General features: G+C 41.1%; 3 protein-coding genes across 5 annotated transcripts; 2 read left to right on the top strand and 1 right to left on the bottom strand.

Annotated features, from left to right (window-relative positions):
• On the top strand, positions 9,025–19,484 carry LOC110430121 (MADS-box transcription factor 3-like). 3 transcript variants are annotated; one of them, XM_021447131.1, is made up of 9 exons: positions 9,025–9,222; positions 9,376–9,668; positions 17,047–17,131; positions 18,138–18,199; positions 18,294–18,390; positions 18,485–18,526; positions 18,619–18,660; positions 18,804–18,981; positions 19,268–19,484. In XM_021447131.1, exons 1-9 carry the CDS (start codon positions 9,172–9,174, stop codon positions 19,276–19,278), a joined length of 861 nt encoding a protein of 286 aa, XP_021302806.1. In that variant the 5' UTR covers positions 9,025–9,171; the 3' UTR covers positions 19,279–19,484. The 3 variants fall into 3 exon arrangements, with proteins under 3 accessions (XP_021302806.1, XP_021302805.1, XP_021302804.1); XM_021447130.1 differs by having other exon boundaries at positions 9,025–9,225; XM_021447129.1 differs by having other exon boundaries at positions 9,025–9,225; positions 18,279–18,390.
• LOC8055731 (protein RALF-like 33) lies at positions 22,416–23,377 on the top strand. The gene has a single exon (XM_002440727.2). It carries the CDS (start codon positions 22,525–22,527, stop codon positions 22,939–22,941), a length of 417 nt encoding a protein of 138 aa, XP_002440772.2. The 5' UTR covers positions 22,416–22,524; the 3' UTR covers positions 22,942–23,377.
• Positions 30,885–31,331, bottom strand: LOC8055730. Its single transcript, XM_002439389.2, has one exon. The coding sequence runs from the start codon at positions 31,329–31,331 to the stop codon at positions 30,885–30,887; it is 447 nt and encodes a 148-aa protein (XP_002439434.2).

Raw genomic sequence — 69,651 nt, 5'->3', positions numbered from 1 at the left:
AAACTGACTGGATTTGGAATAACACTTACTATCCCCTCTTCAGCCTAGCAAAACTATGCTAGCAGTACAGTCCCATTAACTAATCCCACACTACAATTCAGCAGAAGAGATTCCAATGAATTAAAAACTGAATAATATGTGTGTAGCACAAAGTAAAGTTTAGTTTCAACATTATTTATTTATTTAGCTATCAAAATTTTCATCTGTGCATATGTTCAGGTTTCATACAATTTTTTGTATTGCATAAAACAAAAACAGATTAGCCAAAAAACAAATATGACTAGTCTAAACAAAATGCAATATGCTCTAACTACACACAAAGAAGCTAGCAAATAATTCACATTACTTTCATTACTCTAACTAAACTGGATCTAGATCAAATAATTCACATTACTTTCATTGAATAAAATTGGCTGATAATCCCACCAAAAATTACTTTGCAGTGGACGGAGGACATTACACAGACCAACCAAAGGGGAGAGCAGATTTGGGGACTAGGAAAGGATCAGTACACGCACAGCAAACCACCTCTGGATCGAGCCAACAAATCCAAGCTAGCTGGCCAACACTGGGTCTTCTTTGTAAGCGTGGCAAATCCGCGGCTTCGGTTCATCAAGCAGATAGATGAGGATGGCCTGCATACATCAACAAGGTTGGTGGCGGCTTCAATCCGTCGAACATCGCTCCCGACGGCGGTCGGGCAGCTTCAGTACAAGATCTGCACCGGTCCCGTGCGAATCGAGGTCGGAGATGTAGGGTAGCGCCATCCTGGCGACGAGGAGGATCGAGATGGAGGAGGATCTCGATGGGGGTGAGGCCGTGAGAGACCCGAGCGAGAGAGGGAGTAGGGCGGCGGCTGTTGTCGGGAGGGTGAGGCAAGGGTGCGGCTCAGTTTAGTTTATGGTTTGCTTTCTAGCGGGCTGGGTCTGGGCTTTCTTTATCGATGAGGTGCATAGTATACTGTTCGTGATGATCTTCGAAACCGTCATTAAAAATCTATCACGGATTAGAGTATTTCTTGTAGTGTAGGTTTACTTTGTATAATGCTAGTTGTGAGCATTTACATTGTATTTTAACAAAAAAATAGGTGAATTTAATATTTTTTTGCTATAAATATTAATATTTATATAGATACTTTAAGTAAATCATTGTGCTTGGGGGGGCCACTGCCCCTGCTAGCCCCCCTGGTTCCGCCAGTGTTGGCAAGGACTACAAGAGGTGAAATTACCTCACTATGTTTGGGGAGTACACAATTTGCTGTGTTTGGAGAGTACACAACTCATGACCAAATTACCTCACTGCATTTGGAGAGTACACAACTCGTTCAGCATACTTTGCTCAATTTATAAGCGTTGTGTAAACATAAATTTCGACCAAGTTAATTCACTTGCAAGTTCTTTGCATGGCTAGCTATACAAAATCGACTTTAGATGGCTGATTGACTGGCAGCTCGTGGCTGGCCCAATCAACAATATTGTTGCCTTTGAAGCCACCTCTGCAGATATTCAAAATGGATATGTGCAATACATCCATGGACCAATGGAAAATTTTCTAGCTCCAAAGACGGGCACAACATAGACTTTGGTGTTACAGTGTGGTGACGTATACGGGGATGCCTATGTGTGTTCATATAAAGCAGTAAAGATTACTGACACTTCTTGTTACTTGGGAGCTTTTGAGAAAGAGGAACGCATGGCGATGGGAGGTCAAATAGATGAGCCTGATGATCGATGGGTCTGTACCTTTGTTGATTTGATGGCACAACACAAAAGCCACTAACCGACCGTGGATCGGTTCTTTGCCATCATCTCTGCAATCAGGCAGTAGTATATCTTGATCGAGTTCGTACCATGCTGAGACAACGTGATGCAAGTCATATATGACACGTGTCACGGTCACCTTGACTGAAAAACAGATACAATGTTCGTCTTATCAGTTGGCGGTAATTAGAATTTCCAGAAATCCTAAAAATAAAGCTCTATTTACGTTTTTTTCTTTGTAATTCAATAAGTTTGTCTCCTCTATTAATATATATTTATTCCTGGCATAAATTCGATCTACCAACGATTCTCAGAAAAAAAATTATGACCGCTCACGAACATGCATGTCTTGCTACACACTAGGAGTTCCAATTGGTAGTGGACATAAGCAGTACTAAAAAAAAACATGGGATATCATGAAATCTTGGGGATATATATGTTACTACCACAAACCCGAATTGGCTTCAGTGCCAAAACCGCCAAGTAAAAGGGTTAAACCGCCAAAAAAATGATTCTTGATCACAAACCGTCAAACAAACGCACTCAAGAATAGAAGATATAAGGAAAATTAGTTTCTTAACGGTTTTGGCACTTAAAGATGATTTCTTTAGAGGCTAGCCGCTAAGGAAATAACGACCAAACTTAATTTGCTAAAGAGCCAATGAAATGTTGCAACCGTCAAGAAAAGAAGTTTTCTTAAGGGTCGACAACCGCCAAGTAAATTAATTTTTTTGAGGGTCAGCAACCTCCAAGAAAACCCTCTAGACAGCTAAGATAATTGTTGTTTCCTTGGCTCCTCTTCACCTCTAAGGAAATTTATAGTTTTTTTTGACTATCATTAACCGCCAAGTTGATTCTGATTTCTATACCGGCCATAAAAAAATTATAGTAATCAATATATTCTAATTCTAATATTCTAGTTACTATATTCCATTGACACATGATGACATTGCATATTTTTCTTGGCGGTTTGATTTTGACACTCAAGAAAATCCTTGGCTGTTATGGTAATTCCAGATTCTGGTAATGTATGAACTAGCATGGGAAATGTCTCTATCTTGAGCGAAGATGCATAGGGAAATTCCTTTCTACACGTACGTGTAGTTACTCTCATCTTCAATAAACTACATTGTGTATGTATTCATACTTGTTTATCGGTTTGAGTATGCTTATATACTCATATTAAGATACTCTAGATCCTACCACGCGAAAATTTTTCAAAAAAAATTATATTTTAAATATATTACTAAAATGCCACTACTATATTATATACAATAAGTATAACCATATACTCTATGTATGTATGCATACTTAACATACATATCCCTCTAGATGGTCTAGTATGATCATATACTTTGTCTATATACATTTCGTCAGGTCATATACACATTAAATCTAGAGATATATAGATAAGAGTAACTACACGCGCGTGTAAAAAAACGCGTCCTATATACTCCAGCTGATCGAATTGAACACGCCTGCTTTTCATTAATTGTCCCAAGCAACTTTCTTCTTGCATTGCGATTTGCGAATCTCGTGAGAAACGTACGTGGCAGAGCCCAGCCATGCGTCCCGTCATCATCTCCAATTCATCAACAAGCACGCATCAAGCCTGATTGGACGCCATACTAGAGCTGGTTATTTCTTGTCATAAGTCACAACGGGGAACAATATAATCTATCCATCCGTCCATCCATCAGTTTATGATCCAATCTCTAGCTATACTCCATCTTTAAATAAAGGAACGGTGAGAGCTAGGGCAGGTGTGATGTATGCAGATCTTTTGGATGCAGGATCCAATGTGGGTGTGCAATGGTACTCTTCCGAAACAAAGGCATTATTCCGTTCCGAGAGCTAGTAGCAAGCACTTTATATCACCAGGGGTATGCAAGAGAATATAATGCTGCTCTTCAGATGCTATATACTCACGCCTTATTTAGTTCGCAAAATTTTGGTTTTTTTGGCTACTGTAGCACTTTCGTTTTTATTTGACAAACATTGTCCAATCATAGAGTAACTAGGCTCAAAAGATTCATCTCACAAATTTCAGGTAAACTGTGTAATTAGTTTCTATTTTTGTCTTTCTTTAATGCTCCATGCACGCGAACTAAACAAGGCCTCAGAATGAATGAAATTATATATATATATATATATATATATATATATTTTATACACGTACGTGTATCTATTCCGACCTGCAAGTAACGCACGCGAGCGTCGAGCCAAATGGAGCATAACGGGCCGTTGACGTGCGGGTGGTGCTCATCCACCGAACTTGGCTTCTGCTTATCGGGTTTAATAGCACATCCTTACCCGTTAGATGCATACATCGATACACGACGTCCTGCATCTTGAGCCTACCAAACCACACGAAGCGGCGGCGGTAGCGCTTTTCTCCATCTCGACGGTGCCCGCGGCGCCCTTCCCCCATCTCGATAGCAGCTGCGGCGCCCTGCCCCATTCCAGTTCCGATGCGGCCGTGGTGGCGCCCCTTCACTGATCGACGGCAGGGCGTATCAGGCGCATGGTGTGGCGCCCCTTCCCTATCCGCCGGCGGCGGCGGCCGCGGCAGCAGTGGCGGTCCCTCCTCCGTAGGCGCCGCCCTTCTCCCTCCCTACCGGCCACGACCCTGACAAGTTGTGGTCCCCAAGCGGCGCCCCTATCGCGCTAGGCCGTATGTGCTGCCTCCAGCGGGCAGGCGGGCTTGTCCAATGCGTGCAGCGCTTCTCTGCTCTCATGCGTTCAGTCAATAGCTAACAGGTACGAGTTCATACCTCCTCTTGAAATCTGAATCAAGATGACGAGTGACGAATCTGATCTCCGTTCGTATATGCAATTGGATCAAGAGAGTATACGTGCATGGCTGCATCTGATTGGTCATGTTATTTTCTTCTTCTTTTCAGGCAGATATCTCTTTATAGATACCACACATGCAGCGATTATGGATCTAGCATTACATTTCTGTTGGCCCAATTTATATTTCTCATGTATGCATATGTATATCTGCATACTCCTCTTGCCTTCTAACCATGTATGTAGATATACTACCAGGGAATATACTACCAGAATCAATAATCAAGAATTAAGAGTATGCTTAGATATTGTTTTCAAATATGAGTATGTTTAGATACCTTTCCAGATCAGTGTATGTTTGTATACTTTTGTTCATCATAGGATCATTTGATACTTTTAATATTACTGTATAACTTACAATATTTTTTTCTGATAGGTTTGGAATCATGATTTTTATGAAGGGCTCAAATATACGAGGGATGAGTATGGCACAGTAAAGTAGCAAGTTAGTTTATAGCTGAAGCTATCTTGTAGGGACTGCATATATATTCAGTTTAGAAACTTTTGTCAGCATGTAGATGCAGTAGAATTACATACCAGTTTGTATATACATTATAGAGTTACTACAATCAACTAATGGACCCATCTCATGAAATCAGAAGCGCCAGTATATATAGCAAAGGGAGTATATACTTTTACTCCCTTGTAAAAAGATGTACAAATACTCCTCAGAATTGTATACACCATATAATCTACTAGCTCGTCAAAAGTATGCACGCATACTAGCATACCATTTTTTCTCCTCGATCCTCATTTAGTTAGTGTTAGACACTTATTTTAATATGTATGTACTGATACTCGTCAAAAAGTATATGTCTACAGGTGTCAGAAAGTATGTCCGCGTACTATTTTAAATTTGTACTCCTAAAACGCTATATATACTCTATAATCAAATTTCATGTGTATATAAATCTACTCGCAAATACATGTATGTAAATATACCTATTTTATTTATTAAAATATGTATCCATATACTTTATTTATTCACGGAAAGCATATACCAGGAGCTTCTGTACATACGCTCGGGAGCAGCTCACGGAAACCCGTTAGTGGAGCTAACGGGCGTACGCCCGACGTTTCTGTTCCCGTTAGATACGTCCGCGAGACTCACTAGCACTCCCGTCCGTAAAAGGAGAAACCGTCTCCTCTCTGAACCTTTGCCCCAACCGCCCAGCACACACCAGGTAAAAATTTCACCAAACTATGCACCATGTCCTGTATATATGAATTAGGATCTCATGCATCACTTCAACGGTTCAACCATGACTACTTATCTCCCATTCAAAACTTGCGAGCTGGTATGCACTACTAGTCGTAGGCCACATTAGTAGCTAGCTAGTTGCAGCTAACCTTGCACGGACCGGCCGGGAGGTACCTATCTCACTAAGGCCTTGTTTAGTTCCCCAAAAATTTTGCAAAATTTTTCAGATTCCTCGTCACATCGAATCTTTAACCGTATGCATGGAGTATTAAATATAAATAAAAATAAAAATTAATTGCACAGTTTGGTCGGAATTGACGAGACGAATTTTTTGAGCCTAGTTAATCCATAATTGGACAATATTTATCAAGTACAAACAAAATGCTAATATTCCTATTTTGCAAAAGAAAAAATAGAAGTAAACAAGGCCTAACTCCTCCAAGCTAGAGAGCTCCTTCGTCAAACAATGTGTGGGCGCGCGGGCTATGTGAGCACAGCACATCTATTCGCTTATTCTTATCTGTTGAATCTGTCAGAGTGTTTTTTTATAACAAATCAGTAAACAGTATTCTCAAGCATGACTTTTCCGCCATGACCATCTTCCAGCCAGCTACGAATCTCTCTTTGCTTGTGGCTCTGATTGCTCCGTTTCACCGGCCGGCCGGTGCGGATGACCGGAGCTCCTGCGTCGGCCGCGCCGTTGTTTTGTTTCCTCCCGTCGAGCCATCAAGACGGCTGCGCGCGCGTACATGTGGTTGCCAGGCGTACGCGTGTACCAGCAGTTCGCGCGTGCCGCCGGGCGGTGGAGGTAGCTGGCCCCACGCACGGCGGTGAAGGGCGCAAGCACGAAGACGGCGAGACCCAACGGGCCCAGCGACGGCAGCCGCAAAGGAGAAGAGGGTAAAAGACCTACAGTACGCGTGCTGCTGGGTGCTGGGCGCGCGTCAATGATCCCATCTGTTGTTGACATCTGCCTGCGTACGTACGGGTGTGTGCCCAGCTAAGCCAAGACGAGGCAGGGCTTGTGCAGGGCTCACATGGGAAGGCCGGCCCATACGTGAATGTGCCTTGCTTCTTGTTCATTTCATGGATCGGATATGCGTACGTCATCATTATCGCCCGTCGCCACTCAAACAATAATACTAGTGTGATTTTTTTTTGAGGAGACAATACTAGTATAAATTCATTAAAGGTTTGCACATTTGTCAATCATCCATACTACTAGCTCTAAACAACATTCACACATTTGCCAGTACTGCCCTCACCACCGAGCTAGCAAACCAAATGAGCACGCCGCTGGCCCCCGCCGCCATCGTGGAGCCCATCCACACTCGATCTCATTTAATTTGAGGCTATCGCCGCCATGTAGACCTCCCATGTTGGATCACCGCTCACACCGTCTTAAGCCTAGCCCTCGCTAGATCTAGTGCCATCACGCGGGATACGCCCTTGCATTCCAGCTGGTGAGGAATAGGTAGAGAGAGTGAGAAATGGAGAAAGATAGAGAGAGAGAGAGATTGAAGGTCATTGCCGAGATCTACATGGGAATGAAGACAATGGCAATGGCTTACAAAGCGTCATTGGGATCTATGCGGGTACACGCAACTACCAACCATGCCACTGTGAGCCTCGGACTTCTTGGATTCCACAGTGAACTCGAAATCATCGTCCTCCATATGGGAACTCCATGGCGATGCGGGTGGAGCCACGGGTGAGATTCTCATTGGCTTCTTCCTCTTTGGCTAGAGGTGGAGCCCACTGCTACCCGTTGACGAAGCTCACTAGATCCTTGCAATGCCCTCATTAGATCCAAACATGCCTATGAATCTGTCGCGCCTTGTCTAGGCATGGGCGGTGCAAGATATGGGATGAAGTTGGAGGGAGCAAGGGCAGGAACCAGAACAATTGACAAGGGAGGGGATACTCTCGGTGGAGATGAATGATAGAGAGAGAGAGAGAGAGAGAGAGAGAGAGAGAGAGAGAGAGAGAGAGAGAGAGAGGGCGCGAGAGGGATCTAGGAGTGAGAAAAATCTAAGTGTCTCGATGGGGTGCAGCTTCATGGGTAGTGATGGAGAGTGTAGTGGCGGAGAGAAAATCTAAGGGTTAGGCGAAGGCCATGAGAGTTTCTGTCATTAGGATTTAGAATTAGATTTGCAACTTTGTCCTTGGAAAACACGACAGGTGATCATTTAGTTGCAACATGTTAAAAATGCTATGAAAGTTTATCGGATGTCTTAGTTTTCTAAAGTGATTTGCTATGCTATTTTTATTTAAAAGCAAAAGTTATAAATTTAATGGTGAAACTTCCATGTTATAGAATTAATAAAAAAATAAAATGTCATTATTCTTTCTTAACTATACACATTAATCAAGTATACTTCCTTCATCCCATAAAGGGTGTATATATTCTTACTACCCAAGTCTAATATTTTTATCTTTGACCAAATATATATATATATATATATATATATATATATATATATATAAAAGACTATTAATATTAATGATGCATAATAACTATCATTAGAGTAATAGTTTAATATGTTTTCATAATATAAAATTGTTTGGAGATAGAAATATTGCTAGTTTTTACAAACCTAGTCAAATTTAAGAATGTTTGACCTGTACAAAACCCTAGGAGACTCTCTTTTTGAAATGGAGAGAGTATATACATGCAAACAAAAAAAATTCATGAATTGTTCCACCATTTAGAACGAACCTGATAGATTTCAGCTAGATTACATTTAGAATACAAAGTCACAAGTTTATAGTGCCAGTGTCAAGTTTTGTTATAATTCCCGGGGAGAGAAGTATAAGGGTAATGATGCAGGGTAGTCCTTAAAAAAATGAGCGAGTTACTGAAGTAACCAAGAACATCCTTTTGTACAATATGTACTTCCCTAAAGCCTAGACAAGCTGCAAGAGGTAAGTAAACGACTCCATATTTTTCCAAAGGTCTGCACAGCTCCTAAGTAAAAGTTCAGTACCCGTACGTGGAAGTTCCACACAGGACCTTAACAGCAAAAAGAAATTAAAAAAAAGAATCTAACAACAGATAAATAATAAAATTATTCCATGCAGTTCCCACGTTTCAAACCGACGACATTAACAATTACCTAAAAATGTGCAGGTCATGGCAAAGTATAATTAAAATAATGCGAAAAAGGATAGGCCAAGGAAATACCGGTACCAAAGATATAAAAGAAGGCAGAGGGGAATGGAAGAGTCCAGGAGCAAGAAACACTCAGAAGCTGCCCAGAGCTACCACCACTCCATCTCATCCCCACCCTTCCTCCTACTATTCTCCTTCAAACAGCAAAATCTGTGTGTCTCCTGCCAGCTAATAAGAAAAAGAGCATGCACATCCGAGAAGAGCAAGCTATGCCATCAACAGTGACAGGCATCATGGTGGTGATTGCTTATTCTTGCATTGGCTTCTTTAATTTCCTTCAAGATTGCTATGCTCTTTCCGGCTGTTCTTCATTCTCTTACTGAATTTGCAGCAGATCCATCAATCCATCTTACACACGCTAGCTCCTTTTGTGTCGTTTTTGTGTGCAGTCGACCCTGACTTCGGCGGGGCTGAAGCTGAAGGAGCCGGCGACGATGTCCCCTGGTGGCTCCGCGTCGGTTGCTGCTGGATTTGGGTCTGCTGCAGAGAGGAACAACGGCAGGGGCAAGGGCAAGACTGAGATCAAGCGCATCGAGAACACGACCAACAGGCAGGTGACCTTCTGCAAGCGCCGCAACGGCCTCCTCAAGAAGGCGTACGAGCTCTCCGTGCTCTGCGACGCCGAGGTCGCGCTCATCGTCTTCTCCAGCCGCGGCCGCCTCTACGAGTACTCCAACAACAGGTTTAATTTGCTCTTTCCAGTTCTGTGCATCCCAAGCATCTATCTCTGTGTACTGCTAGTGACACAGTAGTACTACTCCACTGAAATATGCGCACATACGATAGATTATACGCCTAACAAATCATCATATATAATCCATGAAATGGGGGAGGCTATAAGTGATGAGTCTGTCCGTAGACACATGATGTATCATATTGCTGAATTATTCTTGTGAATTCTTTCCGAATTGGAGCAAGTTAGCTCCCAGCTTTCTTGTTGCGAACAGGAAAGCTGCATTTTCTTTGCTACTACTACATGTTTCTGTTTATAAACTGTCTTGCTTATTTTTATGCTACCGGAGAGAGGCCATCCGGTCCGGTAGCAAGGGGAGGGCGAAAGAAATTGCAACGGTTTCTCTTGCGCGTGTGTGTGTGTGTGTGTGTGTGTGTGTATTCCGTCATCCTGCTGTGTGTGCTTGTGGCTCCCCTTTCCGGTTTCTTTGGTGTTCCTGGTGATGTGAGCTAGATGTCTTGATAGATTCAGCGCAGGGGTATGCTTTGTGAAGGGATATGTACATGCTGTGCCTGTGACTGTGAGGTGAGCTTTTCTTGTGTGCGTGCAGTGCAATGGGTGCCTCTGCGTTTTTGCTTTGGCTTGGCGGTCCGCTTCTTTTCTTGCTCCATTTATTTCTTTCCCTTCTATGATCCATCACCGATCCCTGAGAAAGAGAGAGAGAGAGAGAGAGAGAGAAGGGAAGGGAGAAAGAGGGAGGAAGGCTTAGATCTCTCATACCTCATGATATATAGCAAGCATATTCTCACACAAAAAAGTGAAAACTCATTTCTTTTCTTTTTTGAAGGAAGAAAAAACTCATCTTTTCCCCCCTCTGGTCTCATCTTCCCTTTTTGGCCTTGTTTAGTTCCCAGAAAATTTTATAAAATTTTTCACATTCCCTGTCACATCGAATCTTTAGACGCATGCATGAAGTATTAAATATAGACGAAAATAAAAACTAATTGCACAGTTTGGTCGAAACTGACGAAACGAATCTTTTGAGCCTAGTTAGTCCATGATTGGATAATATTTTTCAAATACAAACGAAAGTGCTACAGTGTTGATTTTGCAAATTTTTTCGGAACTAAACAAGGCCTTTGTTGCTTTGGTCATACAGGTGCAGATCTAAGCAATCCTTTTCGTTCTCTTAGCTACCTTTGGGTCACTAGATGTGCGTGCGTGCAGTAACTCGGTAACTGTACGTATGCAAAATTGTGAGTGTGAACGAGCGAGGTAAATATTTGTAAGGGTGCCACCAGCCATCTAGTTGCCTATTTCCTGCCACTTGCTATGATGTTAGGGTTAGGGTTCCATCCCATGTGCCTCCACCATCATCACCATCCTCTCTCTGTCTCTCTCTCTTTCTCTCTCTCTCTCTCTCTCATACTGTCATAGAGTGTGTGTTCTGTAGATGTTACTGTTGTCCCTGCGTGTGGTGGTTGTGGTCTCCTCGTCAGGTCCATGTATGTGTGCGCTGTGCACTGCTGCATACGCTAAAGTGATATATGCCCATCACGGGAGTTCTGTAGCCTCCCTGCCACCACCTAGCACGTACTGTACAGTTTTTAATTAGGACTCACAGAAAATAAAAAAGGAGGTAAGTAATGCAGAAGGAAATGATAACATGAAATTGAAAATAAACAAGCAAACCTCATACAAGATAAAATTTGCTCAGGCATTTGTGCTTATTTTAAAAATTTCCCTAGCTAATAGATCCTTATTATGTTGCACGTACTCATAGGTGTCATGATTCATGACTGAACGATGAACGAATGAATAGATTCATCACAGCTTCGATAAATTGTAATCACTCCATATGATTGTATGCAATTGACTTGTAAACTCAAAGAACAACAATGTGTTATGTGCTCACAGAAATTTGATTATTATGATGATGATTGGGTCCTGATATTTGAAGTGAATGTTTACTGGTAATAGTAAAAATAGTGTTCACTGCACCATAAACCTGATATGATTTTTTTTAAGAAAACCTACTTTATAAGAAACCAAATTACTTTTCTTGAACAGCTTCTGGGAAAGATCAAAATTTGATCTATATTATTGTAAAATCTAAAGGAAAAAAAAGAAGCTTAATTATTAGATGCATTAGTCAACATGGTATTGCTATGACGCTTGTACATATACAAATTAAGGATGATATACTTGCACATTGTATCAATTTAGATTTTGTACTTGGTATAAAAGTATCTCGTGCCAATTTTAACTAGGAAAATAGTCCAATTTTCCTCTGCTAGCTAGGCGCTAGTAGCCTAACAGAAAATGCAAAGTTAAACTGAAATGTTTGCTCAAGGCTCGACAGAATAACGGATCTCACCATAGATGTTTGGTCTCCGTGACCATATGGGAGGACCTAATAACAGTGTGTGCCAATTTTGTGTGTTATTGTGATGAACATGAATGCTGTATATACGGATCGGAACCAATGGCATGGCTTCCTTGCCAATGATGCATCGGGGGACTACAAGGGGGGAAGAAAGCTGGAACTGCGAGCTGGTGCTCGTCAGAATAGTTAAATGGCACTCTACGTACTATACCAGGGTTGGCTTTGGCCTGCTGGGTAAAAGCTGAGACCCTGGCTTATCAATGCATTCCTTTGTGACCAACGGGTAGTAGATGTCCACTGGTTGCAGCCAATCTCTGGGTAACGCATGGCTACTGCCAAAGCATGCTCTCGAGGATGCTAAGGTATTTGCTAGATTCACCTACATAAGAACCGTACCTTTGAAATTGGTAGTATATATGTTATGCGAATCAAAGAGTTTCTTTTCTCATTCCCCCTTGGTCTTGGAAATAGTGGTTGGCATTGGCACTACGCGGGTGTTAGATTCCCCCCCCCCCCCCCCATATTATTAATCTTTTTAAGCACGCTAATAAAATGCTTGGCCTGTGGGATGGATGTGATATGAGTTCCTAAAAAGTAGTGATGAGTTACTTGTTAATTAATTAATCTGTCTATGGCAACTGCAAAATTGGCATGCTTAGAAAATATGTCGTCTAAGGATAGCTAGGATTCAGATTTCAGTAAAGATGCATGATTCTTGTCTCATATTTCTTTTAGCAAGAATAAAAGTGTGATATTAATTTACATTTTGTTTTTGAACACAAGACATTTACATGGATTCCTCTTTTTCTTACACATCTTTAGACTGCTGATTTTCACTAGCAAACTAATGTAATGTGAATATTGCACCATTTTTTAGACGGTTGTTTAATTTTTGTGGTGTAAAAATTGTTATTTTGAAGAATCATTCAGATCCATCACCTTTCTCCTTTCACTTCCTTTGCACCACTAACATAAGTTTCTTAACAAAAAAAAAATCTAGATGTTCCTTTATATTTGTTTATATGCCATACTTATTAGCACAAATGGCCACTTAAGCAACACACAAGAGAGATGCCTCAACTTGGCTGTGGATGCATCAGTCACTCCGCACACCATCACTATTGCACGCTTTTGGTTTTATTATATTTATCAGTTTCTCAATGTTCAAAGGATTCGAAATGTATGATTAGGGTTTGCTTTGAAGTGGGCAATTTCCCAGATTTTTTTTTGGTTCAGTTCAAGTTGTAATTAAATCCTAATGTTTAGATCTCGATCCCCCTTTCCAAAACGCTCGGGTTTGACTTTCTTGAAAAAGCGAGGATGAAATTTTTGCTATGCTTAGTAGCTTATTATAAGAGAGCTCCAGTTCTAGAATGTCCATTTTAATTTCCAGAACCGGAAAAGCACAACTAATTCGGAGTTCTGATTTTATTTTTAGAAGAACTGTAGTAGTTATTAGATGTAGCATTACATGAGGTTCAAACTCCATGTGCACTACAAACACATAATAAGAACTCAAGTTCCATGCAGATGCATCTAATGCAATTGCAGTTGATATTTAACCCAATGGTATACAATACTCCCTCCGTCCACGAAAGAATCAATTTCTAGAATTGTCTTAAGTTAAACTTTTTAAACTTTGACCAAATTTCTAGAAAAAATACTAAAATTTATGGTATCAAATTAGTATCATTAGATTCATCATAGAATATATTTTCATATGATGCGCATTTTATGTCATAGATGTTATTACTCTTTTCTATAAAGTTAGTCAAACTTAAAAAAGTTTGACTGACATGAATTTTAGAAATTGATTCTTTCGTGGACGGAGGGAGTATTAGTGAAGAATGAAGCAGTAATAAATTCACTAACAATGTGAGCAATGACTGTGTGCATGTATGTTCTGCTAAAATGTAACAAATCATTGTTGCACTAAATAATATAATATACTACTCCTACTTAAGAATGTTGTTGCACGTTTTGTTATTATCAGTAGCATTGATATGGACTAGTCTCAGTTTCGCACGACACTGCTGCTATGTTCAGTCAACTTCCTTTTTTTTATACCAGAGCAGTCAGCTACTTAAATGCCATTTTTGAGAAGTTTTAATTTCACCTGAACCAACCTTTTTATGCTTATATAACTAGATCAGGAGAATGACAATATTAATAATAAAATCAATGAAGGATAGGCGCTCACCCTAGCATTTTTAATAGGCAGAAGGTGAGAGTAGGACCCTGGTTGAATGAGTCATGCTAGTAATAATATGAACCTGGTTGGTCTCAACATTGACAATGTTCATGCTTATTGATAACAAAACTAAAATGATTGTGCTTGTATACTTCAATATCAAATGTCTCATACTCATCATAGTTCTAGGTCTAGTCTTTCAAAAACAGTAGTTCCATGCCTTGATATGTTTTTTGAGGTTTAGTGTTGTGGACTGAGTTATATGTTCTTTTAAATGGTAAGTATAATTTTATTGAACCAAATTTGTCGGAATTAAAGGTGGGCTTAATAGATATGACATGTGCTCTCTAACTATTTCTGACTAAGAGTAGGAAACGATCCTCCAATGTATATATATAAATTGCATGTGCTCTCTAACTATTTCTGAGTTATGTTCTTTTAATTGGCATGGATTGTGGGTTTTGTAGTAGTGAGTGTGGAATTTCTAATTTGTTGAATTAAAATAAATATAATACTATGAATTTTTTAAATCTAGGAGCTTGACTTTTAAACGCAAAATGTGGGGGTACCGAAAGATAAATGAGTGATATTCTTGACTTGGCATTAGCATATCACTCATTTATCTTTGAGCGCCAATTATTTCTTTGAAATTTGTTTTTTCACAAAGTATTGGCCATGTGTTGACGTCATAAAGTGAGCAAAAATGACTATAAGTTAGTGAGTTAATATCCATTGTCTTGCCATCTTATGACCATTCAATCCTAAATCAAATTGCATTTAGTTGCCCAATTTGAAGTTTTTCAGCTAGCTGCCGTTGGTTTGAATAAGGTTTTGGGTTCTGAGGTACACTAAGCATGTGATATATCAGTAGCAGCACAGTATGTCACAGCTCATCAACTAGGTATTAATAACTGATGGCAAGGGTCAGGAAAATGCAGAGCTAGGCACCTACTCCATCCGTCCCAAAAATAGTGTCGTTTTAGAATTTCAGACATCTTATTTGACCATTCGTCTTATTCAAAATTTTTACATAAATATTATATATTTTGTTAAAACTTATTTTATCATTAGAGATACTTTACTCATGATTAATTTATTTTGTAGTTTACATAAAATTTTTGAATAAGACGAAAGGTCAAACACGATGTCTCAAAGTCAAAAACGTTACTATTTTTGGGACGGAGGGAATACCACATTCTAGCTAGCATAAAATATAAGCATGAAGAGCTATGAAAAGACACCCAACCGGGAGAATTTGTAGGACTGGCAGAACAGTACTACGCCCAGACGTTTGATCAGACATGAAAAAAAAGTCCTCGGTAAAGAGGAAAATCACTACCCCAATCCCGGAAAAGCTGTGGAGATGTGCACAACTCTTGAACCGATAGGTCGACTGATGTTCCCACACTTGCCAATGGTTTTGAAGTATGTCTTGCCTGGACTTGTGGCTCCACATTTGTTGTGCAACAATAGTATAGAGAACAGTTACGTCTGCAGCGCCCTGAACATGTCTATGCAGCATCATATCTATTAGATATAGGCCTCGTTTAGTTCCGAAAAGTAAAAAGTTTTCGGTACTGTAGCACTTTTGTTTGTTTGTGACCAATATTATCCAATCATGGACTAACTAGGATCAAAAGATTCGTCTCGTGATTTACAGCTAAACTGTGTAATTAGTTTTTATTTTCGCCTATATTTAATGTTTCATGCATGTGCCACAAGATTCGATGTGACAGGGAATCTTGAAAACTTTTTGGTTTTCAGGGTGAACTAAATAAGGCCATAATTAGGTTACTCATTCTATCCCAAAATAAATCAATTTTTAAACTTGTCCAAAGTCAAAATATTTTAAGTTTGATCACATTTAATTTATAAAAACATCAATATTTATGACACTTATCACTAAATAAATCATAAAATATATTTTTGTAGTACATTTATTTGGTGTTATATATAGACAAGGTTACTCTTTATTATAAAATCGGTCAAAATTAAGATAGCTTGACTTTAAGTGATTCTAGAGTTTATTTTATTTTAGGACGGAGGTAGTAGTATTTTGGGACGATACATATTGGAATATGGCTCCATTTATATTATGTTGATTGTTTTCAACGCTCAGTAATGTGGAATTTAAGTAACAAACATGGCAAATTCTATAGCAATTAACATCTTTGGAAGATGTCAAATTTTAGTTATTGACTACTACCTCTGTTCCAAACCATAAGATGATTTGGGTTTTCTAGATACATTGATTTAACAATGTATCTCTACTTGGCAAATTCTATAGCAATTAACATCTTTGCAAGATGATCACAATAAGAGGATAAATAAACTGAAGGCTGCACTCAATGCACATGCCGGTGATGATGATCTTGGTGTATTATCGATAGCATCATTTCCACTAGAATGAGAAATATTAACACCACTCTTGGTAGATTTGAGTTTCCCTCTTCATAAAATATGAATTCTCCTAGGATCTCCATTATAATTTGGTTGTTTTAGTTTGCATATATATTTCGGTTCTAATTTGCATGTGTCTGAATGTTGTTGTAGCATTCGCACAGACATTATACTATTCTAGACATAATGTATCTTCTATGAGACTCCATTATTTTCATTTATTTTGGTTGTGATTGTTCTATTATATTTTGTATTGTTTATAGGAAGATATCTAGTTTTGCTACGGAACATTTTTTTTTCAAGTTTTCATCCTTCCGGCAGATACAATATTAATTTGTTCATTAAAGATCTCTTCTGCTTCATGTATGTGTACTAAACTCCAGTATTATACTGCGTTTACACGACTGCAGCGTGAAGGCCACCATTGAGAGGTACAAGAAGGCAAACAGTGACAACTCCAGCGCTGCTGGTACGATTGCAGAGGTCACGATTCAGGTAACATCATGTCGATCAGTCAACACATCATTTCTGTCTTTCTGATCCTAATGCCTGCAGACTCTGTAGTCTATTGATGAACCTAATGTGTAGGAGTACGCAACATTCCTTGAAAGTTGAAACTGTGGTCTAGTACAGGGTGCAAAATCTTCAGACTGGACAATGCACCCTGTAGGTTCTGGGCATTACACGACAGAAATTCCTGTGACGAACTGACAGATACTAATCCTTAAGAGAACCTGCTTGGACAGCAGTTCATGTGCAGTTGTACAGATAATTGTCCTCTCTGGAAGTCTGGATAGCTCTGATTCTTCATGCTTGAAATGATAGAGGATGACATGCATATTAGGACAAAAATGAAAACTCTGAAGATTAGTAGGAAAATTCTTCTCTTGACGTGTTTTTGTTTGTGACATTTGTAATATTCTTTCAGATTAAATCTACTACATACATTTTTTTTTGCAACTGACGAACATTTGATTGTGTATATATATATTTAGACTCTGGATATTTTTTTTTTGACATGCGGTATATATATGTATCTGCTAGCCTGGGAATTGCTATGAAGGCATGTATGTAGCTGATGTGGGATCAGACTAGCTGTTAGAAACAGAAAAAACTGAAGTAATACCTTTGATAGCTTTTAGGTCTGGATTGCATGAATCTTATTTTCTTTTCTGAAAGAGTAGCTCTAATTAGTACTAAACCAGTCTAATTTGTTGTAAAGGTTTACACTTTACACATACTTTAGAGATGCTTCTTGTTGTACAGGCACACGTAACTTTGTAAATATGGCAATTAGTGTGATCAAATGGAGTTTTTGTATTGCACATATTTTATTTTTCCTACAAATAGATTTCTATGAGATAAATTAATTGGAGTACATTGGCTTTTCTTGCAATTGACAAATGATTACACCATTTAGTTCATATTTTTCTTGCAACTCTTGGAATAGAAATCAACGCCAGGATGAAATATTATTAATCAAACTTTTGCAAACTTGCAGCACTACAAGCAGGAATCTGCTAGGCTGAGGCAGCAGATCACTAACTTGCAGAACTCCAACAGGTCAGTTTTTATACAAAATTATCATTTGCAGCCTCTGGTGAGTTAACAAGACAGAAAGGTCATTTGATGAATTTATAAGCCCCCAATGTTTCAGGGCCCTGATAGGTGATATCACAACCATGAGCCCCAAGGACCTCAAACACCTGGAGACTAGGTTAGACAAAGCACTTGGAAAGATTAGAGCAAGAAAGGTACCATGCGTATATATAATAATCAGATTTATTGCATTATGTGTGGAAACAGAAATATTTTGTTTACGAAATTAATGAGCATCAAACTTTGCAGAACGAAGTGCTGTGTTCTGAACTAGAGTACATGCAGAGAAGGGTAAAGAGCAAGAAGAGCACATTTTTTTCTCTCACAAATTTATTGATTTACTCGGCAATGAACAAAATAAGTCAAGGATTTCTTCTTTTCAGGAAATGGAGTTGCAGAATGACAACTTGTACTTAAGGAGCAGGGTAAGTAACCTGTTAGTTGCTAACGACTGTGAGATCACTCTTAGAAGAAAAACTTTGAACTGTAGTTACTGAAATGCTAGGTTATCTTAGCTTTGAAGAAAAAAAAACAGTGTAACAAGCTAATAAGTGTCTCACAAGCACAGGTTGATGAGAATGAAAGGGCACAACAGACAGTGAACATGATGGGGGCGCCATCGACAAGTGATTATCAGCAGCAGGGTTTTATTCCTTATGACCCAATAAGGAGCTTCCTGCAGTTCAACATCATGCAGCAGCCTCAGTTTTACTCCCAGCAGGAGGACCGGAAAGACTTCAACCTAGGTAGATTTTTATCTACCATATTTATTTGAAAGTATTTAAATGGACACCACTCAATTGTTTCACAATAACATGTAAAATCTTCTAAATTGCTCGCAAAAAAAAAGTAAATTCTTCTAAATGACACTACAGTTTTCTATATTTGGTCATCAGAAAACATGGAACCCATATAGAAACAAAATCACTATACAGTTAGTTTAAAATAATTAAACTGCACTTGGCTATATGAAATTTCTCCTAAGTACATCTCATTGCAGTTTTGAATCCTGATATCTTTTATTGTCTTCAGGTGGAAGATAGATAATGAACCTCTGGAGCTTCAGTTATCCGATATGATGTGCCTCAAGTGAGAAACTGGAGCTACATTATTAGTGTGAAATTATATGTAAGATTAGTACTACTGCTTCATGTGTGTGCGCACACGCCTACATAGTATGCACAATTTCATCCAACTATATTAAGGCTTGGCACTATGTGATATGTAATTAATCTTTATTTGCAGTCCAGGATATTTGTGATGCATGTCTCCTTAATTTTCAGCATATGAAAAATAAGTCACACATAATTAAAAAAGAATCCTAAAGCTGAGGCGCCGTGTTGGATGACTTAAACTGAAAGATAAGATTCTCCTGGATAGATGGCGGTGGTTATACATGCCATGCACATCTCACCTCTTACCCTTGTAGAGACTCATTCCCTCCCAATATGCGTGGATTAGAGAGGGTAACTAATTTTCATCTTCCATAATCCACTCCAATCTACACGGTGGATTTATCCAAACAAGCTCTATAGTTGTGAACGATTTTCTTGCCTCCTCTAAAAGGTTCAGTGTTCTTGTTTTAAGATGGAGTGAATAATTGCTTTGCTTCTCCTATAGTGATAAAAACATAAATAAGACTTATAATTTCAAATTAATCTAACACCACCAACCTGATGACAAGAAATGGATGCTCATTGCTAATAATTTCTCTGTCCACACCTAATTGAATTATAAAAACATTTTCCTATCACTTGATTATAATGCGAAATAGGCCATGGAGCAATTAACACATGGACGTGTTTGAGACTACTTCATGAACTCTACTCTATAAACTCCACTGCGGAATAACTCTACAAAAAACCTAGAGTTTGTGGAGCATCGTGCTCTCCAACTTTACCATTTTTTTTCTCGAATGAGTGCGTAGAGCTAAACATGTGTTTGGCTAAAAATATGGAGCGAAGTAGTCCAAAATACCACCTATATACCATAGAAAAATATAAAAATAATAAATCCTAAATATAGATAATATTCAATGAAGTAGCAGAACATAATACATAGTAGAGGAACAACTATTTTTTATTATTAGAACGATGATTTACAATATGTAGAACAATCTAAAATAAATAATTGAAACTCCAAAGATGAACATAATATAAAATATGTGTAATCTCAATTAAACCACGCATATGGATTGCAAGTAGTGACCTAATATGTATGGGCACATGTGTCATTACTTGCACAATGTTCGTGATGATTGATGAGCACATGTACCATGGCTAACGTGAGTTTTTGCAGTGGTGAAAATGCAATTGCTCGCAATGAGAATAATGAGCACAAGTATCCTGGCAACAAGTCTTAGTCATTGACTGAAACATGACCCAAAAGAATATTCATGAAGACTAAGGACATTATAAGGCGAATTTAGGTGATGTGATGGAGACATTTGTTTTAGTGTCTATTAGGGTTTTATTTTGCCTTTGGTCATACTATTAAGGAGTAGTCCAATGGTGTTCAACTTGTGAGAGCCAAAGTGAGAGAACATGAATGAACAAGAGGCTAAGTCTCAGTCAAGTTGATGATGAAAAGTTTCCCGATTGAGATGGTTTTAGTCAAGGATCTCAAAGAAGTTGATTAATCGAGATGGGACTTGAAATGGGTTGGAAAACACGGCAGAGATATGCATTATTCAATAAGGTTGATCCTTGATGTATCATCTAGTGGTATTATTTCATAGAAGAAGTGATTTTGGCCTAGTGACCATGTGATCGCCATATGATCTGATGGGGACTGTGTGACCCTAGTGGATCATTTGATGAGGCCAATTAAGCATGACTTAGTGACTCGTTGGCGACCTCATTGTGTTGCGTCATATGATCTGGTGAGGACTGTGGTTTTGACAGATCATTTGGTGAATGTCCAACTTGATTTAGTGACTCGTTAGCATGGATATTGGAGTGCACCGTACCGCATGATTTGTTGACGACTGTGTGACCTATTGGTGAATTGTCTCATGGGCCAAGCATAACTGTGTGACATGTTGGGCAAGTTTTGTTGTGCACCATATGATCCAGTGGGACTACGTGACCCATCAGTTTATCATATGATAACAAATATTTTGGTATATTCCGAACTAGCCATTAAAAAATTAGCCAATATAGTGCCATCATATCATCAGCTGTGGCAAGTGCAGCCTAGCAGGTCATCTGATGATGTCTACATCTATTATCTATTTCCAATGGCTAGCAGCCTCTTTACCCTATATATAAGTGTACCCCTAGCTCATTTGGGGTTCCTCTTCCACGTTACATATGCCAACACTTATATAGAGTGAAGAATTGAGTGTTATCGTCCTTGAACGCTATTGTGTTCTTGCTTGGGTTTTCTTAAGTTGAAGCTTGAAGATATGTTACTCTAGGCGATTGACATCACCTAGGTGGCCCAGTGGAGGACTTGGTGTTGTTGAAGTCACTTGAACTCCTAGGTAATATGTGTTATCTAATAATTCTAAACTAGGTGGCACCTAAGATAAAGCACAATTTAGAAAAAAAAAATCTAAAACTAGTTTCGTATGTTTTGAGTTAAAATAAATTTATATGAATTATATAATATAAAATCATGTTGTAGATTTTTAGTTGCATAAGTTTTAATTATTTTTGGCTGATTTATTGAAAAAAAATTATTGTTGCAACTTTTTTTTTCATAAAGTCCGTTTCATCCCTTAATCTATCAACATAATTTAATTTATCTCTCTCTCTCTCTCTCACCATAACATAGGTAAAAATTATTCAAAGAGCAAAATCGGGAAGGCTTCAAAAGACTAACCGATTTTTAAACCTTGAATGGAGTTTTTATTTCGTTCGCAAAAAAAAGAATGGAGTTTTTATTTTATTTTATTTTCATCAGACTTGATGGATCAAGTGCACTTTCCCTGGAGGAACACTAGCCTCCCTTTGGGATGAGCAGTTCAGATGAGCCGGCCCAACTACGTTCAATTTCTGTGCATCCGGCCCAGCCAAACATGAAACCCGATCCGAAAGACTGGACCGCCGCATCTGCGAGACGAGCCACGACGCGCGGACGGCCTCGTTTCTCTCCCGTGCAGCGAGCCTCAGCCTCTCACTCCCATCCTGCTGCACTTAGAAAAACCAGGGCCACCAAGCGCGGTGGTGGTGTGCCATTCCTTCCGGCTACACGCACTCCAGCAACCCTAGCTTTTTTCCTTGGAAACGCAGCAGCAAGAAACATCAAAACACACATCGATCGTCTTGCGCGTTCGTTCGTCGTGCATGCGATCCATGGGTCGTCGTCGCCTCGGCACCGTGGCGCTCGTGGCCCTCGTCGCGGCCTGCTGCCTCCTGTACTGCGGCGCGGCGCCCGCCGGCGCCGGGCTGACGACGACGGACCTCGGCGGGGCACCGCTGCTGCGGGTGGCGGCGCCGTGCGACGGAACGCTGGGGCAGTGCGCGGTGGGGAGCGAGGAGGAGCAGGAGGTGGGCGGCGGCGGCGACGCGCTCCTGCGGCGGGCGCTGGCGGCGCGGCAGCCGACCAACCGGTACATCAGCTACGCGGCGCTGCGCGCGGACCAGGTGCCGTGCAACCAGCGCGGCCGATCCTACTACAGCAACTGCGCGTCGCAGAAGGCCGCCAACCCCTACCGCCGCGGATGCTCCGCCATCACCCGTTGCGCACGCAACACCAACTGATCCATATCATATATATCATTCCGTCCTATATATCGATGCTAGCTAGCTAATCATATATATTTGCATGCATCCAAGAAGATGCAGCCATGGCAGATCCACATTGACGTGCCGGTGTGCATGCATCCAGGGTGGAGGAAGACAGGGAACATATATCCAAGAGTGTAGTTGTTTGCATTGCACTGATATGCATGTTTGACTTGTGTTATTTTTTTTCTTCTTGTGATGAATGATCAACGTCTATGTACCAGCTTATTAAGTAGTAATAGTAGTTACGTTCTCCAGTGGTTTGATTTCTGATGGGTTATATTATTTTGGGATTTTGTTCTTATGACCGGCCGGTTGTACTGAAATAAGTGGGTTCCAGAAAAAGGAGTCTGATTAGCGTCTGACTAACTGTGTCACTATAATAACGATATATTATAATATGTTATATTGATTGTAGTGGTGTTCATGCATCCTTCTCCTTTAATTTTGTTTTAACGTATACTACAATATAATATGTTGTTAATGCTCATATATGTATACTCCACACTTTAATTTCATCCTAATCATTCTTTCCTATATATACTCTTTTCTCTTTGGGACTGTCTTGCCTGGGCTCGATCTCTATAATAACTAGGTGAATTTCTCGCGCGTTGCTGCTGTATTTTCTAAAAAATAAATCGTTTTATACATAGTATTACTATATGGTGTTTAGTATATTATGTATGTATACATATATGAATTTGACTTGCATGTATTTTATTGTATTAGACCTAGTAAAAAATTATTAAGCTAATAGAAGAAAAACTAATATTCGGTTATAGTATAGAGGAATTAGTGATGAAACAACTATATGTACATGACTTGTATGTTAATGGATTAAAGATTTAAAGTATTTCACATGATATAGATGATATGGTCATTTTCTGTAATTAATATGGGATAACATGGATTTAGTGTGATGATATGGATTTAGTGGAGAATGATGTGGACATCTTACATAAAGAAAGATAAAACATTTAGTGGGAAATGATGTGGACACCTTGCATGAAGAGAGAATTGTGGTTTAGCTTTTCTATATGATAGCTATACACGTGTCGCGTTGGATTAAATATGCCATATTTTGCCAGGAGTACTCCGTACATTCGTTTATTTTCAGCACCCACGTATGTGTGGCGGCAAAGCGTCAAATTAAGCTAAGAATAAAGTAGAGGTAATATGATACTCTATGGCCTTGTTTAGTTCCCAAAAATTTTACAAAATTTTTCAGATTCCCCGTCACATCGAATCTTTAGACGTATGCAATGAGTATTAAATATAGATGAAAATAAAAACTAATTGAACAATTTGGTCGGAATTGACAAGACGAATCTTTTGAGCCTAGTTAGTCCATAATTAGACAATATTTATCAAATACAAACGAAAGTGCTACTATTCCTATTTTGCAAAAAATTTTGGAAGTAAACAAGGCCTATTTCTAAATTATAACACGTTTATTTTTTTACCCAGCCGCTATGTCCCTAAAAAGTTAATCGTCGTGCCATTCACGAACTTTATTCGTGTCATCCATGCCATTCCGTCGGTGTTCTATTTGGATTTCACGGTTTGACAGGTGGACCTGGGCTAACAAAATATCGTTGTTGCCGTCAGGGCTCATCACGCGCTTCTACTCCCTCCTCCTAGTAAAGTTTATTTTGCCATTAAAGGCATGTGACCTCACTCTCTCATCCATTGGATTCGCTTTGAGAAGTGTACAAACACATATCTCAATATGAAACTGATTTTAGATGTGTGTTTACATATTTTTCAAGGCGAATCAAATGACTGGGAGAGTGAGGCATGTGCCGCCTCCCCCTCCTACCCCGCTGTGTGGAGCTGGCGTACGTATTGACCTATTGGTCGGGGCAGGTGAGGGGGGCCCTCTCGCGGTGGCGGGAGCAAGCCGCGTGGCCGGTGCCTTGTGCCTGTGTTGCCTGTGCCCTGTGGCTGTTTTGGTCACGTTCTCACTAAGGGCCTGTTTAGATTTGAAATTTTTTGGTCTAAATTTTTTTTTTGGAATTAGGGTCTAACAACTGTAACTGTATACAACTTAAGTTTTTATTGGTGGGCTTCCATGGGAGTGCGTGCATAGTTGCAGCCTAAAATTTTGACCCCAAATTTTTTTTTGACCCCATTTAGTTCTCAGGCCCCAATTCTAGCTAAAATATTTCAAATCTAAACAGGCCCTAAAAAAAGCACGTTACAAACCTATACACTCTTAGGCTTTGTTTAGATCTAATTTTTTTGGATTTTAACACTGTAGCAATTTTGTTTTTATTTTATAAATATTATTTAATTATAGAGTAACTAGGTTTAAAAGTTTTGTCTCGCGATTTACAGGTAAACTGTATAATTCGTTTTTGTTTTTATCTATATTTAATGCTCCATGCATGTGCCGCAAGATTCGATGTGAGGAAATTTTGAAAAGTTTTTGGTTTTTTTTTTTGTAAACGAGGTGCTCGTATATTTGTAGCTGGATGCTGTAGTTTTGTTAACGCCGTTTACCTTTTGAATTCTTCGCCGTCAACCGTCAACGCCAGCTAGTACGTAGCTAACGGTATGTTTAGATTCATTTAAAAATTTAAAAGTTTATAAGATTCTTTATCATATCGAATTTTGCAGCATTTATGAAGTATTAAATATAAATAAAAAACTAACTAATTCTACAGTTTATATGTAAATCGCGAGACGAATCTTTTAAACCTAGCTAGTCCATGATTAAATAATGTTTGTCAAATACAAACGAATATACTACAGTATCAAAATAAAAAAATTACATCTAAACAAGGCCTAAGCATGCATTGTGTGTGGAAACAAAAGCTAAGGCGCCTGCAGGTACAAACTTCATCACCGTTAGCACCAAAGGGCAGGAATGGCACAGAGGGAAGAAACAAACTTCATCACGCAACTCTACACAAAGCGTAGACAGGTCATTTGGAACGGTCGTTAGCCACCGTTAGCATCAAAACCTGACGGAATGGCATGGAGGACACGAATAAAGTTCGCGGATGCACGGAAGGGGCTACTAACTTTTCAGGGACACAGCGGCTGGGTGCAACTTTCATAACAACATACAGAGAAAAGGCTCCAAGCCTGAAGGGGCACACTGATCACTTGCCGCAGTTGCAACCATGCATGGCGACCGGCGATCTCAACCACTTGCGCTCGCCGTCTCGTCGTGCTTGTAGGCGAGACCTCTGCCGCTGCCTTCTCCAAGTGCCTCCATCCCCTTATGATATGATATCAATACGTACAACATTATTTTTCTAGAAAGGTGGCAAGAGCTTTGCCGATTTTTATTGGACGGATAAAAAGAAAATAACAATGATGCAACCACTAAAATAGAAGCGACTTCTATACTACTCATACCGCCACTAAAACTACTACGGCACACGGGCCGCCGCGTCCACTCCAACACAAGGGAAAGCAAACTAAAACTAACAAAAGAAGGACTCAAAGTCACGGAGGCTACACCAAAGAAAAAACTACTCTTCATGTCCTGTCGGGTCGTATAATGTCATCTTTGTAAAGAAGCGCTATTTGACTTTGCTTGTAGGGATGTTTGTTGGAACGCTCTTCTATTTCGTTCCTTCCAAATGTTCCACCAAAAATAGATCATGATACCATCTATTCACCTCTTCTGTGACATATCGAATTTAGTTCGACATTTACGCCAATATCTGTGGATTGATCGTGTCCTGTCATCCGAATCTAGCACCGATAGATGCAGCCACTGTTTAAGGTTGGACCAAACTTGTTGGGCGAATGGACAGTCTTTACACAGATGGGTTAGAGTTTCTAGGTCGATATCATTTGCAAATTCGATCATTTGACCAATTGTGTTTGTCAGATTATCATCCGTCAGGATCTTCTTGTGTAAAAGCGTCCATGCAAAGAAACGACATTTTGATTCTGCTCTTGCTTTCCAAATTGGCATCAACTTTAGTTTGCTATAGGAGCCCTCAAACTGTATCTGGTAAGCGCTTTTGGTTGAGTATTCTCTATTTTGTGTCCATTGCCAGCGAATAGAGTCTTTTGTGCCTTCCTCTAGTTGAATACCATTTGCATACTCCCACAATGCCACATACTCATGAATTTCCTCTAGAGTTTGCAGCGGTCGAATATGTGCTACCCATCTATTCTCCTTCAGGGCGCTGTACATCGATAGTTTCTTTCTGTTTGATTTCTAAAATAACCTCGGTGTCATGGATCTTGAGCTTTGCCATCCATCCAGGAGGATGACCAAAAGCTCACTTTCTTCCCGTCACCAATTGAAATTATTGTCAAGGCCTCAAAAAGCTCGTGATCGTGTCCGTCACAGGGAATATCCAACTCATTCCATGCCCTTTCTTTGTGTCTCCACCGGAACCAAAGCCATTTCAGTCTTAGTGCTCTAGCAAAATGTTATAAGTCCACTATCCCTAATCCCCCTTTTTTTCTTTGGCCGACAAGTCGTTGGCCAGTTCACCAATGAGTGACCACCATAAACCTTGTCTAGTGTTTTCTCCTATCCACAAAAAACTCCTTCTTAGCTGATCAATCTTCCATATCAGTCATTTGTGTTCTGGAGAAGGCTGTCATGTGGTAAATTAGTTGTGACGAGAGAACTGTTTTGACTAATGTCTCCCTTCCTGCCGTGGAGAGGAGTTTACCTTTCCAACTCGGTAGTCTCCGCGATGGAGGTTCCGGATCTAGTGCTTGTGGGAGAGGTGGTGTTGAGGGTGAGGCAGATCTTGGTGGATTTGGTGCAGGGGCGACGAGATGAGGAAGGGGAGGAGAGGGTCGGGTCCAGGTCACCCATACTGTGGCCGAAAGATTTGTGTGTGTGACAACATTGCAATTCACTATATTTCATTCATGTGGAAACTGCTCATCAAAGCTTACTACCTCCGGTTAACAAACAATCGATTTTTTGGACAACGACATGTGCACCAAAACATGTCTTTCACAACTATTTTCTATATATTAATATCCTATACACACATTTATCTTTTATGAGTGTACTTTTCTTTAGGGTGAAAATAGGCCATCCATGTTTGATGCCAGATCCGAATTACAATACTGAAAGCTGAATTTCCGATGAAAATATGAGATGGTTATTATTCAAGTATCTTATTGGATAATATCTAGGGGTATTTGGGCCTCATATCAGATTTTCGGATAATTGGACGAACCAACCAGATTCTAAACATTTCAAAATTAAGTGAAAACTCCAATTTAAGTTTTACCATCACTAGAAAATTGAATTTAAAAGAAGTGTAAACATATAATTTTAAAATTATAAGTTCACAAAAATATTCTAAATTTCAAAATAAATGTAGTGATAAAAATCTAGCTTAAAACATTCTAGTAATGTCCAAATCAATATAAAATTAATGTTTTAATTATAAAAAATAGAAAATCCAAAATAAACCTAAATTTAACTTGAAGAAAAATCTAAAAATTACTAAAAAGGGTATAGATGGTCATTTCAGCACTCTAGATGTTGAATTTTCTCTATCAAAGAATTAGTGTGTATTAGTATTTATGAAAAATCAAAGTTCTTACAACTAAACTATCAATATATAAATTTATGTATAATAACAAATTACATCATACCTGTGTTTAACTAAATGATAAATAGTCGGGTACCTATTGTTTAGCTATTATCCAATGTAAACGATAGTTTAAATAGGATAAATAGTTATATATATATATATATAATATTATGCTTTTTTTACAAATAGTAGGTGTTGGCAATTCAGGAGTAAATTTGATAGAATGTTTAGTTTACTTTGAATGACGATAGGGGGTGGATAACTTAGATTCAAATATTGGCGATTTTCTAGAGGTGGGTAATTTAAAGGCAAAATCAAGGTGTTTCTATGGAACATATTTATAATAGCATAGTTGGGTAATTCTGGCTGAAATTTAGGGGTATTTGAGTTTTAGGATTTATGTTTTTTATTCTTGTGAGTATTGATGCGGATATGTTTTATTGAGGCCTCCAATTAATAACAGCAGTCCTGTTTGAACCCTAAAGGCATACTCATGAGGTTTTGAAAGAGACGGTAGGGGCAACGGCCAGGCAGGCAAGTACCTCTCCTTGCCGTCAATATATATGACGACGCCATAGCTGCTCCTTTTCCCTGTTGCTGCAGCAGGGTAGTAGTTATTAGGAGCACAAAACTTAGTACTCTCCATCCCAAATTATAAGGTGTTTGACTTTTTTCAAATTTGGTGATAAAAATGTTAAACATTTCATAATTTGGGATGGATTGCATACTAATAGACGCATGGACATGCATGTAGGCGCTGAACATCATGTATTGGTAGCTAGATATAGATACTTGAACAAAGAGACATAATCCTGGCTTGAATTGATGAGTACTGATATTTCGCTCGGTTTGGCGCCGTGCAGCTTACGATCCGAGGATGTGTGACTAACAGTAATTAGAGTGATCTGCATCTCTTTCAAGCTAGCATATGTTTTTTTTTTCTGTTTTTGTTTTCTTTTGCAGGAAAGAGTTTCAGCAAAATATTGAGTGTATAGGTGTTCCAGCTAAACCACAGGTAGTTTTGGCGTTTGTCGAAGCAAAAGTCTACAGATTTAGTTTTACTGTGCCCTATCCCTATATATAGGCTCTATCCTCTAGCAGATTTGTTCTTCCATACTTAGGCCTTGTTTAGTTCGTAAAAATTTTCAAGATTTTCCGTCACATTGAATTTTTGGTCACATGCATGGAGCATTAAATAAAGATAAAAATAAAAACTAATTACACAGTTTACCTAAAATTTGTGAGATGAATCTTTTGAGCCTAGTTACTCCGTGATTGGACAATGTTTATCAAATAAAAACGAAAGTGCTACAGGAGCCAAAAAACCAAAATTTTGCCAACTAAACAAGGCCTTATTACTTGAGGAAACTTGCTAAGGTTCACCATTTCTACATCAAAAGCACGAATCTTCTAAAATATAGTGCCTAGTTGACTTTTAGAGATTGGCGACACCTAGGGTTTGTCCGTAATCGAACGTTGTGCCTCTAACGATGAGCGTTTTATGTAAGGCACGTCGCTGGAGAAGCCTCGTCGAGCATGATACATGAGACACGCCGACGAGGTCTTGAGCAGGTACACCTAGGAGAGACCTCGTCCGAGCATGGAGCAGCATTGTGTTGTCCTAGCTGGCCTGTCCGCTTTAGAGTTTCGTTGTCATCGATCCTCTAGCCATGCACCACCGACAAAAACCGAGAAGAAGTGATGGGAAAAGGGTAAAATGTGTAGTAGATGTGTTTTTGACAATTGGGTGTTGAATCTCCCTCAATTGGCCATGATCCTCTCGTTCATATAGAAAGGGTGGCCTTATCGTGGTAGAAAACAAGTGTAAATTATAATCTTCAAGTTTTCAGACAAAAATAGATCTAAAACCGATTTAAAAATCAATCAGTTCAAATAAGGATAGAAAACCCGACTAGCTGGGTCCCAACCTGGCCTGGCCAGTTTTCACATGGCTGGGCAGCCAGACAGGTAGGCAGACTAGGGTAGGTTAGGCCCCCAAAAGCTGTTTTCTTCATCTGAGCTCAAATAAAGATGATTCAAATATATTTTTTTTTGTCTCGACGATAAAAATATAATTGTGAAGTACATTGTGCACTTTGGCCAATTTCAAGTGTCAACAAAAACTTCATAGTTGAAATACTTTTTAATATTATTAGGATGAGATAGGATAAGAAAGGATACAATTGAACCAATAATGCTAGTATTTACTTAACAGAGGACAGGGATTACAAACAACATGCACACATAAAAACACCTTGTCAAAGACAAATACAGAGTTACTCGAAAACAAATTAATCAGTGAGAAGGGGGAAGTGTGCAAATGCATGGCAAGAGTAACTATAACGACCCAGAAAGCATAATAAAGATTAGTGCGAGATCAGCCGATCACGCAAGGAAGCGAGGCTGGCAGCTCATGGATCTCGCCATTGTCTTAGCAGCGCGGAGCTCGTCGTGGCACGTCGCCGTGGACGACGCCCGCCGGTTGAAGCTCCTTCTGGCGATGTCCCTCATGGAGCCGGCGAGGGAGAGCTTCGGGTTCATCCTGGTGGTTGCGTTGAAGTCCCTGCACACTGCCATGTGCCACCGCAGCGCCGCCTCCATGCCGGCGCCCGGGTCGTGGCGCAGCCGCTCGCCTACGGCCTCCGCACAGAGGCCGCACACCCAGCTCCCGCAGTGCGCCGCGCGGACGCAAAGGATGTAGGCGGCCGTGCAGTCCTCTGCCACGTCGCAGCACGCGCACCGGACCATCTGTGTCACGTCGGAGCTTCCGCTCTCACCACACCGGGTCTTTCCGTTGAACTTCGTGAATGAGTGCTGCAGCTCATGATCCATTTGCTGAAATATCTGAGGAATAATATGCATTATGACTGGACTTCATCAAGCTTTTACTTGTAGTAGCAAATTGAAGGTGAAAACGGCTTTTGCAACATATATATATATATATATATATATATATATATATATATATATATATGCAATATATGTGTGTCTACAGATTAATATGATTGTAGAAGTCATATTATATACACTTATAAGCTGCAGGTACCTATCGTACGTCGAATATATTATAATATGCTCCTACATGTACATGCACATGGCACAACTGCATCATTACAAAAATAAGATCCTGCATGTACATGCATCATTACCTTGGGTCCCAGTCGGCCATTTCCAGTTTGGAGCATTGTGGTCTCCTGCATGTCTGTTTTTGCTTTTAACTGAACTAACAACTAAGCTGCACTTTGGTTGGTGGGAAGTGATTTGTTGTTTAGAAACCATGATCCTATTTATAGGCAAAGAAAAGAGAAAAACTATCTTCTTGGTAGCATGAGATAATTTGCTCATAGGGAAATTAAAAGTAAGCAACTTGGATGCACCTTTGCAACTGAAAGAAAGCGATCTAGAACATGTTTAGCAACTTTTTCATGTTTGAAACATACATATATCTTCCTTTGGGCAGTTAGAGACGGATCCTTTTTTTGCAGCAAGGTTAGAGAGAGATCCTAGATAGCTATAGGTGGCCTATGTGTATGTAGCTCTGGTAGACCGGTACTGCCTCTGTTCCAAAATAACTGTTGTTCTTATTTTTTGAGAAATAATTTTAATTAAATATAAATTAAAAATAATAATATTAATGTTATATAATTAGTATCATTGGAAAGATTTTTAAATCTAGTTTTTAACGAATTTATTTAGAGATATAAATATTGTATGTATTTTTTACAAATCGAATTAAAATCGCGGAAACCGAAAACGACACTGAATTTAGGAGAGAGAGAGTACTTCTGACGGTTACAAGGCGTTATCTGTCCTTATTCCCATCCACAAGAACCTTTTGCCGCTAATCATCATTGCTGTCTCCTCAACATTGGCACTGTCGCAAGTTGAACCGAAAATAGTACGTCGGGTTTAAATTTCAAGTTCCAAAGAGCTCGGAGGTGTTCTGATGAGCTAACTAGCTCGTGAACTTTTTCTTACGATTCAAAGATTTTTTTTTCCAGTAGTCACTTGGCAAATAATAAAAGGGAGCTGTGCTATTTCTTATGTCTGGTTTTAAAGTTTTTTTTCAGGCGATGAACAGTAGCCATTACATCATAAATCCAACCATCCTGAAAACCATCGCTATACATGTACTTTCTCTTTCTCAAGATCTTTCTCTCAATCCTTGATTTCAGGCATTTGTACTATAGGAAACATTGGAAAAAAGGGGAAACTGAATGGGCGAATGTGTTTAATAAGATGATAGTTTGTTGCAAGCACTTAGAGAAACAGCAAAACTCTTTTTTTAACCTTATTGTGTAGCAAGCCGTGGCTTGTATTTGTTAACTGTGTGATACCTTTCTTAATAAAATACAGACTTATTTGAGCGTGGCCGCGAAAAAAGTAATATTGAATATTATAGGAACTTCTAGATCAATGTACTTCCTCTATTTTGTGTCAAAAATATACTCTCTATCAGCCACTATGCCTTTTATATCAAATAATTGTGAAGGATTACAAAATTATTTTATTATGGAAATAATTTTCACAATCGACTGAAAGGTGATATATATCACTACACATATACCAACACATGATCCATCTAACAAGTTTTTGTCATCAATATAATCGTCAAAGTAAATTAGCTTTAGCACCCTTTGTTTTAAAGGATAGCTTTGCATTTACCAATGGAATTACTTTTCAAAAACATATTACGAATGGAGGCAACACATTAAAGGTACAGTTATTGGAGTGTTCTTTCAAAATTTCAAATTGTGTTTTTTGTATTTGTGGTTTATTAGTCATCTGGATGAACTCAAGAACTTATTAAAAATCTCTAGTAATTAAGATTACCAAGAGGCAGGTTAGGCCATATGGCGACAGTCATGTGGTCCGAAGAACTTAGGTTTGCCATGGGAGGGATGACGACAGTCATGTGGTCCGATGAAGCACAAAGAACCCGTGCAGCCTATAGTGACAGAAAAAGGTGGATGGCTACATGGCAAAGACGCATAGTTAAGGGACCATCCTATTATTAGCTAGTATGTAAAAAGGCGATGTAGTTAAAAAAGGCGATTAAAGGTGCAGCCAACGGCGCTTTCATTTAAATCACAAAGTGGGCAGGCACATGTAACGATCTTTTGTCATCATTTGTCGGGTGGAAGAGTAAATACTATGGTTCACAACTCACAAGTACACTGGAACTTGTTCGTTAGGTTGTGTCATGTGTCATATATAGTAGTATTATTCTGTACAACGTTGAGGACTGAGATGTTTGTTATCTTGTTTTTTTTAAAGAAGTTTCCAAAATGTAAGATTGACAAAGGATTGCAAAGCCTCTACAGAGCTGCCAGAGGATTAATTTGATCTTCATCGGTTGCACTTTCAACTAGTTAGACCAATTCTAGAGCATACCTCGCCATCATGTAAAGACCTGTCGAGTGATTTGGTGCAAAAGGCTTTTATGTGAGAGCCATGGTGAAATCCCAAGTTTGGTTTTGGTAATCACAAAATTGCTAATGCTTTTGTGTTTAAGTGGTTTGAGTTAGGCATAACAACATATGTGCTGAAAGAGCAATGTGACATGGAGTGGTGGACATATGATCACAAAGAGATGAAGCTTGAACATGAAAAGAAGATCATGGTGATCAAGCACATGGTGATGGAAGGAGTAATGCGATCAAGGCAAAGATATAAACATAGAGTTTTGCTTTTATCGGTCTAAGATGAGTAGAGAAGTGATTGACCGGATTTAAGATAGATAGCCGACTATCAAGAGGGGAAATCACGGTTATCTCTCGGTTCAAGTGCTACTAGGTCAACTCTTGAGCATATGCATTAGGATTTAGTAAAGTGCTAATAACCTAACTTCTTTGACAAAAATGTTTGTGAAATGCTAACACATATGCACATTGTCGGTGTACACTTGGTGGTGTTAGCTAACATGTGGCAGCGATCTAACACGCGGGGTAGGAGAGCGTCGGACGCTCTACCGCGTCTAACGGTGTGGCGTCGGAGCATCCGACGCCCCCGCAGAAAGCCCTAACGGCTAGCGTCTAGGCTAACCTCTTTAAATAGAAGGTGGCCGGTTTTGGGGAGCTCTCTCTTGCACTTCTGAATAGTTGAGATATACTTTGAGCTAGAGAACACTCCCTCCACTCATCTCCTTGATTGATTGCTCATCCTAGTGAGATTGAGTGAGATTTAAGTGCATCGCTTAGAGAGTTGCATCTAGTGGCACTTGATCCTTGAGTTTGCTGTAGATTTCTCGTTATACTTGGGTGTTTCCTGACACCCTAGACGGCTTGGAGCTGCGGAGGTGTTGAGCTCGTGATTGTAGATTGTTTCGAGCCTCACCAAGTGATTTGTGAGGGGTTCCTTAACCTTCCCTAAGGGACATCGCAATTGGCTACTCTAATGGATTGCTCGTGCCTTGGAGGATCCCCATCTTGTGAGTGGATATGCGGCACCCGCTCAGGGTTTGACTTTGGATTGCCAATTAGCTCGTTATCCATCAAGTAGGTGTATCGCCACAATGAGGACTAGTTTGCTGAGAAGCAAGTGAACCTTGGTAAAACATCGTGTGTCATCTCTTTCTGAGGATTTCATATTGTGTATGCTATTGTGATTGTTCTTAGATATATCTCTACTCTTTAACGTCGGTATAAGAATCATCACTCACTCCTTTACTTACTTGCTTACCTTGCTTGTTGGTTAGCTTGTGCAGCTTTGTTTCTTTGTTTAGAAGTAGAGCTTAGTGCTGCCTTCTCTTGTTGTAGTGGTTTAATATTTAGCCTTGAACTAGACTATGTAGGTGTCTTGCATAGCTTAGTTGTGCTAGCGCTAGAATTGCTTTACCATTTGTTTTATTAACAAACTTGTCTAGTTAAGTTTGTAAAAATTTTAAATGGGCTACTCACCCCTCCTCTAGGCATTTGGACCTTACACATGGGCCAAATTGCGGTTGAGCTAGGCTATTGTAGTGCTGGAGTTTAGTAACATACCGTGGATTCAAGGTTCACCAGACCAGCTTAAATAGCCAGGCCAAGGACATGTAGTAACCTTCGGTTAATCATTCTGCACAAAGCGAGGACGTTCGAGCCTATTCCATTGTCTTATAAGTCATACTTTTTCTGTCAGACAACAATGTTTTTCTCTCACAATAAATCAGTAAACATTACTTTCAGCCATAAATTTTTAGACAAGCGAACAGGCTTGAAAGCGCAAGAAGGTTGCTAATAGTGGGGTGCACCCCATAGCAGAGTGGGCCTAAGCCATATGCCAAGCCTAGAGTGTTACAAATGATATTTAGAGCCAACTCTCATGGTTTCATGCTTCATATGATTTGGAAGCCTAGACATGTTATGCATGGTGCCTAGGCTAGGGAACTGGAAATACAAACATGGCCATGAGAGTGGATCCTGAGGATTTGTCCCATATATATGTGTAAGTTGGTTGGATAGCTCGATAAGAATGTCCAATCAATTAAGGGTGGGTGGATGTGAGACCTAGCCCATGGGCTAAATTGAGGTTTAGGCAGGACTATAGTGCTAGAGTTTAGTACCATACAGTGAATTGAAGTGTGCCAGGCCTGAGGGTGGGTGGATGTGAGATCTAGCCCTAGGGCGGAATTGTGGTTGGGCTAGGCTATTGTATGGCTGGAGTTTAGTATCATACCTTGAATTCAAGTGTGTCGGGCCTAGGATATTACAAATGATATTCAAAGCCAACTCTCATAGTTTCACACTTTGTATCGTCTAGAAGCCTAGACAGGTTGTACATGGCACCTGGGCTAGGGAACTGGAAATACGAACGTGGCCAAGAGAGTCAATCCTGAGCATTTGTCAAATATATATGGGTAAGTTGGTTGGATAGCTTGACGAGGACGTCGAATTCATTAAGGATGGGTGGATGTGAGACCTAGACCATGGACCAAATTGCGGTTAGCTAGGCTACTATAGTGCTGGAGTTTAGTACCATAACATGAATTCAAGGAGGGAACTATAAATACGTATGTGTGCATGGTGCCTAGGCCGGGGAACTAGAAATACGAGCATAGCCAAGAGAGTTGATACTAAGTATTTGTCCCATTCATATGGGTAAGGTGGTTGGATAGCTTGATGAGGACGTCGAATCTATTAAGGGTGGGTGGATGTGAGACCCAGCCCATGGGCCAAATTACGGTTGTGCCATGCTACTATAGTGCTACAGTTTAGTACCATACAGTGAATTCAAGGAGGGAACTAGAAACACGAATGTTGCCAAGAGAGTCAATCCTAAGCATTTGTCCTATATATTGGGTAAGCGGGTAGCATAGCTCGATGAGGATGTCAAATTCATAAGGGTGGGTGGATGTGAGACCTAGCCCCCATGGGCCAAATTGAGGTTGGGTCAGGCTACTGTAGTGATGGAGTTTAGTACCATACCATGAATTCAAGTGTGGTAGGGCGAGGGTGGTACAAATGGTATTCAGAGCCAACTCTCGTGGTTTCATGCTACTTGTTAGTGTGTGAACTTGTGATCCCCACATAGGCAAGTGAATTTATATCTGCGTGCTCCTGATCCAGATGGTGTGCATTTATACTGGTCCGAGCAAGGAGTGCCCTACGTCCAGTGAGAGGGAGGAGACTTGTATTATCTTGCATTCAAGTGCTCGTAATAGGGGTTACAAGCTTGGTGAGAGAGGGAGTGACTCCCAAGTCTCATTGTGTGTATGTGAGTGGATAGTGTTGTTTGTGAGTGTTGTGAACATGGTCTGTGCGAGAGCACCCCTAGATATGGCCTCTACCCCTCCCTATTATATTGTAGTTCCCATCAAATCTGAGAGCATGTATCCCTATCTTTTGGAGGTATGGCACGACGTAGTCTAGGGATAGCCTCTATCCTTCAGTCGCTTTGGATGCTTGGAGCAACATTGCGTGGCATACCCATCCCTGTAGACGACGTGCTGAGCCATGTCGGTCCAATGAGAAGCGTATCTGACCTTATAGACGATTTGTTGATCCCTGCTTGTTGATTGACAGAGATCTGGGGCCTCCTGGATTGGGAGTCATGTCCTGACTCTGATGAGTTCCTGAGTATAGGAGCTTGGAATGATGCCTGCATGTTTGCATAGGCCTCAGCCATACGCACAGTGATAGGAATTGGTAGCATAGTGGTGATCAGACCCTGTACACCATTTGTCATGGGTGGAGTGTTAATTTGACCCCTGTCTCATCCAGCCATACCACGGCTCAATGGCATGGAAGCTTCCAATTCTTGGGGTCGGAAGAGGTGGAGATTGTGGGATTGTTTGTCTGAGCCATACTCAAGCGAGTCAGAATGGTTGGGCCTCAGGCGTGCCTCGTCATCAAACCTCGGGCAAGTTAGAGAATGGATTGGTCTCGGGCATGTTCGAGGCCTCGTTGTCAGGCCTCGGGCGAGACAGAGAATGGTTGTTATTTTTCTTAACCTATTCTCGGGGGGAGTAAGGGGGTTTTAGGTCTTAGCTTTGGGTAACCTAATTGTCATACTTGACACTACTCTCCTAGTTTCACGCTTTGTATGATATGAAAGCCTAGACAAGTAGGTCTAGAGATTAGTACCATACTATGAATTCAAGTGTGGCAGGCCTAGGGTGTTATAAATGGTATTCAGAGCCAACTCTTGTGGTTTCATGCTATCAAGGATATCAATAAGGGGGTACCCAAATAGATAGCCCAAAAGAAATAGAGACTCGACCTGCTCTAATAGGAGGAAAAAACCTGACGGGTGACTATTTGGAGCTAGTCCAGGAGCAGGTCTTAACATCCTAACAAGGGATATACCAGTTGCGACCACAACTCGACGTACCATAAATACAACCAGTGCATCGATCGACATAAGGCTCGATGACAGAAAATGGCTTGAGTGAATGCCGAGTCCTCAAATTTGTACACCCCTCAATTGCGGGATCAGGGTCGGGCGAGCCACGCTGCTTCGAGCGTGGGACGTACCTCCACTACCAGCCACCGGTACAGTTTTCAGAGCATTTAATGCGACTGACAAGCCCCCACCTAACACCATGGTGGTCACAGCCGTGATGATGGGTCGTACCCCCGTCATGTCCCACTTTTTATCATCTTTATCTTGAAATCTAGGGAAAGGTACGCGCCAGTACTGTCACGACTAGCATGACATCCTATCCAGTGACCCCTCGAGATGTAATGGTCAGCGCTTCCACATACAGATGCCGCCCGACCCACCTAGTCCTCGAGGCCGCCAGACACTTTCCAAAGAAGGATCAACTAGGGGAAGTTAGCGCTCCTGTTGACGGTCCTTAAGTATCAAATTTAACTATCAAATAAACAAAGAAAAGGATCCAAATGCAATCAACATCTAGACTTTGGGTTTTATCTAACAGAATTCCACGAGTTTTGGTGTTTGTCTATTTCTACAAGGGGTTATCGAGAAATACGGAAGAAAGGCCCACACGTCGGGATTACATAGAGATATTAACGTGCCGCGCAATTATCTTACATCTAGAAGACTCCAGAAGCCACGAGAACGAAGCGAAGGCAGAACGGGGCGTGGCCCAGGGCGCCCGCCCTAGAGACCAGGGCGCCCGCCCCCCTCTGGAGTCCAATCAGGACTCTCTTTCGGGATTACGCTCCACCGACCTAAAGGATCAAGGATAACCGTTGAATCAATGTCGGTTTGATCCGACGACCCATATTCACTTGGAAGGACTATAAAACCAGACCCCCCTGGCCCCTGGAGAAGAGGACCTCTCAACCCTAATTCATTATTCATCAAGGGAGAAGAAGCCTCTGATCAAGCCTAGAGCCACCACATCAATTAGATATCTAGATTAGCATAGCTACATAGGATTAGAACTAGTAGGAGTCAATCTTCGATTGGTTTCTGGATCTGTCAAGAGGATTCTTGGTAATTCTCTATTGTTCTTCAATTGTTCATCTTTGTTCTTCGATATTGTTGATGCAAAAGTGGATCTGCAAACACAAAGGGCTAATACCCGATTCAAACGTTAAGACGTGCCAGCCGATTTGACCTTACTATCGGCAAAGGTGATAACTCGAATACTTTAGTCCTGACAACAGCGATGCGCCCGGATGTCACGGCCAAGAGGTATTCACGCGGAACTCGAGAATACGCCGAGCCTAAGTCGACGAACTCCTAAGAATTCGTAATGGAAAAGGAAAATATGACGAAGTCGTCGAAAAAGTAGATGCTGGAATATGAGTAAAAACTTGTGGTTGATTGATTGATAGATATCTTCATTACAAAGCCCTAGGGTCTACATTTATACCCTACTCAAAGAGCTACAATCAGACACGACTAGGATTCGAATTCCAAATTAAACAGATTCCGTACACAAAACGAATTTAAATAACTAAGGAAAACATAAAACTATCCCCTTGTAACCGACCAGGACACCGCCACGGGTCAATCGGCAACTCCCACGGAGCCATCGGCAATCTTCCTGCTACCACCATCGGCAAACATTGATATTGGTCATCGGATAGGAACGCGCCACCACTCGTGGACTTAGTCATACTCAATCGTCCTTTCATCGGTAACCTTCCTCATCGGCAAACTCTTCTACAGTCTAGTTACCGTTGCTCCACCTGCCGATCTGTACTCTACTGGTCTCTGGGCACGTGTTCCAAAAACGGTGTCAACACATGCCCCCCAATTTCGGAGTATAAAATCATTAATGTTCCGAAAGTCTCTGTAGTAATGATGCCTTTCCGCAATTAATCCTCCCAATTTGGTAACCGACCGTTGAAGTTGAACAACTCTGGCCCGATTCTTCCGCAGATTCCTCGAATTCCTCAACCTCCCAAACTGGACATCTCCACTTTATTCGCCCATCGGCAATATTACTGTTGGAGGAAGCTGCCGATGGACCGACCAGGAAATCCCGCACAGTGAAATATCTCCAGATCATGACTGCTTCCTGTCAAATCGCCTACACAATCCCTTGATTACCGTGCGAACAGTTACCATATCCACCTAAGTATCCTCGGATTTCACGGATACGGCGAAGAGATAAGTCAGATTTGCCCTTGCCCATTTTATCCTATAAATAGTTCCTTCTCGGGTACTCCTTCTCCATCGCATCATTCCACAGCCCCAACTCTACTTTTCTAGCGGCGGCACTGTTCGAGAGCTCCAAGAATTCCAACGAAGGCTTTTCTCCACCAGCCTCAAAGTCTTCGATCATCTTCCTTGCCAGGAGATGGCCATCAACTTTGCTGTTCCCGAGGTCAGTTCATCACCCCATCTCTTGTACTTTTACCATACCCTTGTTCATCCGCAATTCATTTTACTGAACATTCCTCTTCTTTTTCTTTTGTTCTTCTTTTTATCCTTAAAAACTTCTAGGATTTGTCCAATAAAATTGTCATCCCTACCTATCAGCCACACCTCCAATGTCTCAGTCCGTTAGGGAACCCAGATCCTACCGATCTGATGAACGCAGAGACAAACAGAATCCCCTTTAGAGCCGAGAATTTTTCTCTAGATCTTTGGAAAGATGCCTTCCGTTCCTAGCCCAGTCCTACCAAGGGATGGAAGGATTTTTTTTTGAGAGTCAGCCATTCTAATGAGGTTCAGTGGGGTGAGCGAAAACTAGATCAATGCATCAGGTTGTCCCTTGCCGATATGGACAGAAATAAATCACTGTTGATTGCTGCGTCGTATTTCTAGTCAGACACACTTAATGCTTTTATGTTTGGCCATGGTCCTGCTTCCCCCACACTTGCTGATGTGCTTATGCTCACCGGCTTAGATGTGTCTTCTGCCGATAGCACCCACCTGTTTGATACTAAACCCAGTGCTAAGGTAGAAACTCGCTCCATCGGCGGTTGGTCAGGATACATCCAGAAATACTAACGAACAGGCCCTGTCATTATAAAGGAACAGACCACTTTCCTGAACATGTGGTTGGATAAATTTGTATTTTGTGGTCGATCGGCAGGACCAACTTCTGTCTACTTAGTGTTGATATTTGGTAACGCAATAAGGAAATGATCCGCAAGCGCACGGATATCGGTGAGCATTTCACCCGGGAGGTTATCCAGAGTTATCGTATTTATATTTTTACCACTGGGAGAAAGGGTACATCTGACTAACCAAATCTATTGCTATTATCCCTTTAGGCTACAAAGAATGTTTCTCGATGTGAGTGATGTATAGAGAAGACTGCAACCGTAGTCTCGTTCTAACCTTAATAAGGATGATCTACTGTTCTATTGGGGAGGCTCACGGAATCTAGACAACACAAAGGATGTTCGACCCGCACCTATAAACCTACCCGTCCTGCTAACGAGATATGGGATACAAAGGTAACTCGGAAATGTCACGTTCCTCGCTACTACCACGGTCCAGCTAGTCAGGGGATATCTATGAGTACCCTAGCCTAAGCACCACGTTTACGCTAGCAAGTGATTACTCTAATACTCAACCGGAAGAGGATTAAAGAAAACTCATAAACCAAAGAACAATAAAACAAGAACTTACTAGAATTAGAAGTCGAATTACTGAAGAATCTTAGAAGCAAGCCTCGGGTTAGAAGACTTGATCCCGTAGGTACAACTCGGAGTAGACACCGACAGGCCGGCCTTCCTCCGATCTACATCTCCACTCTATCTCTCTCAATCTCAATCTAGTAGAAACTAGAAGATCTATTTCTACTTACATTGGTTGCTAAGCCTAAAAAGAAATATTATTTAGAGAAGAGGTTTTCCTTCGAGGGCACCCCTCAATCTCTATGATAATTTCTTATCTCCTCCAGGGGCCAGGGGGTCTGCTTATATAGTCCTCCTCCTTTGTGCATTTTTGGTTCAGCAGGCGATGTGGTACTAAACTTTCCACCATATCTCATTAAAATGCACATAGGCCTTAATGGACCAAAATCTGATTTGGGCCCAATTAATCCCGCAGCTCTTTTATGTGGAGTCCTTCTTTTATTAATATCTCTTGATTCTGAACTCCAAATATAGCAAATAATATATGCATTTCGATCAGCTCGACGAGATCTTTGCAATGGTGTACTCCATTCTGTGATTGGTGGAAACACCTGGGCGGGCGCCCAAGGGGGGAGGGCGGGTGCTCTGCCCCCGGGCCCGTTCGGCCTCCCGTTCGTTCCCGTGGTTTCTGGACTCTTCTAGATGATAGAAAATTGCGCGGCACGTTAATATCTCTATGTAAACCCGACATGTGGGCCTTTCTTCCTTATTTCTTGATAACCCCCTGCAGAAATAGACAAACACCAAAACTCGTGGAATTCTGTCAGATAAAACCCTAAGTCTAGATGTTGATTGCATTTGGATCCTTTTCTTTGTTTATTTGATAATTAAATTTGATACTTAAGGACCGTCAACAACTCCCCCAAGCTTACCTCTTGCTCGTCCCTGAGCAAGGATGAACTCAGAGTTTCTGCAGTGGTTTCATGCCTTAAAAGTACACACGCATTCAAGCAAGATCTCATCTCTGAGTTAGAGTAAACTATTAAGACTTAAAACTTACTCATTTTACCTTTCACCATGGGGCTTGTAACCATCACTTGTGTCTTGAGCAGTTAAAAGATAGAACGGTCAAGTCAAGCGCCATGTCTCTTATTCTTGATCAGCTATAGCTCTGGAGTTTTTGCAGATTTTCAAATAAAACTCAGAGATTCCTTGTATGACTCTCTTAGATCTCTCTTTTGTGGTATTTCTGAATCCTTACCAAGGCAGTAATGGTATATGCCTTCTCTCAAAGTATGTGGTATTTTTGGTATAATGCATAGTGATATTGCCTTCTCTCTCACCCTATTCTAATAAGATTTTGATATCTGGAGCTCATAGGTGGGAGACAGATAATACATACTTACAAGACATTTATTGCATAGTCAAACCATGGATCCAGAGAAACAAGTCAATAAGTCAAATCAAGATGAGCATGTGTGGCGAATGAATGGTGTATGGTGGTGATGATGATAATAATGGTGAAAGTCTAATTCTACTTTTGCTCTTTTGAGGGGATACATACCTTTCTTGCACTTTGAACCTTTTTGGGGAGAATGAGATGCTCTATATTTTCTTTTTCTTTCCTCTCAGGTGGGTATCTTGCACCCCTAATTCTACTGTCGGACACTTGTCCATTTTTACCTCTCGTCTCACTTTTTCTTTTCTTTCGAGGTTCCGGGTACTTGCCCCTTTTTATTTCCTCGTATTTTTTTTTCTTCTTTTTTTTAGAGCACTCATCTCCTTAAGTAATATAGCAAGTGGTAGTAACCAAGATAACTCGAGCATTTATTTCACAGGGAATAACAGGGATAGGATAATATTTTTGGCTATTCTCTCCCAGATTAGGAGTAGAATAATTTTGGGTGAATCTGGAGATGGAAATGAGTGGATATATGTGGATGGTACTTCCGGAGTAGAAGTAGCATGTATGAGTGAACGTGCAAGTGAATCTTGATTTTAACCACATGACAAGCTCCTAAGGGTCTACACAGCTTGACCACACTCAATGCTCATAAGCAGTAAAAAGTAAATATGTGGCTCAAAGTCTAGCAAGCATGTATATATGGCTGTGGTAGGAATTTAAACTCTCATCATATAGGAACTCATCATGTGTTATTTTAAAGATTTTCCAAAGATAAAATTCTCCAGAATTCTAGCATCTCTAGGAATAGATAAACAACAGCTCAACCTTCCCATATCATATCCGTTAACGACTTAGACTTTAGATCAAGTACTCTTCCCACAAGTTCAGATTTAGAGCAAATCATAATTCATAACAGTCATGCCTAAACTTGAGAGAGATTTCAATTTTAAGAACTAGTCATGGTAGAGCAACTATTCATCATTTCCATATGAGAGTTTATCATGAGTGTTCATAGCAAACTTTATTTATTTATTTATTTATTTAGCAAACTAAGCAAAGATATATATATATATAAAAGCACAAAATTTTTATTTGGGTTTTCATGATTATGCATCTTTTATCATTTGAGTAAAGTATAAACGCGAGTAGAAATACTTAGCTGGATAAATGGGGGTGCTCTCCCCCAAGCTGGATTTTGACGTAATTTCTTCTGATGTAGCTAGCAGGTGATGGAGGTGTATTTGAAAGTCGGCAGCACCCTGACAGCGATTAGGATGTCCTCCGTCTGCTAGTCTTCTTTGATCCTTGAATTCTGTAGAGCTCAAATAGACAATAAAGCTTTGTGGAACTAGTTAAGTGTTAGCATAAATATCTAGCCTTTATCATATTGAGCCTCCTCAATAAATATTACTTATTTAGCAGGATTATGCATTTATTATTTTTATATTTTTTTATTGTAAGATGAAAACTTATTTATTTTATTTTTATGCCACCACAGTGAATGTACTTATGGGTTTTATGCCATGAGCATACTCACATGGGGCTTACTATTGTTTTAACATTTATATTTTTATTTTTTTTTTCAAGATAGCATGAACCTGATTAACTAAGCAAACTATTGAATGGAAAAGGATAACTACCAAGTTTACCTCTTGGTAAGGCGTTTGGTGTTTTTAAGTCCTCCGAACGGGACTCCTTGTGTTTTCAGTCGTCCTGGGATTCGCTAGGTGGCGTAGTCGGTGATTCCGGCGGCGCCTCTTCTTCGTGTATAACTATCTTCTCTCTCCACACCTGACTCGGTGCTACAGTATCCTCAGGACAGTTCTGTTCAAGCTGTCTGTCTTCAGACCTTATCACTTCTCCTTCGTAGTCTACCCCATCCGTCCTTGATGATTTGCCTCCTCTGGTTGCGGTTGCGTTGTCTTCTTCTTGTCCTGACTTGCTTAGAGTCTTCAACTATATAGTTAGGGTCAGTAAAATAGCTGCGTACCTTCTCAGAGGGGAAGTACATGTGGACTTCTCCGGTTCCAATGTAGATGATGGCTTTGATAGTGTTGAGGAATGGTCTTCCAAGGATGGTGGGTGCATCATACTCGTCTTCTCCCATGTCACTGATCTAAAAATCATCTGGAGCTGAATGTATATTGGTTGTAGGGGCATGGTTCCATGCAGGAGCTGATAAGTGACTGCGGCCATTATGTTGACGTCAGATCCGGTGTCGTAGAGTGTCTTCTAAAAAGAGTATCTGTTGATTGTGCACTCAATGCTTGGAACACCAGGGTCGTTCTTCTTGATCAAGAAAGGTGACTTGAGTCGACAATGTTGACCTCTTCTGACAAGGATCCAATGTTTTATGTCTTCTGGACAAGACTTCTCACCGTCTTCATCATTTAGGTGCATCATTTGATTAGGTGTGGACCTTGACGTCTGCACGGTGTCACCCATATTCTTCGTTTGCCCAGCAGTTCGAGGTGCGGCGTTAGCAGCATCTTGCTCAGTGTGTTTGTGCTCATAGATCCTGGTTCTTCACTTGGTGGAATCTAGGAGTTGTAAAACTCCTCCATGTTTTGCTTGAAGTGTACCTGTTTATAGAGACAAGGCAGAGATCAAGTGCATGGGCCCTGTTGGTGGAAAACACCAACAGAACCAAAAGTGTATTTGTTCTTCTCTAACCTTAAGCATAGTGAGCAAGACAAAGTTGATGGATCATGCGTGTAGCATTTGTCAGATCAGATGGCTCAACCTAATGGAAAGATAATCTGTCTATATTTATGTTTTGTTTATATCTTCCAAAGATTGAATGTGCAATACTTTAGCTTATATGATTAGGAGTGTGGGATCACAAAGGTAGTACTAAGAACAAAGATTAAAGGACTAAACATGCTGAATCAGTTAGGTTGGTTAATTTAGAGTTATAAATCATACATGTTTGTCTCTTTATTTATGTGAACGCTAGAACCAAGGAGAAGCTTATAAAAGTGATAGTCAAGTACCTTAAAATGTTACCTTACTTGAAGAGTGACGGTACAGCATTACCTTGTGGAAGCTTTCCTTTCTTAGTGGTTGTGCATCGTGTTTGTGGTACTCTTTGTCTTGTTCCATGGATCATCTCTCTATGATGAATGAGCTATGTCTTCCTTGTGCAAATCGTTAAACTTCATGTGTCACTTTCTTCATCTCCAATGTGAGTTTATCTCAGGACTTCCCAGGTTGATATTGAAAGTTTTCCTGCAGGGGTTAGTCCCACAAAATATACCAATATCTACTCAAGAAGTTTTTAGTTCAATAACCGAACTAGACTCCATGTCTAATCAGATTAAGGAAGGCTATTTAACCTAAGCACCACGCTTAATTTAAAAGCCAATAGAAGTATGTGCAGTACTTCCAAACTAACACTTACTAGGATAAACAAAGGTAGCGTGATGGCATTTATAGAGATCTACTTAAGTGGAGATGAAGTAGTGTGATTAGTACTTAACAAATTGAGCATCTCTCAAAGGTAGGGACAACCAACATAGCAACATGGCAAAGGATGTTTTTATGTAAAGTACTCCCCCAAGCTTGAATTTTGTGAAATTCAAGTTTGGATGAATTTAATTCAATGTTGTATGATGGTTGGTTGGACATACCTTGTGCTTGTCATTCATCCGATCTTCTTGCTCCAATCCTGGAAAGGTTAGTGGCAGAATACCCGAAGGAATATTTCTACAATTATCTCAATATGCTCAATACACAAGGCAATGTTGCAAATAATTAGAAGTTCATGTTACGATCTGATAAGTGCTTGTTTAAGGACACTAAGATTGTCCTTGGGAAACCATCAAATTATGTCGGCGAAGTGGTTTCCCCTCCAACGCTGACCTATATCAAGATCAACTCAACGAGATCTGCAATATTTATTATAGACATATGCATCGACAACCGCCCTTTTAATGTTTTTATAAATAGAAAGGAAGAGGGGGTTGGAGATCTCAAATGTGGTAAGGATGGAGAGACTAATTGATTGGGGAGATGTTTTATATGAGCGAGGTAAGATATTTATGAAATAACTTCCATGCTCACTGTTGTTTCTCTTATTCTCAAACTCCAAGGATGATTCTTCATGAATGCTTAAAATTCCTCTAGGATTGTCTCTCAAGTTTGTTTTATCTATCCATTCAATGGTGATAGCACATGGGTTTTTAATGCCCTCTAGCCATTGATATTGCTCTTCTCGATCCTCCTTCTTATGCATGGGATGTCTAGAGAGATTCATAGGATTATCGGGAGGTTCAAGAGAAAGAGCATAGTAGAATTAATTAAGCTCAAGGATGGGTTGGATAGCCGAATCATGGGATTGAAATGTTTGGAAATCGGCTATTGAAACTTCCTCTCCTTGTATGGGAGATGATTCCTTCTCTATCTCTAAGATTTTTCTATAAAGACTAGTACAAGAAGGATGTCCACGAATGAAGACATACCTTCCTTTACTAATAGATAAAGAAAGAAAGACTCTACCAAAAATTATATGATTAAGACCAATGTGAAAATATCTAGGAAAAACATGGTCTTGTAGGGCTAGGTCTAAACCAGAATTTATAGAAAGATTAACACATTCCCTAGGTGTAGCTAAAAGTGCATTATCTTTTTGATTAAAAGATAGGACCTCGGCTATAGAAAAGGGTTGGTTTTGACCTATTGCAATCAACTCCGGATACAGATCATAATTAGGGGTAGGACGTGTTGACTCCCATGGTCTATGGCTGGTCTCCGAAGGTGCAAAGAATTCAATAATAGGTATGGAATTTGAGTTATCCATAAAGATAAAATAAAAAGATAAAAGAATAAAAGTATAATACAAGATAATAGCAAGACTCAAAGTTATCTCAGCAAACCGTCTTTCTCTCCGGCAACGGCGCCAGAAATGCTTGTTGATATTTGGTAACGCAATAAGGAAATGATCCGCAAGCGCACGGATATCGGTGAGCATTTCACCTAGGAGGTTATCCAGAGTTATCGTATTTATATTTTTACCACTGGGAGAAAGGGTACATCTGACTAACCAAATCTATTGCTATTATCCCTTTAGGCTACAAAGAATGTTTCTCGATGTGAGTGATGTATAGAGAAGACTGCAACCGTAGTCTCGTTCTAACCTTAATAAGGACGATCTACTATTCTATTGGGGAGGCTCACGGAATCTAGACAATACAAAGGATGTTCGACCCGCACCTATAAACCTACCCGTCCTACTAACGAGATATGGGATACAAAGGTAACTCGGAAATGTCACGTTCCTCGCTACTACCATGGTCCAGCTAGTCTGGGGATATCTATGAGTACCCTAGCCTAAACACCACGTTTACGCTAGCAAGTGATTACTCTAATACTCAACCGGAAGAGGATTAAAGTAAAATCATAAACCAAAGAACAATAAAACAAGAACTTACTAGAATTAGAAGTCGAATTACTGAAGAATCTTAGAAGCAAGCCTCGGGTTAGAAGACTTGATCCCATTGGTACAACTCGGAGTAGACACCGACAGGCGGCCTTCCTCCGATCTACACCTCCACTCTATCTCTCTCAATCTAGTAGAAACTAGAAGATCTATTTCTACTTACATTGGTTGCTAAGCCTAAAAAGAAATATTATTTAGAGAAGAGGTTTTCCTTCGAGGGCACCCCTCAATCTCTATGATAATTTCTTGTCTCCTCCAGAGACCAGGGGGTCTGCTTATATAGTCCTCCTCCTTTGTGCATTTTTGGTTCAGCAGGCGATGTGGTACTAAACTTTCCACCATATCTCATTAAAATGCACATAGGCCTTAATGGACCAAAATCTGATTTGGGCCCAATTAATCCCGCAGCTCTTTTATGTGGAGTCCTTCTTTTATTAATATCTCTTGATTCCGAACTCCAAATATAGCAAATGATATATGCATTTCGATCAGCTCGACGAGATCTTTGCAATGGTGTACTCCATTCTGTGATTGGTGGAAACACCTGGGCGGGCGCCCAAGGGGGGAGGGCGGGCGCCCTGCCCCCGGGCCCGTTCGGCCTCCCGTTCGTTCCCGTGGTTTCTGGACTCTTCTAGATGATAGAAAATTGCGCGGCACGTTAATATCTCTATGTAAACCCGATATGTGGGCCTTTCTTCCTTATTTCTTGATAACCCCCTGCAGAAATAGACAAACACCAAAACTCGTGGAATTCTGTCAGATAAAACCCTAAGTCTAGATGTTGATTGCATTTGGATCCTTTTCTTTGTTTATTTGATAATTAAATTTGATACTTAAGGACCGTCAACACTTAGCAGCAGCAGAAAAATTAGCTAATGGTGGCCGATTTCCCCTCGGCCGATACTTGCTCGTCTCGGCTTACCACCTCCTCCACCAAGTAGCCAGGAAACTCCTGCTCGGCCAACCCATCGGCAATTTAGGAGGTCCCTGGTGGTTCATCAATATGTGGCTTAGCCTCCATATGCACAAGCGTCTTGAGTTCGACCTCTTCGCACAACGCTTCCCCAGGGATATAGCCGAGGATCATGAACTGGATGAAGAAGAATCGGCAACTCGCTCCCCTCTGAACTTTGGTGAGGCTGTCATAGTTTTGCCTGGTACAGGTGGTAACGCAGACCAGGTTAGCCGATTCTTTCAGACTCTATACGAGGGCCTGATCAGGGAACAACATGTATGGATGCCTTATGAAGACCCTGATACCAGATTTCCTTTGGTCTTTCATCCGTTCAATGATGCTCTCAATAAGGATCACGATGTGATGATGGCAATCATCACTCCAAGAGCCATACCAGTTAACTTCTTTGGTGGTGGAAAAGCTTCTATCCAGACCTACGAATTTTACAACCCATCGGCATTGGCTCGTCAACTAGCTTTTGGCCAACTGCCGATTGCACTTTGCTACGTCGATGTGATCAAGCCAAGGGAGACCATCACCAACTATCTCGAGTGGATCAGAGTAGCTCAACTCCCACCGAGTGCCGATACAGATGTTGATCTATCAGCTTGGGTTCCAGCTCTCTTCATTACTCAGGCATATAAACAATGGTGGGAGGAATGGAAAGAACATCTGTTCTATAGATTGGCTCTCACATACCGTGGCATGATTGATCCTAAGTACAAAGTCCCTGATAATGTTGTAAGTATCTCAATACCGATGTTTTAATTTCTTCACTGTCCTTTTCAATCGGTAACCCCTTTTCTTTGTCACATACAGGTTGATGATACACCACCATCGGTCAGCAGAAGTGGTAAGGTGATTGAGCTTTTTCCATCAGGCTCGATCTCGTCGATTGGCAACAATGCTCCCACCTTGGCTGCTATAATGCATCGAGGTGTACGCCTTAAGAAAGTTACCACCAAGCGGACGAAAACATTCCCATCGGTAGCTGCCTCTACTTGAGCACAAGCCTTCAAGGTAAACTTTTGAATTCTTTTATTCATATCGATTTCATCCTTATGCTTATCACACTTGTACTCACAAACTTCTTATTGTTTGAACCAGCATACCAGTACATCGGCAAAGACCTGAAGTTTGACTGCCGATGCCCCTAGTCCAGTCCACCGAAAAGGAAAGGCTCTAAGAGTACCAGATCACAAGCAAAGCGCTAGAAAACGACAACGCCTCCTCTTCCTCTAGTATCTCCGATCCTAGTGGAATCATCCCCTTCTTCTCCAGAAGCCCAGACACAGTAGATACTTTCTCCTCAGCCACAAGAAAAACCTCACACAGAAGAACCCTAGCCAAAGGAACCTCAGCCAGAAGACACATCGGCTGGCGTGCACGAGCAAACTGCCGATCTAGCGAGTTCAATCATAGCATCAGTAGCTTCCTCAATCCAGACAAGCACTGCTCCTCCTCAAGGTAACATACTCTCTATGAAATCATTGCCGATGAACATACTTTTTCGTCTCACAATTACTTCTATTACTCTTTCAGCTGACATAACCTCATCGGCAACTCCAGCCGATCAACCCATGGTTCCATCGGCCTCAATTAGTCAGAGGCGAGAGATAGCTCTAAAACAAGTAAGTCACCTGATCCCTATCTATATTGTTTACCAGTGCTCGATCACAGAATAACTTATTTTATTTCTCTTTTTAGGAACAAGACTCCCCTGATAGCTTGTTCTCCTTTGCCATCAACATCTCTGAGGATGAAGGCGAGGAGGCAAGTTCTTCTCGAGCAGTTGGAATCACATCGGCAGAAATCAGAGCAAAGTTAGAAGAATTATCAGCCCTCCTTCATCAAGACACGGCCCAATTGGTCGATGACTCCGATCCGGCCAAAGCCTTGTTCAGGGCTCTCAAAGTCCAAATCCCCGCCGATGCCGAAGAGATCCTTTTTCAAGCTGCACATCTAGAGAGCCGTCAGCTGCAGTATCAAAAGGCTGCCCAGCGTCTTGCCAATAGAGCCACTCACGCTCAGCTTTCTGAGGAGATGATGAAAGTGAAGCTCCTCGCCAATGAGAAGCACAAGAGCATCGACGTTCTGACATCCTCAGGAGACATATTGAAACAAAAGATTTCTGATCTATCGGCAAGAAGGGAAACACTGTTGGCAGAACTCAAACAAGTAGAAGAAGCCTTGTCCCAAGCCCGACAGGAAGAAAGCCAGCTGCCCGAGACGATCAAGCTTCTTGAACAAGAGCGAAATATCCAAGCACGTAAAGCACTGCAGATGAAGAAGAAGCTGAAACCAGTGGAAGGCTCTGCTGATGATGACGTGAAGGAAATAGAAGAAGCCAACCAGATTCGTCTGCACGCCATATCAATGATCCAAGCGCTGTTGAACATATGAACTCTTCATCGGTGGCGTTCTTTGCTTCTTTCTTCTAATCATTTTGGTCTAGCCGATAGGACTCTTATCGGTGCTTTTAGAATATTAAGTCCGTCCCCAGACACATTTTGATCCAGCCGATAGGAATGGTATCGGCACTTAATCTTTTATGCATCGACCCATATACTTGGGTAATACTTCTTTAGATATTTACCATTCAATGCTCTGGGAAATACAAATCCTTCGAGAGTTTCTAGAATATAGGTATTGCCAGGAGCAGATCGACTTATCCGATAGGGACCTGCCCAATTAGGAGACCACTTTCCGAATTTTGAACTTTTAGTCCCGATTGGCAAGATTAACTTCCATACTAAATCCCCATCGGCAAACTCCTTAGCCTTTACCTTCTTATCATACCATCTGGCAACTCTCTTCTTATTCTCTTCTATACTCATCAAAGCCCTTAACCGATGCCCCGCTAGATCATTCAACTCGTCTGTCATCAAGATGGTATAATCATCGGCAGCCAATTGATCTTGAAAAGATATTCGTCTAGATCCAGTCTTAATCTCCCAAGGTAGCACTGCATCATGCCCATACACCAACTGATAAGGTGAAACTATGGTCGATCCATGACAAGCCATTCGATATGACCATAAAGCTTCATTCAACAACGTATGCCATCTTCTAAGATTCTCTTCAATCTTCCGTTTAATAAGCTTGATAATCCCTTTGTTAGATGCTTCGGCCTGCCCATTAGCTTGAGCATAATAAGGAGAAGAATTTAATACTTTAATTCCCATACCGATTGCAAACTCATCAAACCCCCCTGATGTAAACATAGTACCCTGATCGGTAGTAATTGTTTGAGGAATCCCAAATCGGTAAATAATATGCTCCTTGACAAAATCAATCATATTGCCCGATGTAACTTTCTTCAAAGGAATAGCTTCAACCCATTTGGTGAAATAATCGGTAGCAACCAATATAAACTTATGTCCTTTGCTAGATGGCGGATAAATCTGGTCGATCAAGTCAATAGCCCATCCTCGGAACGACCAAGGTTTAATAATGGGATTCATGGCCGATGCGGGTGCCTTTGAACATTGCCAAACTTCTGACATCCTTGACACCCCTTGAAATATTTAAAACAATCTTCAAGTATGGTCGGCCAATAATATCCGTTCCTTCTAATCATCCACTTCATCTTAAACGCGGACTGATGTGCTCCACATACTCCTTCATGGATTTCCCCCATCAAACTTTTAGCTTCATCATCACCTAAGCATTTGAGAAGAATTCCATCAATTGTTCGATAATATAACAAATCTTCGAGGAGCACATACTTGGTGGCTTGAAACCAAATACGTCTCTCAACTTTCTTAGATGGATCCTTTAAATAATTAGCGATTTATTTTCTCCAATCATCGGCACCAATTGCCGATATCGTATTTAACATGGGCTGGTATCCCGAGGCATGCTGAGCCAACCGATTGGCTTCTTCATTATGTAATCGAGGAACATGCTCTAATCGGAAATCTTTGAATTCCCTTAATAGTTGCATACTCCTTTCATAATAAGTTATCAAAACTTCACTTCGGCATTCGTAACTCCCAGCTAATTGATTTATAACCAGCATGGAATCCTCGAAGATCTCGATAGCATCAGCATGAACTTCTTTTAACAACTCCAGCCCCTTGATTAGAGCTTGATATTCAGCTTGATTATTTGTTGACGTGGCAACAATCGGCAAGGAGAACTCATACTTCCTTCCTCGAGGGGAAATTAGCACTATGCCGATTCCTGCCCCCCGGTCACACGTGGATCCATCGAAGAAGAGTGTCCAAGGCACAATTTCCAAAGTTTCCACTGCACCGCAATGTTGAGTCACAAAATCGGCCATAACCTGTCCTTTAACCGCTTTAGCCGATTCGTAACGCAGATCGAATTCCGACGGTGCCAAAATCCACTTACCGATTCTACCACTCATGATCGGCATAGATAGCATGTATCGGACCACATCATCTTTGCAAACAACAGTGCATTCGGCCGATAACAAATAATGTCTTAACTTAATACAGGAGAAATACAAACATAAGCATAGTTTCTCAATAGCCGAATACCTGGTCTCAGCATCAATCAACCTTCTGCTTAAATAGTAAATTACACGCTCCTTCCCTTCAAATTCTTGAATCAAAGCCGAACTGATGACCATCCCATCGGTAGATAAATACAATCTGAAAGGCTTTCCTTGCTGAGGTGGAATGAGAACTGGAGGATTTACCAAATAATTCTTGATTTCATCTAAAGCCAACTGCTGCTCTTTCCCCCATATGAACTCTTGATCGGCTTTCAATTTAAACAAAGGACTAAAAGCGTGAATTTTACCAGACAAATTAGATATAAACCTTCTGATAAAATTTACCTTGCCGATCAAGGACTGGAGCTCAGTTTTGTTGGTAGGAGCAACTATTTTATTGATAGCATCAATGGATCTTCTGCTAATCTCAATCCCTCTTTGATGCACCATGAAACCAAGGAATTGCCCTGCCGATACACCAAATGCACACTTGTTGGGATTGATCTTCAAACCATGCTTCCTTTGTGCATTCCAACACTTTTCGCAAATCGGCAAGATGTCTTGCAAAATCCCCAGACTTGACCACCACATCATCAATATAAATTTCCACCAGCTTGCCGATGAACTCATGAAAGATAAAATTCATGGCCCTTTGATAAGTAGCACCAACATTTTTCAAGCCAAAGGTCATGACTATCCACTCAAACAGCCCAACATGACCAGGACATCTAAATGCAGTCTTTGGAATATCCTCTTCAGCCATGAATATTTGGTTGTACCCTGCATTGCCATCCATAAAGCTAACGATCCGATGTCCAGCCGCAGCATCAACTAGCAGATCGGCAACCAACATCGGGTAACCATCCATCGTCGTAGCTTTATTGAGATTCCTGAAATCAATGCAAACTCAAAGTTTTCCATTTTTCTTGTAAACTGGAACCACATTGGAAATCCACTCGGCATACCGACACTGCCGAATAAATTTAGCTTCAATAAGTTTGGTTATTTTGGCCTTAATATCAGGAAGAATATTAGGATTACATCGCCGAGCTGGCTGCTGATGTGGCCGAAATCCAAACTTAATAGGTAACCGATGTTCAACAATTGATCGGTCTAAACCAGGCATCTCAGTATAATCCCAAGCAAAGCAATCTTTATATTCCTTTAACAAATCAGTTAACTGCTGCTTACACTCAGAACTTAATTTAGCTCTAATAAAAGTAGGTCTAGGTTTATCACCACTACCTATATCTACTTCTACCAAATCATCGGCCGATGTGAATCCCTAGCCTAATTTTCCATCATCGGCGAACCTATTCATTAAAACTCCTCGTCAGAACCGATTGTTTGGATCGGTGGAATTTCATAATCGGCAACTTTGAGGAAATCCTTCTCCCAAATCTCCCCCGAGATACACCTAGTTCTTTCATAGGTATCTGCTTCTGCCGATGCAATGACATAAGAAGAGTCTCCCGGGACAATCTCAATCTTGTCAACTACCCACTGAACCAAGCACTGGTGCATTGTTGATGGGATGCAACAATTAGCATGAATCCAATCTCTCCCCAACAGCAGATTATAAGCACCTTTTCCACTGATCACAAAGAAAGTTGTCGGCAAGGTTTTGCTGCCGATAGTCAACTCAACACAGACGGCTCCCTTAACCGGAGATACATTTCCTTCAAAGTCCTTTAGCATCATGTCGGTCTTAGTTAAATCTTGATCTCCTTTTCCGAGCTTCCGGTAGACTGCATACGGCATGATGTTGATAGCAGCCCCTCCATCAATTAATATCTTGGTCATTGGCTGACCATTAACTCTTCCTTTGACAAATAGAGCTTTAAGATGCTGCCTTTCATTGTTAGCCGGCTTTTCAAAGATAGCTGTCATGGGATCCAGAGCCAACTGAGCTATCTGGTCGGAAAACTCCAACTCCTCGTCATCACTGGATGGCGCAAGGAATTCCATCGGCAACATAAATACCATGTTGACACCTGCCGATGGCCCTTTCCCTTTAGGATGTGATTGCTGTTGATCCTCAGACTGGCCAGAGTTCTCACCTTTGCTCAGTTCTTCTCATCTTTCACGCTGCAATCTCCTTTTCTGTGTTTTAGTCAACCCATCTGGACACCACGGGGGAAGTGGTAACTGTCTTACCGATGGACGACAATATTCCCTTGACTCCATCCGATGAGTATTAGCGTCCCTGCAAAATATGAACTCATCGGGAACTCGTGCATTAGCCATCGCTTCAAACTCTTCCTGGTCTCTCAGAAAATATTGAACACGATCACTAAGCCTATCGTGCACACTGAGCCTGCCCCCCAGCCGATCATGAACCGATGCTCTCCCTCTAATCGGCCCATTAAATCGCCGATCATCTTCCTGATAGCGCCGATCGGTTCTGTCATACCGATCATAACCATTGCACTCAGGACAATCCCTAACAGTGGGTAATTTAATGTTCTGCTCCCATCAATGGATAAAGAACGGGCAGTTCCAATGATCCTTGTGCCGATTCCACTCTTGACGGCATCTTTCTTCTTCCCGGCGATAGTCTTTTTGCTGGCACCGATACCGATCCTCACGCTGCTGCCAAGTTTCCCAAGGCCTTCTTTGAGTTATCACAATACAGCAGTAATTTGATGTTGAGGATCAACTGATGCATTAGCTGCTTCTGACATCAACACCTTGGTTTTCCCCTTAGCGTCCAACATGTTTGTCGGAAAAGGGTGTTGATCAATCTTCATCGGCTTCTGAGCTTTGGAACTATCAAATTTCATTCTCCCGGATTCAATAGCCGATTGCAGCTGTTGCCTGAAAACCTTTCCCTCATTGGTGCTGTGAGAAGTTGCATTGTGCCACTTGCAATATTTCATCTTCTTCTACTCTTTAGCCGATGGGATTACATGATTGGGTGACAACTTGATTTGCCCTTCCTGAAGTAGAAAGTCAAATATCCTATCGGCCTTAGTAATGTCAAATGCGAACTTCTCTAGCTCTTTATGTCCAAAAGGGCAAGACATCGGCCTTTTGTTTTTCACTCATTTTGTCAAGCCGATGACTGGTTCCTCATCAGAATCCGAGCTTGCTGCTTAATCGACAAAGGACACCTTTTTATTCCATTCTCTCTTGGGCTCAAAAGGTCTGATATCCTGATCAGAAATTCTCTGCACTAAGTGACTTAAGCTCTCGAACTCTTGAGAAGCATACTTGTCCCTGATGTGCGGCAACAAACCTTGGAAAGCCAAATCGGCTAGCTGCCGATCGTCCAAGACCAGACTATAACATTTGTTCTTGACCTCCCGTATTCTCTGCACAAAACTTTCAACCGATTCATCATTGCGTTGCTTCAATTTGACCAAATCGGTGATCTTCTTCTCATGGACTCTAGAAAAGAAGTATTTATGGAATTGCTTCTCTAGATCGGCCCAAGTAATCACTGAGTTGGGAGGTAACAATATAAACCAAGTAAATGCCGATCCAGACATTGATGACGAGAACAAGCGAACCCTTAACTCGTCCCTATTAGCGGCTTCTCCACATTGGATGATGAACCTATTGACATGTTCCATGGTCGATGTATCATCCTGTCCAGAAAACTTAGTGAAATCTGGTACCTTGTACCGATTTGGAAGTGGAATTAAATCATATGCAGGAGGATACAGTGTCCGATAAGAGTAAGTGTTGACTTTGGGCTTTATCCCGAATTGGTCTCTCATTACTTCAGCAATCTTATCGGCCCAATAAGCGTCGGCATGTTGCCGATGAGGCGGTTGCGGATCTGGCATCTGCTGATAGGCTTCCACGTGTCTATGCGGTGCGCGATCTACATGGAACATTGGGTTAATCATCTGGCCACCAATCTGCTGACCACCGATCTGTTGACCACCCAACTGCTGACCACCGAGATTCATCGGCTGATTGACCAACCCCTGATTCTGGAATCCAGGTTGGATTTGGCCCTACTGAAACCCTGTAGCCTGATGATTCTGCTGTGGAAACACAAATTGCCCAGGCCATCCACTATTAACGTTCATCGGCATAGACCCTACCGATGACTGGTAATTGGGCATCATCATTGAATTGACATACCCAGACTGAGTCATAAACCTCTGCTGCGTCGGCATTGAATCTGTCGATGCATTAGGCATCTGAAACGTTGGAGCTTGAGAATTCCCAGTGTAAGGTCTTGTAGTAGTAGTTGTAGTATACTGGGGACTCTGATCCGTACTGGATCTGCTGCAGATATCGACGACAACTTTGAGCTCAAGCCTGGACTTATCAACATGGTGCAATCCAACCAGTTCTACGGGAAGGCACACGAAGATGCTAGTGCTCATCTCCAACACTTTCTAGTGATTTGCAGCACATTCACCATATCAGGAGTCCCCAGAGATGCTATACTACTTCGCCTCTTCCCATTCTCAGTGTTAGGGGGAGCGAAGCAGTGGTTTTACGCTACAAAGGAGAAGAATACTACGTGGGCACTTTGCTCCACGAACTTTCTGGCTAAGTTCTTTCCCATGGGCAAGACCAATGCTCTCCGTGGGAAGATTACAAGTTTTCAGCAACAACATGACAAATCCGTTCTAGAAGCATGGGAGCGCTTCCAGGACTACATCCTAGAATGTCCCCATCATGGAATGGAGAGCTGGCTACTGATGCAGACGTTTTATCATGGGCTCGGCAATAGTGCCTCAGAAACCATGGATGCTGCAGCTGGAGGAGCATTCTTATCACTCACCATACCACAAGCCACAGCTCTTGTGGAGAAGATGGCGTCCAACCAAGGCTGGAATGATGAAAGGACCTAGACACGCAAGAAAGGAGGAGGTATGCATCAGCTCAAGGTGGTAGACATGCTGTCTGCAAAGCTAGACCTGCTCATGAAGAAGCTCGATGATAGAGCTGGAGATAAGAAAGAAGTTATGCACATCTACGACTCTCACATGACTTGTGAGGAGTGTGGAGATACTGGACACTCAGGCAATCACTGCCCTGAGATGCTTGAGGATGTGAACTACATCATCAACAACAACAACTACTACAACAACCGTCCTCAACAAAATCAAGGTTGGAATCAACAAAGGCCTAACTACTCAGGTAATTATCAAGGTAACAATTCTTACAATAATAATAATAATTTTCCACCTCTGAGAGAGTTAGTGTCTATTCAAGGAAAGCTAATGGATAACCTATCTAAGAAATTGGCATCTAATGATAAAATGCTAGAAAATATAAATAATAGAATGGATAATTTCTCTACTGCCATCAAGAATCAAATTAGCTTTAATAAAATGATTGAATCTTAGTTAAATCAAATAGCTGCTGCTGTTCCTGCTACTAACCCCGGTATACCATCACAACCGGAAGGATTAGAATCTGCAAATCTTGTAGACATGTTTGATGCAGGTAACTACTGGAGTAACCCCGTCACTGGAGTTACTACTGACCTTCTGCCGGTCAAGAGAGGCGATCCAGGATGCCCCGTCATCCCGATCTCCATCGGCATGGTGGACTTCCCAGAAGCACTCTGCGACTTTGGCTCTAGCGTCAACATTATGCCCAGGGTACTCTATGAAAAATTCTTTACATATCGTTTATTAGAAACAACCATGTGTTTGCAGTTTGCAGATCAGTCGTTAAGTTTCCCAAAGGGAATATTGAAGAACCTTTGTGTCCGAGTTGGTACCTCGTACGCCCGAGCATACTTCGTGGTAATAGAGACCGGTAATGATGAGAGGGCAGCCATCATCTTAGGGAGGCCATTCTTAAACACCTCGGGAGCTGTCATCTATGCTAGTGCTACTAAGATCAGTTTCTACATCAAAGGGAGGAAGGAGACGTTTTCCTTCAAGAACAAGACTACACAAATCCCACAGCAATCTCGACATGAACCAAGGAAAAGGACCAACAGGAGGAACAGGAACAAGCAAGTGTGGACCGAGTCAGCTAAGATGGTCACTGCAGTTCATGGAGGTCAAGATCATCAACTTAAGTCACCATTTCTGACCAAGAAGGATGACCCAGGAATGCCAAGCATCTATTGCGCCATAAATGGATACAACTTCTACAAAACGTTTTGCGACACCGGATCGGGCGTCAACATAATGGCCGCAGTCACCTATCGGCTCTTGTTCGGAACCATGGCCCTAAAACCAACATACATTCAGCTCCAGATGGCAGATCAGATATTTCGAGAGGTTAAAGGTATAGTAACTGATGTCCCTATCAAAATAGACGATCATTTTATCTACACAGACTTTCAGGTTATTGATATGGGAGAAGACGAATACGATCCACCCGTCATCCTTAGAAGACCGTTCCTCAGCACTGTTAAAGCAATCATCTACATTGGAACTGGAAAAGTCCATATGCACTTCCTCTCAGAGAAGGTACGCCGCTATTTTACTAACCCTAACTATATAGTTGAAGACTCTAAGCAGGTCAGGACAAGAAGAACACGACGCAACCGCAACCAGAGGAGGGAAATCATCAAGGACGGATGGGTAGACTACGAAGGAAAAGTAGTAAGATCTGAGGACATACAGCTTGGACAAGATTATCCTGAGGAGACCGTAGCACCGAGTCAGGTGTGGAAAGAGAAGATAACTATACACGAAGAAGAGGCGCCGCCGGAAGCACCGACTACACCACTCAACGAATTCCAGGACAACTGAGAAAACAGAGAGTCCCGTTTGGAGGACTTATAAACACCGAACGCCTTGCCAAGAGGTAAACTTGGTAGTTATCCTTTTTCCTTTCAATCATTTAAAATAGTTTGCTTAGTTAATCAGGTTCATATCATTTTAAAAAGAAAATAAAAATGTTAAAAAATAGTAAGCCCCATGTGAGTATACGAGTGGCATAAAACCCATAAGTACATTCACTGTAGTGGCATAAAAATAAAATAAATATTTCTTTGCTGCTTTATAAAATAAAAAATAGAGAGTAACATTTATTAAGGAGGCTCAACATGACAAAGGCTAGATATTTATGCTAACACTTAATCAGTTCCACAAAGCTTTACTGTCTATTTGAGCTCCACAGAATTCAAGAATCAACGGACGGAGGACATTCTAATCGCTTTCAGGATACTGTCGACTTTCAAATACACCCCTGCCACCTGCTAGCTACATCAGGAGAAATTACGTCAAAATTCAGCTTGGGAGAGAGCACCCCCATTTATCCCGCTAAGTATTTCTATCTATCTTTATATTTATACTATATTAAAATATAAATATACATAACTATGAAAAACCAAATAAAGATTTTGTGCTTATATATATATCTTTGTGCTTAATAAATAAATAAAGTGGCTATGCTAAACTGAATCTTAATAATAAACTCTAGCATGGATGTGATGAATAGTTGCTTTGCCTAATTTTAAAATTTGAGTTCTTTCTCAAGTTCAGACATAACTGTTATAAGTTAAAGCTTGCTCTAAACCTAAACTTGTGGGAAGAAAACTTGATCTGAAGTCTAAGTTGTTAACGGATATGATATGGGAAGGTTGAGCTGCTGTTTATCTGTTCCTAGAGATGCTAGAATTCTGGAGAATTTTATCTTTGAAAATCTTTAAAACATCACATGATGAGTTCCTGTATGATGAGAGTTTAAATTCCTACCACAACCATATATACATGCTTGCTAGACTTTGAGCCACACATTTACTTTTTACTACTTATGAGCATTGAGTGTGGTCAAGCTGTGTAGACCCTTAGGAGCTTGTCATGTGGTTAAATCAAGATTCACTTACACGTTCACTCACACATGCTGCTACTCTGGAAGTATGCATCCACATATATCCACTCATTTTCATCTCCAGAACCACCCAAAAATATTCTACTCCTAATCCGGGAGAGAATAGCGAAAAATATTTCTATTTTTCCCCTGTGAAATAAATGCTCAAGTTATCTTGGTTACTACCACTTGCTATATTATGAGATGAGTGCTCTAAAAAAATGATACGAGGAAATAAAAAGAGGCAAGTGCTCGGAACCTCGAAAGAAAAGAAAAAGTGAGACGAGAGGTAAAAATGGACAAGTGTCCGACAGTAGAATTAGGGGTACAAAATACCCACCTGAGAGGAAAGAAAAAGAAAATATAGAGCATCTCATTCTGTTCAAAAAGTTTCAAAAGAGCAAGGAAGGTATATATCCCCTCAAAAGAGCAAAAGTAGAATTAGACTTTCATCATTGTTATCACCATCATCATCATACGCCATTCATTCGCCACACATGCACATCTTGATTTGACTTATTGGCTTGTTTCTTTGGATCCATGGTTTGACTATACAATAAATGTCTTGTGAGTATGTATACTTTATCTCCCTCCTATGAGCTCTAGGTATTAAAGCCTTATTAGAGTAGGCAATGTCACTATGCCTTATACCACAAATACTACATACTTGAGAGAAGGCATATACCATCACTGCCTTGGTAAGGATCCAGAAATACCACAAAAGAGAGATCTGAGAGAGTCATACAAGGAATTTCTGAGTTTTATTTGAAAATCTGCAAAAACTCCAGAGCTATAGCTGATCAAGAATAAGAGACATGGCACTTGGCTAGACCGTTCTATCTTTTAACTACTCAAGACAGAAGTGACGGTTACAAGTCCCATGGTGAAAGGTAAAATGAATAAGTTTTAAGTCTTGACAGTTTACTCTAACTTAGGGATGAGATCTTATTTAAAAGCATGTGTACCGTCAACTTTTTAAAGGCATTACAACAACTTCTGATTCATCGCTGAGATTATCCGTGCTCCGGGACGAGCAAGAGGTAAGCTTGGGGGAGTTTGTTGACGGTCCTTAAGTATCAAATTTAACTATCAAATAAATAAAGAAAAGGATCCAAATGCAATCAACATCCAGACTTAGGGTTTTATCTGACAGAATTCCACGAGTTTTGGTGTTTGTCTATTTCTAAAGGGGGTTATCGGGAAATACGGAAGAAAGGCCCACACGTCGGGATTACATAGAGATATTAATGTGCCGCGCAATTATCTTACATCTAGAAGACTCCAGAAGCCACGGAAACAAAGCGGAGGCAGAACGGGGCCTGGCCCAGGGCACCCGCCATGGAGACCAGGGCGCCCGCCCCCCTCTGGAGTCCAATCAGGACTCTCTTTTGGGATTACACTCCACCGACCTAAAGGATCAAGGATAACCGTTCAATCAATGTCGGTTTGATCCGACGGCCCATATTCACTTGGAAGGACTATAAAACCAGACCCCCGGGCCCCTGGAGGAGAGGACCTCTCAACCCTAATTCATTATTCATCAAGGGAGAAGAAGCCACTGATCAATCCTAGAGCCACCACATCAATTAGATATCTAGATTAGCATAGCTACATAGGATTAGAACTAGAAGGAGTCAATCTTCGATTGGTTTCCAGATCTATCAAGAGGATTCTTGGTAATTCTCTATTGTTCTTCAATTGTTCATCTTTGTTCTTTGATATTATGAATATGACTTTGTTCTACTTCAATATATTGATTATGACTTTGCTCTACTTGTTTATATTCGCAATTATATTGTTCTTAGTTTATCATAGTTATATACTTGGCTTAGTTAGATTGGAATTATATACATGTTTAGGATCGTATAGCGTTTATCCATCGGATCCATGGGTAAATGATAGATATTGTGTAGGCGTGGTGCTTATACCGTATTTATCTGCGATTGTACCCTATATGCCAGATCGCGGGGTTGTTCGTGGTAGTGACAGCTCCATTGATTCTTATATAGTCCCCCTCTCGTGTATTGGGCTGGCAGAGCAACCGATGGAGCTGTGACCACCGGTGATCCTGGCTGATGATGAGAAGGGCCCACATAATTTGGTGGTAATTGTCCCTCTTTGAAAGTTCCAACCACGGCATTGAAAACCGTATTGGACAGCACACCAGCTTGATTGATCAAAGCATGGTTAATAGCACTATCAACCATGTCTTGGAGTTTACCAGGATTGGCTTTAAAAGTAACTTGCCGAGGTGCCGGCAGCGCTTCCTTTTGGATCACCTCGCCGCTCCTGTATATGCTGAAGGATTTCAAACATTGCTGCTTGTAGTCCTCCATGGCTTTTGCAATAGCTTGCTTCTGCTCATCTCTGAGATTGGCTTCCGTCATCGGGATGACGTTCTCCAGATCGAACTCGGTAGTCGACATGTCGATCTTGATCTTGAAAAAGTCCCACCGGGCGTGCCAAAAGATGTGTTGATGCAAAAGTGGATCTGCAAACACAAAGGGCTAATACCCGATTCAAACGTTAAGGCGTGCTAGCCGATTTGACCTTACTATCGGCAAAGGTGATAACTCGAATACTTTAGTCCTGACAACAGCGATGCGCCCGGATGTCATGGCCAAGAGGTATTCATGCGGAACTCGAGAATACGCCAAGCCTAAGTCGACGAACTCCTAAGAACTCGTAATGGAAAAGGAAAATATGACAAAGTCGTCGAAAAAGTAGATGCTGGAATATGAGTAAAAACTTGTGTTTGATTGATTGATAAATATCTTCATTACAAAGCACTAGGGTCTACATTTATACCCTGCGCAAAGAGCTACAATCAGACACGACTAGGATTCGAATTCCAAATTAAATAGATTCCGTACACAAAACGAATTTAAATAACTAAGGAAAACATAAAACTATCCCCTTGTAACCGACCAGGACACCGCCACGGGTCAATCGGCAACTCCCGCGGAGCCATCGGCAATCTTCCTGCTACCACCATCAGCAAACATTGATATTGGTCATCGGTTAGGAATGCGCCACCACTCCTGGACTTAGTCATACTCAATCGTCCTTTCATCGGTAATTGTTGGGTATTTTAAACGCAAACAGAAAAATCCGCAGGCGCACGGATACCGATGTAGCCTTCACCCGGGAGTATTCCAGAGTATCGATTTTCCACAGGGAACGTGAATGTACTAATTAAGATCCAAGATCGCCCAAGGAAAATTATATGATTATTTTTGGTGGGAAGAGAGGAAGTTTCCTGAGAGTTCTCTAGTTGATCTAAGAATCAAGAATTACTTCAAGATTATCTATTTCGGGACATCAGAACACTAACCACAGAAAGAGATGAGAAGGGGGCTAGGAAGCTCCGACTACGGTCCTACAAACACCGATCCGAACGAGGTGGAATACGTCGACCGTTAGGGCTGTCACTACCCTAAGGCTACCACAACAATCCGCAGGATTGGGTGCAATTCCAGGTAATTGCAAGACTAAACACCACGTCTAATCTATTAATTACTACTCTAATGTTTCAAAGATTAGAGCACTTGATGCAAGCGGGAATCCAATAAATAACTTGAATGTAAATAAAAGTAATTAGAGAACTCAGGAGTTATGAGTTGAAGAACCTGGAGAACGATGAAGAACGAACCAGATGCTGCAAAAGTACAATGTTGAGGAAGATCCGACAGATCCGGCTCCTCCTCCGCTCTCCTCTTCTCTCTCCCTATTTTCTAGATTACAACTAGAACTAACTAGAACTAGAACTAGAGGAACTAGAACTAGAACTAGATGAACTAGAACTAGATCTAGATGAACTAGAGGTAGAACTAGAAGAACTAGAGGGATCCTCTCTACTTGGATGAAGAATTGAAACCCTAGCTTTGATTCTGTAGAAGAGGTATGATCTCCAGGGGCCAGGGGGTCTGGTTTTATAGTCCCTTCAAGTGAATCTGGGCCGTCGGATCAAACCGACATTAATCGCACGGTTTTCCTTAATCCTTTAGGTCGGTGGAGCGTTGTCCGCGAAACGTGTCCTGATTGGGCACTGTAGCTGGGCGGGCGCCCAGGAGAGTTGGGCGGGCGCCCTGCCTCCGAGCCCGATTTCCTTCCCGTTCGTTCCCGTGGCTTCTGGAGTCTTCTAGATGATAGAAAATTGCGCGACACGTTAATATCTCTATGTATACCCGACGTGTGGGCCTTTCTTCCATATTTCCTGATAACCCCCTGCAGAAATACACAAACACCAAAACTCGTGGAATTCTGTCAGATAAAACCCTAAGTCTAGGTGTTGGTTGCATTTGGATCCTTTTGCATGATTAATTGATGGTTAATTGTGAGCATTAAGGACCGTCAACAGTAACCTTCCTCATCGGCAAACTCTTCTGCAGTCTAGTTACCGTTGCTCCACCTGCCGATCTGTACTCTACTGGTCTCTGGGCACGTGTTCCAAAAACAGTGTCAACAGATATTATGAATATGACTTTGTTCTACTTCAATGTATTGATTATGACTTTGCTCTACTTGTTTATATTCGCAATTATATTGTTCTTAGTTTATCATAGTTATATACTTGGCTTGGTTAGACTGGAATTATATACATGTTTAGGATCGTATAGCGTTTATCCATCGGATCCATGGGTAAATGATAGATATTGTGTAGGCGGGGTGCTTATACCGTATTTATCTGTGATTGTACCTTATATGCCAGATCGCGGGGTAGTTCGTGGTAGTGACAGCTCCATTGATTCTTATATAGTCCCCCTCTCGTGTATTGGGCTGACAGAGCAACATTATTACAGGGGAGTGATTGCGATGTTTCTCATATTCCTTGATAATATCACTATGCATGGGCGTAATCTTGTCTCACCATAATTGCTATGTATAATTGCACTAACTATGATATGCTAGACTGTATAGTTAAGAATAACTTAGGAAATATTCTTGTAGTTCGTCCTAATTCCATGCTAATGACTTGTTAGAATATCTAATTGAGGTGCTTATCATATTTATATGTGGCTAAGTTATGCTGATCAGATTAATTATCTTTGTCACTATTCATTACTTTATATATCCTTTATGTGACACTTATCCCTGTGTGAAAGAGTTAGATAAATGTTATCAATTATACATGCAATGATAGATACTCAATCTTATATTCCATTCTATAATCAACATTGATGGTTACTAATCCCTTCCCAGTGGTAAAAATATAAATAACGATACCTGGAATACTTCCCGGTTAAAATGCTACATCGGTATTAATCTATGCGCTTGCAGATCCCATTTGTTATTTATTTAGATGAGCAATTGCATATTTCAATACCGCGTCTCTCATGTCATGCTGGGGATGACAACTTGGCTTAAGTGGTATGAGGGATAGGTTTGGCATTTTTGGCGCCGTTATCAGAATTAGAAAACTAAGTCTACTTTTGGTAATGGCGTTAAGAATACCCAACAGCTCCAACAACTCCCGACGTGACGACTGTAGGGACGTACAAGCGTGCATATATACGGACCAATTACCGGGCGATATATATACAGGGATTTCCCAAAGGAACGCATGCGCCATCATCGCCATGTACACCGTAACAAGACCAGTCGAGCCACGCCGGTATGGAGGCCTCGAGTTGGCCTACGCCCACACTCGCATACACAACATCGCCAACATACTAGCTCCATATTGTTAGGACTTGGAACCTCATGTTCATCCATACTTGTATCCACCCCTGTACAAGCACTTAGGTGCAAGATAATACAAGTTTTCCCTCCCCCTCCGCTGGACGTTGGGCCTTCTTTTGCCCAAACCAAGATAAATCATTATGTTCATCTTCCATCACCATCAGAAAAAGGAAGCACACACATAAATTCACTCATTGGTTTTACCCCCCCCCCCCCGGGGTTAAAACACCGATAGTTGACACGTCAGGTAGGGGTCCTGCGTGTTTTACGGACAATTTTCCACCTTGTTACCAAATGGCTACCTCTGTTTTTCCGCTTCTGCGCTCCACAGTGATCTGGTTTGGGATCCTTGAGTTCATGTCCACCGGCTTCAGCTATGACATGATCCCGCTCTCTACCAGAGGCCCAGGCAGAGCCTGCATTGTGCCCTCACACTCAGGAAGGGCCTCACGTCGACCTCATCACCACGCCTCCCCACCAAAGAGGAGGCGCGCTTAGCACCGTCATCGTCGCTCCACAACCGCCGCACGATTGCCACCTCAAGTAGACCACCCAGAGCCCCTAGTTGGGGGCCCGTTGTTGATGGTCCTTAAGTAACAAATATAATCATCAAATAAATAAAGAAAAGGATCCAAATGCAACCAACACCCAGATTTAGGGTTTTATCTGATAGAATTCCACAAGTTTTGGTGTTTGTCTATTTCTGCAGGGGGTTATCAGGAAATATGGAGGAAAGGCCCACATGTCAGGTTTACATAGAGATATTAACGTGCCGCGCAATTTTCTATCATCTAGAAGACTCCAAAAGCCACAGGAACGAACGGGAGGCCGAACGGGCCCGGGGGCAGGGCGCCCGCCCTCCCCCTTGGGCGCCCGCCCAGCTACACAGACCAATCAGGTCCCGTCTCGCGGATGATGCTCCACCGACCTAAAGGATCAAGGAAAACCATGCGATTAATGTCGGTTTGATCCGACGGCCCAGATTCACTTAAGGGTACTATATAAGCAGGCCCCCTAGCCCCTAGAGGAGGCAATCCTCATTATTCTTTAGCATATTTTCTAGAGAGGATTTAGAGAGAGGTTCCTTAGGGTTCCCACCTCATAGGGCTTAGCATCCAATGTAAGAGTAGAACTAGTTCTACTAGATTGAGAGAGATAGAGTGGAGGTGTAGATCGGAGGAAGCCCGGCCTGTCGGTGTCTACTCCGAGGTTGTACCTGCGGGATCAAGTCTCCTAACCCGAGGCTTGCTGCTAGGATTCTTCAGTATTTCGACTTCTAAATTCTAGTAAGTTCTTTATTCTTATTGTTCTTTGGTTTATGAGTTTACTTTAATCTCTTCTGGTTGAGTTTAGAGTAATCATTGCTAGCGTAAACGTAGTGTTTGGGCTAGGGTACTCATAGATATCCCCTATCTAGCTGGACCGTGGTAGTAGCGAGGAACGTGACATTTTTGAGTTACCTTTGTAGCCCACATCCCGTTAGCAGGATCGGTAGGGTTTATAGGTGCGGGTCGAACATCCTTTGTGGTGTCTAGATTCCGTAAGCCTCCCCAATAGAACAGTAGATCATCCTTACCAAGGTTAGAACGAGAGTGTGGTTGTAGTCTTCTCTATACATCGCTCACATCGAATGACATTGTTTGTAGCCTAAATGGTAGTAGCAATAGATTTGGTTAGTCAGATGCACGTTTTCTCCCAGTTGTAAAAATATAAATACGATACTCTGGATAACCTCCCGGGTGAAGTGTTCACCGATATCCGTGCGCTTGCGGATCAATTCCTGATGGCGTTAACAAATATCAACAAGCATTTCTGGCGCCGTTGCCGGGGGGAAAGACGGTTTGCTGAGATAACTTTGAGTCTTCCTATTATCTTGTATTATACTTTTATACTTTTATTCTTTTATATTTTTATTTTTTCCATCTTTATGGATAACTCAAATTCCACACCTATTATTGAATTTTTTACACCTTCAGAGACCAGCCATAGACCATGGGAGTCAACAAGTCCTTTCTTTGCCCCTAATTATGATCTG

Source organism: Sorghum bicolor, chromosome 9 (assembly GCF_000003195.3).
Source record: "Sorghum bicolor cultivar BTx623 chromosome 9, Sorghum_bicolor_NCBIv3, whole genome shotgun sequence".
NCBI classification, from domain to species: Eukaryota; Viridiplantae; Streptophyta; class Magnoliopsida; order Poales; family Poaceae; genus Sorghum; species Sorghum bicolor.
This window is presented reverse-complemented; position numbering and strand designations above follow the sequence as displayed.

What these genes read in the sequence shown, in the direction of transcription:
- LOC110430121 (XM_021447129.1), top strand. Translation starts at nt 9,172, where the DNA reads ATGCACATCCGAGAAGAGCAAGCTATGCCATCAACAGTGACAGGCATC. An exon ending in CAGTGACAGGCATCATGGTG is followed by an intron (nt 9,226 to 9,375) that starts GTGATTGCTTAT and finishes TTTTGTGTGCAG; the next exon opens with TCGACCCTGACTTCGGCGGG. An exon ending in AACTTGCAGAACTCCAACAG is followed by an intron (nt 18,200 to 18,278) that starts GTCAGTTTTTAT and finishes TGAATTTATAAG; the next exon opens with CCCCCAATGTTTCAGGGCCC.
- LOC8055731 (XM_002440727.2), top strand. Translation starts at nt 22,525, where the DNA reads ATGCGATCCATGGGTCGTCGTCGCCTCGGCACCGTGGCGCTCGTGGCC.
- LOC8055730 (XM_002439389.2), bottom strand. Translation starts at nt 31,331, where the DNA reads ATGGATCATGAGCTGCAGCACTCATTCACGAAGTTCAACGGAAAGACC.